The sequence below is a fragment of the Anoplopoma fimbria genome, chromosome 21 (assembly GCF_027596085.1).
Source record: "Anoplopoma fimbria isolate UVic2021 breed Golden Eagle Sablefish chromosome 21, Afim_UVic_2022, whole genome shotgun sequence".
Lineage (NCBI taxonomy): Eukaryota > Metazoa > Chordata > Actinopteri > Perciformes > Anoplopomatidae > Anoplopoma > Anoplopoma fimbria.
This window is the reverse complement of record NC_072469.1, coordinates 17,175,961-17,248,049: the sequence shown is the minus strand read 5'-3', so window position 1 is coordinate 17,248,049 and position 72,089 is coordinate 17,175,961. Positions and strand designations below refer to the sequence as shown.

Sequence of the window (72,089 nt, the reverse complement as noted above, 5' to 3'; positions counted from 1 at the left end):
TTTATAGCTTCATAAAAAAACTAACAGACGTCCAGTCCAGTGGGAAAGGTCACCATCACCTTACTGTTTATTATGATTAGCTATTGTAACGTAACGACTGATATAAATGCTTTAGTGTAAGATCTTTGTGACCAGCATGCAGACTGATTTATCGCCAACTCATCATCTTTGATATCCAGTCAGCCGTGCTCGAGTTAGAGTAAATATTTTATTGTCAATAAAGCATGATCAGTAGCACAAGATGTCTTTTAAATTTGACAAATTCAGCCCTATAATCTGCACTAGATATGTTATATTTCCTTCATGTCTAATGATGTCTACACGGTCCACAATCGTTTGTGGACAGTCTTGTTAATAGTTTAGACACCGTGTCTGAGACACAGATATCAAGGCAGTACATTAAACTCGAAAAATCCAGCAATTCTGCAGTTAGTCTGATGTTGGTGAGATTTCAATTGATTGCTACACCTAAAAAATGTCAGTGGAGGGAAACTTTGCATATGGGGCTTCTTGCATGAGTTCTCCATGTTTCCAGTCCTTTTTTTGCAGAGCATAAGTTGATTCTCACCCCTGACCCCGTCCTTCACCCCTCTTTTGATATCTGTTGGTTAGCATTTTGTAACATTGCAGGTGCTTGTGCTTGCAGGTGCAGTTCTCGCGACAGTTTCAAGGCACCCCATGACATATTTTCCTTTATGTGTGTGCTTCCTATATGATCATGCCTAAGCTGTTTTACTGTGTCACTGTTTCGAGATTCCCCCATGACACTTTAAGACCAACAGGTGCTTGTCTCTGTGAATAACCTGACGAAATGTGGTGGGTACCTAAAGTTCTCATGACAGTGTCAATGACCCCTGTTAACTCACTGTCACTACTGTCCCATCAACAATATACACAGACATCATGTACAATGTTTATTTTCAAGATTCATAAACAAGACCCACAGACAAAAAAGACATTCAGTACATTTGGTCAATGTTTATTTTCATAACCAAGGACAAAAATTATTCAATACATTTTGGTATTTCATTATTATTATTATTATTTTTAATGGTTGCCAAGTATCTACTGTCAGTGCAAGATGTCATTGAAGGTGATGTGCTGGTGCCAGGAATTGAAAATGCAAAGAGGTCTCCAGCACCAAGGATATTGAAGCGTAAACAGGGTGCAGATTAGTATGATACTGAAGAAATCACAGCCGAACAAAGGGCAGCTGCTCAGGACACAAATGGATGTATAAAGTGTGATATGAAATTCATGCCAGTGAGTGAGACACCAGAAAGCCAACAGCAGAAGACAGACAAAATGAATATGTTCAGACCAGACTAACGTTAGCCCAGACGAGGTAAAAACTTGCATGAAGTGCACCCACTACTCTCAACGTAAAGAAATAAACAAGGGAACAGATCTGCAATGCCTCATGGAGGAATGGCCTTTTATGATCAAGGAGATTGGCATGACAGTCCACTTCCAAGAGCTCAATGGTGTATCACTGGAGGGCTGTTAAGGATATGGTGCACCTTCTTCTCTCCGATTTTGATGAAAAAGAGGAGAACCTCTTCCTTTATGTAGAAGAAACATGTCTGGCAAAAGAAGTAGAAGTGGAAAGCTTGCCTGTGACACCATGCATCATTGTATGTGGTGGGTTGATATTCAGTTTTACTGACGAAGCCTGAACTAATGTAAGGAGGTATTGCATGAAATGCACCGTCATGTTATAAAGGGCTGGTTGTGTTTCTTCCCCATTCAGTGGTATTTTTATCCCCATAAAAGTGTAATATATCTGAAGTTTGACCTGTCAGCTTCTTACCCGTGGCTTCTCCGGGACTCTTCTGCTGTATCTGACACATGTTGTTTGAGCAACATATGTTTTTTAGGGTATTTTGCTCTTGTTAAAGGAAAATACTAGTAAAAATGTAATGCTACTCAAATGAAATGCCCTCTAATAGAATTATTAAATTAAATACCACCTTAAGGCTAAATTACAAAATAAAGTGCATTAAAATGTCAATACTATAACGTTACACTCATGGAACAACATCATCTTGAACAACAGAGCCCTTGTGTCCAAACCAGCTATAAATTATTTTAATATTGATATAAATGTGCAGCTTGTGCTTACAATTGATCACAACTGCCTTCAACACTAGAAATTTACTAGAAATACCAGAAGAATTACCAAAAGTAGATTAAAAGGTCTAGATTAAATCAGTCCACATAGCAGTCTCTGTCCCATTACAACCAGTCCACATAAATGTCTCCGTCCCATTATAACCAGTCCACATAAGAGTCTCCGTCCCACAAATCTCAAATTCAAAATGTTTAAAGCTGAATGATGGTCAACTGTTTCAGGTGGGATTTGTGATGCTCATATTAGCATTTAGTATTTTAGCTTCACTCAGAATGCACCTGTTCATTTTGCGTAAAATCTTGGGTGGTGCAATTGACCGGTGATTAAGGCAGATGTGGCCCTTTTTTTAGCGAGCTAGATTTCATTTTTACTTGAAATTAAAAGACATGAAATTACAAGTAAACTCATAGATTTTTAAAATGAAGTCCAACTATTATAGTGTTGTCAGATAAAGTACAGTTTGTCCATCCTACCATCACAATTGCTCACACATCCCTCACCAGTATATAATGAAAAATCAAGTGCAGAACTATTTTCCAAAATGTTTTTTCTCAAGTTATTACTTAATGTATATGCTGAGATGAAGGTAAATCTGCCTCCACACTTGACCTTATAGCTGGCAAATACTGTGCAAACTTGTTAAAAGTATTTTAAATGGGAGGGGATGTCAGGTGACCAGACTGGCTAGAAGGTCTGAGGTCATCTAGTGGATGGTTTGAGGATGGCAGGTCTGGGGATTTAGAGGAGAATACAAGGGCCTGGAGGAAATGAGCCGGGGCTGGAGACATGACAGAGAGCCAGACAAAACATACAACCAACTATAAAGTCCTCATGACGAGGTGTAAGAAACTGGTATCAGTTAAATAGGAGTAATCATTTAGTGTTTTAAAAACAGCTTTATTAAGGAAACCAAATTAAGGACAAGCAAGGAGCTCATTGTCTTCAAATGTAAAAGGAGTCATTTGGATGACGGTGATGCAGCCGGTGAGATTGACATTTTCAGCAGAATGGTCACATCGACATGTGATGTAGACGAGGACTGTACCTCTGTACTTAATGAGCAGTTACATCATTAAAATGACGTTTGCTTTTCCTCTGAATATACTGATCATTTATACTGTTACATTGTTTGGCCTATAACACCGTCTCATCACTAAAGATGACAACACATTGGTTTCAAGTTGTTGTGGCCGAGTGTTTAGGCCCATTGGACTTGAAATCCACCCGCGCAGGTTCACATCCTTCAGAGGTAATACATTTATTTGCTTGAAGCAAGATGTCGTCACATTGGCACTTCCAGAAGAGATTGACAGTTGAGGAAACACTCTTTAACGCTGTCATGTAGAAAGTTAGAAAGTAGTTCTGAAAGAATAGTCTGTGGGTCTTTATATGCACCACAAACACAACTCCATTCACCTCCACTGTAGAGGTGGAGGCAGAAATCTTAAAAATCTCTAAACCTGTGAAAATAAATATAGAGCTTTATTACTTAAAAGTGTTAAATATTTCTTCAATATCAGTTAAACAAGATGATATTTTGTTCCTATTATGCTTTGAGCCTAATTCTATATTACTTCATCAAACTGTGTTTGAAACGTTCACCTCTTGTTGAGATTTTTTGTGAATCAAACTGAGAAAATGTCACAATGTAATTTGTATTAATAAGAGCCCTTCAACGATTTAGGCTTGAAGTATTCTGGGTCAGACAAAGAACACATGACGCTTCATGCAGACTTTTACTGTTTAGACTGTAGTGGTGGAAATAGAGATTATCATTTATGTGACTCTAAACTTCCCACTGAAACCTTTAAGAGTACAATTCTACTAAACCCGACCACTGTGATGTAACTTTATAGTTATATGTTTATTTATACTTGTAGTATGTGATTAATCCTGGTTATTACTGACAGGTCATAATAAACACACTGTGGTTAAAGTGTACAGTAAGTAATCAGTTTTCTCCAGATGTGCTGAGTATCAACACAAACACAGTCTGTAGCTTCATGTGAAAACTAGTTTATTAAAGACGAAAGCAGCTTCAACACAAATATATAGAGGATGTTCATTATGTGAGCACACAGATGAAACTTATTAGAAGGATTCATTCATTGTTGATTCAGGTTTTAGGTTGATTTGAGGATGACGGAGCATGCTACCATGTAGAACCGGACTGATGGAGCTGTGACCCTTTGCAGAACTGCAGACTTTGTGGAGACCTGGAGTCCAGCTGGATTCTGTTTGTGATGACGGACAGGATGAAGTTCAGGACAACAAACTGTCTGTGATGCTGCTGCAGATGAGGACACATCTGGAGCTGCTCGTCCTCACTGGAAACAGAAAAAATATACGTTTTTAAATGGGAGGATGAGAGGGAAGATAAGGAGGGCAGATAAGGAGGGAATTCATGTTAATTATTTCAGCAGTGGCTTCAAATAGAAGTAAAACATCAGAAAATAAATGTGAACTTACCTTTTTAAATGAGAGGGTTCACAGTGCTTCCTGTCTCCTTTCCTCTTCTCTTGTCTCGTCTTTTTCTTGTTTCCTCCTCATGTCATTTCTTCTCCTCTCTGTAAAAGACAAATAAAAGATTAAAGGGGAAACAACAGTAAAAAACAAAAGCAATTACTTAAAAAGAAGAACTATTAATAAGAATAGAAATTCTGAGAACAATTTAGAATAAATATAGATTAATCTTTTGAAATGATTTGGTTGTCTCGTCTTCTTCCCTAAAAGACAAATAACAGATAACAGTGAGTTACAGTTCATAACTTTCACTGAGGTAAACAGAAGAAATATTGATCAATAAACATGTTCTGATAAAAACACTGAGTTAATGTGTACTTATCTTTTGAAAGATGAAAATCTCTCTAAAATACAAAAGAAAGACAAGAAGTGACAATAGTTAATAAACAACTTATTTAATCTTTAAATTATTAAAGAATTTTAAAAACAAAAATGAATGTATATTTATCTTTTTAAAGGAGAGGGTTCACAGTGCATCCCGTCTCCTTTGGTCTCTCATCTGGTCTCGTCTTCTTCTTTTTTCCTTGTCATGTAATTTCCTCTCCTCTCTCTGAAAGACAAAAGAGGACACAAGGGGAGACAACAGTTAATAAACATCGTCAACAAGTAACAACAAACTCTTTTTACATCAGATGGTTGACAGTCTCGTCTCGTCTTCAAAGTCTCTGAAAGACAAATGGAAGAAAAGGGGAATATCAACTATTGATCAAATTTGGGATTCTGATAATAAGATGAATAAATGTTTACCTGTATTTATCTTCTTAGATCAGAGAGTTCATGCTGTCTCGTCTCATCAAGTGTTTGTAATATTTTGGGACATCTCTACTCACCATGAATATATTTCACTTTTAGATTGTCTGTTAAGGACTACTTACCAATCAATTCACTGTTGGTGTCGTTGCAGAACAAAATGGATCTTCATTTAAAAGTCTAAATGTCTCGGCTCCCAGGTTTCCATCCTTCACAAGCAGCTCAGTGTTCATCAGCTGGTTGGTCCAGTTAGCTGGGAGAGACGTGCAGGTAGAGTTAATGTCACCACTGCTTTCTATCAAGCTGTCTCTGTCCTCTCCCTCGTCTTCTATCAGTCTGTTCTTCCTGCTCATCCTGTCTGTCATTGGTGGATCACTCTGTCCCTGCAGCTGTGTTGTTCCCTCGTCTCACTCTCTTTACTCACTGAAATCTGAAGCTTGATCTCAACGGATGATGAGTCAGCAACAATAAATAAATTTAGGTTGTTTCAGGAAGTGAGTTCCCCGAAGCTCCTTTTAGTTTCACCATGTCAGACCCACAGGCCAGCTCCAAGAAATAAAGAAAGGTGCAAGATGCACCAAAAACGCTGACCTGTGTGTTAAATCCACAATGACCAAACTACATACAAATACTTACCCTCAGACAACCATATTGTTCATATGGTGCAGAATGTCCACATGGGCCCCGGTGCAAGACGCTACCAGGGGCCTCACGGGCCCGTCAGACGCAAAGGCCGGTCCTGAGGAGTAAAAACCTTAAACTCTACATATATTTAAAGGTGGACAGACCCCGGTGCAAGACACTACCTGGGGTTGCCTCAGGACACAAACATCGTCTGTGTTATGAAGGAGGATCCTTGACAAGGAATCCCTTCAAGACGTCCCGTCAGACTCTGAAGCGTTTCTTTGGAGGAGACTGGCGGCTGCTGCTGTCCTTCCTCTTCCTGCTCTGTCTTCGAGTTGGGGCTAACCCCGCAGACGCGCTAGTAAAACGACAGAGGGCAGACCCAAGAACTTGTCCATCTTCTCTGTAGTCGCTCACTCTCCAGCGGTTGGTCAGTACGGGGCCGTCAGAGTGGAACACAGGTGAGATGACTCGGGTCACAGTCCTGCCGTCAACCTCCATGTGTCGGACACAGTTTCTTCGGTCCGCCTTCAGAGCTACCAGATCCGTCTTCTCAGGGAGAGCTGGAGTCCTTATTACTGGAGTAGTAGAACTGGAGCCGGCAGTGGACACCATAAGACCTGATGGGGCCTCCATCAGAGGACACGGGCGGCGTTCTCCCTCTGCTCCACTTGGACGAAGGGCGTGGCCATTAGTCGAGAGCGGTAGCTCCCTCTGTAATGGATTACAGGATACTCTGTGGAGCCTGTAATAAGGTTATGATACAAACCCAAGATGGACTCCCTCATGGAGTCGATGGTGGTGCTGCTCAGGGGACGGTTCCTCAGGTTGGTAAACAGCAGCTGAAGGATGCGTCCTGGCAGAGGCATGGCCGCTAAAGGGTAAGTCAAGAAAAGGAAAACATGAGTCACATTAGTCAGGATGACATGATGAACTAAATAAAACGCAGATTAACAAGTAAAAATAGCTTCAAAGTACAGTTCAAATATTTCCCACAGAAGAACATAAAGATTCACAGCAGGTCTCGATGTGGAAAACCTAATTCATTATTATTTATGTGGTTCAAGTCCAGCAAGAATGATGTGAAAACTTAACCACACATCATTACATGAAACAGAATTGAATCCAATTTCTGGTTATTAACATTTTGTGAACATTAAAAATGTTAAACATTTCTGTTACATTTTGACACATTGATATACGAATAAAATGTTTAAATATCCTCCAGATTAACTGCAGGCTCCTCGTACAATAACCAGACAAATAAAATGTAAATTCGATACTTTTATTTATAATCAGATCAAAAGATGAAAATGCACTTTCCCTGAGAGGCTGCCGTCTTGTCTAACATTATTCATTATCTTAATTTGTGGTTTAAGGCAAAAAACACTTCTAGCACATTTCAAGGTACACATGTCAACGGCTGCAATTTAGAGCATTTTTCAAAAAATGGCCTTTCAATGTTAAACTCAAATACCCTAAATCCCTCAAAAAACACATTTTTCTAAATAAACTCTTCAATATTAATACTTTTTTCACCTTTAATGTTCACTCTCAGTAAAATCCATCGTTTATAATGATTTTATATCGAGAAAAATAAAACAAGTTTAGCTAGCTAATCATTTTATGCTGTTCTGGGGAAATATTTTCAACCAAACCCAATTAAATCCTCATATTGATAATTACTAACATGACATATGAATATGTACTTGTTTTAAAGCTTATACTAGGCTCTCTCTCATGGTGGTAGAGAGCAGACATGTTTAAATGCAGACTGGTCTCAGGGCTTCACCATAGCGGTCCTCCAGAAAACGGAGGATGCCGATAGTCAGCAGGTACTTCTCTCGCCGTAAACCAGAGGAGGCCATGTTTTGCTCTCTGCTACAGCTGCTCTCTCACTTTCAGATGTCAGGAGTTCAACACAGATGTTTTCTTTTTCAAAGTTTTCACTTTCCAACAAATCAACACTTGTTCACTGTCAGCGGTCAGGTGCAGAATGAAGTTAGAACTGAGTCCTCAGCGTTAATAGGAGCAGCCAGAGGCGTCATTATCACCATGACGACCTGAGAAACGCTTTATTTATTTATATGACATTTATTGTTTTTTATAAATCCTTTTAGTCATAGTTATCCTATTCTTATTACTTATTATTATTATTATTATTATTTATTATTAATATTATTATTAATATTATTGTTAGCGTTGGTCAAACTGGATTCTGTTCGTGTTCAGCCTACATGACGTCTCGAAAGTTACTTTAGAAAACAGAGGAGACAACATCTGAAACGTGTTTTCCTTATTAATGTGTGTTTAACATTAAGTTTAAGAACTGTAAGAAGGTTTCTTTAGTTACTTTTGCAGTAATCCTTCTGAGGTTTGGAGATTTACTTCACGTAAAAGCACAGATCAATTAATTATAGATCCCACGTGTCGGAAGACTAAATGATTATTATTATAAAACGTTTTGAGGCATATCAAAGTGAAAGAAACATCGAGGTTTTTTCTCGTTTCCGTAGTTCGCTCCTTCAAACAACGAGCCTTTATAAATGCGCATTAAGGTTTGTCAGAAGACGGAAACACAAACAGACATGATGCACATGGAGGAAACTTGTGTCTCCACTATTTGCTCGCATCAGTGCTTTATGTTGCCTTCCTCTCTCTGTCTCTCCGTCCCAGTTTGTTTGACAGAAAAAACCAGTGGGCTGAATACATAAATAAATCCTAAAATAAGTAGATTAATTAATAATTATTGTATGAAATTAATTAATTCAAATTGGTAATTGATCAGAAAATAGTAAGGGAAATGTAAGGGATCATTGAGCTCTATTATTGTTATCATAAAATCTTTCACTTTTGGCCTATACATATTTATTTCACTGCAGTCATCTGCTTGCTCATCAAGTTATAGAGACTGAGTGGTTCAGGTGGTGGATCTGAAATCCATTGGAGCCTCCGTTGTTTTGGGGTGGAGGCTGAAATCCTTGACGTGGCTATCTCTAATCTTGGCCAAACACAACACATCTATACTGTTTGAAGTGAAAATCAATCAGCATTTCCAGAAAAAATTCAGGACCAGACCAGTTAAACTCTTATTGTGTAAAGATGTGGTTTATCTTGAATGATTAAAATATGTCAGAACAAGAATATCTGATGTGTTTTTCTGATTATTTACTATGTGTAGCTGATATTGTGGAGTTAAAGCCTAAATGTGTGGAAGGTTGTGGGTTCAATCCCCAGCATCTCCAAACATTGAGGTGAAGGTACTACAAGACCATAAAATCAATAACCATAGTGACACATGGCCTTGTAGTCAGTGGGTGAATAGATTCAACAGGACTTTGTCTGAGGACACAGCTGAGTTAATTCACAACAGTGTCCTTTCAGTGATTGGTCAGCTGGAAAACCAGGAAGAAGTTCATACTGATAGTTACCATCAGCAGCAGGTTGACAGTCAGTGCAGTGCTTTTATTATAAAGGTCAGAGGTCATTCTGGACCGTGAAAGAATTGTGTTTTTAAGATGATGTTAAATAGTGAGAAGAACAATTTTGGGATACAATGAAGGATCAGAAATAATAATATTATTAATAAGCTTGAAGATCTTCACTATCTATTGCAGAATGAGGTAATTATTGCAAAAAGTTATGCCAAAGAGAACAAAACAGAGATCTTCGAAACCAACGGAGGAAGAAACAGCATCTTACCCTTAAATCCTCTGTAATGGTGAAATAGGCAAGAAAACATGAGGTGTTTTACTCTACACAATAACCAGTAGCCTATTTGCCATAAATGGTACAATTGTCTATAAAATAATTAGCTCAACCTCAATAATAATTTGTTCTTTCTGAACTTTCATCCATTAATGTTTCTCATGACACTGCAGTTATCTGTTTATATTATATAATAAATCTAGTCCTACTGATGTGTGATCAAGCTCTGTAATGGACTCATTTAGATGTTGGTTATGAGCTGTAGGTGATTACAAACAAAAAGTATCATGGACAGAAAAGCCTCTCATTGTAGCTTTCAAGCAGCTCCTAACAACACACCACAGTGGATCACCTTCACTCATAGCTTTCAGGAGTGGAACTTATCAATACATGTGATCAGTAAACATTGTCAGTATAGTGAAACAAATTACTACAACGGCTACAGTGTTGCAATGTAGCATCAAACAACAGAAAGATATTAAAATGATGGATCCATCTTCACAGATAACCCACAACTATTAATACAATAATAGTTACAGTTATAATGTTACAAAGATGTATTTGCCAGACAATTTGACATGTCAAGAGTAGAAAAAAGGCAGAGGTGTGATTAATACTTTTAATTAAGACTACATAATTGTGTTTTTTGTTTATTTAGTATTTTGGTGCTGTATCAAATGTCAATATTAGTTTTACACATGCGTCACGTAGATTCTGCTTTATAGCTTCATAAAAGAACTAACAGACGTCCAGTCCAGTGGGAAAGGTCACCATCACCTTACTGTTTATTATGATTAGCTATTGTAACGTAACGACTGATATAAATGCTTTAGTGTAAGATCTTTGTGACCAGCATGCAGACTGATTTATCGCCAACTCATCATCTTTGATATCCAGTCAGCCGTGCTCGAGTTAGAGTCAATTTTTTATTGTCAATAAAGCATGATCAGTAGCACAAGATGTCTTTTAAATTTGACAAATTCAGCCCTATAATCTGCACTAGATATGTTATATTTCCTTCATGTCTAATGATGTCTACACGGTCCACAATCGTTTGTGGACAGTCTTGTTAATAGTTTAGACACCGTGTCTGAGACACAGATATCAAGGCAGTACATTAAACTCGGAAAATCCAGCAATTCTGCAGTTAGGCTGATGTTGGTGAGATTTCAATTGATTGCTACACCTAAAAAATGTCAGTGGAGGGAAACTTTGCATATGGGGCTTCTTGCATGAGGTCTCCATGTTTCCAGTCCTTTTTTTGCAGAGCATAAGTTGATTCTCACCCCTGACCCCGTCCTTCACCCCTCTTTTGATATCTGTTGGTTAGCATTTTGTAACATTGCAGGTGCTTGTGCTTGCAGGTGCAGTTCTCGCGACAGTTTCAAGGCACCCCATGACATATTTTCCTTTATGTGTGTGCTTCCTATATGATCATGCCTAAGCTGTTTTACTGTGTCACTGTTTCGAGATTCCCCCATGACACTTTAAGACCAACAGGTGGTTGTCTCTGTGAATAACCTGACGAAATGTGGTGGGTACCTAAGTAGTTCTCATGACAGTGTCAATGACCCCTGTTAACTCACTGTCACTACTGTCCCATCAACAATATACACAGACATCATGTACATCATGTACAGTTTCACCTTTTCAAGATTCCTTAAAACCACAATTTCTCTTTATTTGACCCACAGACAGACAGAGAGAGACAATCAGACAGACAGACACTTGGTCAGTACATTTGGTCAATGTTTATTTTCAAGCATAACCAAGGACAAAAATTATTCAATACATTTTGGTAATTTCATTATTATTATTATTATTATTTTTAATGGTTGCCAAGTATCTACTATGAGTGCAAGATGTCATTGAAGGTGATGTGCTGGGGCCAGGAATTGAAAATGCAAAGAGGTCTGCAGGGTGCAGATTAGTATGATACTGAAGAAATCCCAGCCGAACAAAGGGCAGCTGCTCAGGACACAAATGGATGTATAAAGTGTGATATGAAATTCATGCCAGTGAGTGAGACACCAGAAAGCCAACAGCAGAAGACAGACAAAATGAATATGTTCAGACCAGACTAACGTTAGCCCAGACGAGGTAAAAACTTGCATGAAGTGCACCCACTACTCTCAACGTAAAGAAATAAACAAGGGAACAGATCTGCAATGCCTCATGGAGGAATGGCCTTTTATGATCAAGGAGATTGGCATGACAGTCCACTTCCAAGAGCTCAATGGTGTATCACTGGAGGGCTTTTAAGGATATGGTGCACCTTCTTCTCTCCGATTTTGATGAAAAAGAGGAGAACCTCTTCCTTTATGTAGAAGAAACATGTCTGGCAAAAGAAGTAGAAGTGGAAAGCTTGCCTGTGACACCATGCATCATTGTATGTGGTGGGTTGATATTCAGTTTTACTGACGAAGCCTGAACTAATGTAAGGAGGTATTGCATGAAATGCACCGTCATGTTATAAAGGGCTGGTTGTGTTTCTTCCCCATCCAGTGGTATTTTTATCCCCATAAAAGTGTAATATATCTGAAGTTTGACCTGTCAGCTTCTTACCCGTGGCTTCATTGGGACTCTTCTGGTCCAAAATGAAGGAAATGGCTCTGGACCAGCAAACATCACCATTTTGAGCTGAAAATAGTTTGGAAGAATTGTGTTTGTTCTGTTATTGTTGTTTATTCTTCAAACCATTTTACCAGCTCAAAAGGGTGTTGTTTGCTGATCCAGATCCACTTCAATCATTTGAGAAGAACAGTCCCCATGAAGGGCTCAATCAAACCTGGAGGATCTATTACACCTGTATGGAGGAGAAAATACCACTGGATGGGGAAGAACCAAAATGACCACTTTTGGATGGTAATTGTTGGTTTGCTGTGAATTATTTTCCACCTTTATCTTTGTAGGAACCTCTTTCTATACGACAAGGCAGTTCATGCTAAGTGTAGACAGCAAGGTTGTGAATGACGAAACTAATTATTTCAGGTGTGATGACAACTACCAGCAATTGTACTTCAAAAAGACCTCATCTCTCTCTTTGCTGTCCTACTAGTCTAACCTTAAGATGGGATAGAAGTTTTGTCAAGGATAAACAGTGGTAAGTTTTTGTAAAGTTCAGTGTAAGTTAATTTAACAACAGAAGGCTTTCGCCCTCAATCTATTAGATCTGTTAAATCTGTTAACAGTTTTAAGCAGCTCATGAAATCAAACTGTAGGTTGGCCTTTTTAGGAATTCATTAACCCTACTGTTTGTTAATTATTTTGTAAGTTTGATCTGTTTTACCCTCTTTAATGTTTTGGGTTTATCTTTCGTTTTTATTTCGATTGACTTGTGAATGTTCCCAGCAGAAATTATGACAACGCTGGCTTTAAGTTCCAGTTTCCTGAACATCACACCTTCTGTCCCACCTGTCTTCAGTCAAGTCTGGACCCAATAACTCAGACACCAGTCTATTCAAGGCTAATTAGAGATAAGCGTTGGTATAGTTCATTGTAGCAAGCGATAGGGTCAAGCACAACTCAAACTTCACTCAATCAATCATCCTCAGGTTCACGGTCTGAGCCAACATCTTCATGCAAACATAAAAGAAAACAGTACACTGGAATATAGTTTTGCATTAGTAAAAAAAAAATTGTGCTCTGAACTGATCCCTGTTACATTATGTTTCACGTAGCAGTAAAATGTAATTAATTCTACACAAAGAATGCACCTGTTAATGTTGCGTAAAATCGTGGATGTGTTTGATTTGGGTCACACAGCATGCTGGCCAGGTGGTGCAATTGACCAGTGATTGAGGAAGATGTGGCCTTTTTTTGCCAATGTCATAACTCATCATGACATCATGCTAGATTTCAATTTTTACTTGACATTAAAATACACTTAAATACAAGAATACTTTTAGATTTTTAAAATGACTGCCAACTATTATAGTGAAAGTACAGTTTGCCCATCCTACTATCACAATTGCTCACACATCCCTCATCAGTAATAATAAAAATCAAGTGCAGAACTATTTTCCCAAATGTTTTTTCTCAAGTTATTACATACTGTATATGCTGAGATGAAGGTGAATCTGCCTCCACACTGTATGTAATGAATTAACCAACAGTAGACACATATCAGTCATCTGATGGTCTAAGAAATGAATCAATAACTAGGTGTGATTTATTTTTATTGCTGAGAGGCTTACATGTGGATGACAAACATATCAGGTGTCTGACACAAAGAATGACAGGAGATCAAGAGGATGTCAGAGACCAAACTCTTCATACAACAGCTGAGAATGGAACTGCAGACAGATAGAGCTATGTGAAGGCAAATTAGACGTCAGGGCCTGAGTTGTGTTGAAAGGGTCTTGTTATGCAATGCAGAGGTCTTGGAGGAATAGATGTTACCTCTAATTATGTGTGAGATACATTTTAACCTTGTAGACAGCTTACATGTTGCATAGTGCTGACATGTTTATATATATATGTTTATTTATACCTTGTGCTGTGAAAGTCCACTCTCTGCTCCCTAATTGCTGAACATTAAATTAACTTGAAAGATCATTAAATGTGTTCTGAAGGGAAAATATGTTGGTTTGCATCGTCAAATTAAATAAAAATTGACCTTATAGCTCGCATATACTGTAGTATTTTAGATGGGATCTAGTGGATGGTTTGAGGATGGCAGGTCTGGGGATTTAGAGGAGAATGCAAGGGCCTGGAGGAAATGAGCCGGGGTTGGAGACATGACAGAGAGCCAGACAAAACGTACAACCAGCTAGAAAGTCCTCATGACGAGGTGTAAGAAACTGGTATCAGTGAAATAGGAGTAATCATTTAGTGTAAATGTAATAAATAGGCACATTCAGGTTGTGTGTCTTTCTAGCTGTGCTCAATCAGACTCCTGGTGGCTAATAAGCTGATTAGCACCTTCCTGAAAGACAAGGAGACAGACAGGACATAGACCCCTACTGGAAAGGAAGGGTCGTCACAGCAGTTACATCATTAAAATGATATTATTTTTTCCTCTGAGGATACTGATAATTTATACTGTTACATTGTTTGGCCTATAACACCATTTCATCACTAAAGATGACAACACATTGGTCTCAAGTTGTTGTGGCCGAGTGTTTAGGCCCATTGGACTTTAAATCCACCCGCGCAGGTTCACATCCTTCAGAGGTAATACATTTATTTGCTTGAAGAAATATTTCGTCACATTGGCACTTCCAGAAGAGATTGACAGTTGAGGAAACACTCTTTAACGCTGTCATGTAGAAAGATAGAAAGAAGTTCTCAAAGAATAGTCTGTGGGTCTTTAAATGCACCACAAACACAACTCCATTCACCTCCACTGTACTGGAGGCAGAAATCTTAAAAATCTCTAAACCTGTGAAAATAATAATAGAGCTTTACTATTTAAAAGTGAAGCATTAAGGACTAAGATTTGTTCAATAATTTCTATAGATATTTTCCAGTTAAACAAGATGATATTTTGTTCCTATTATGTTTTGAGCCTAATTCTATATTACGTCATCAAACTGAGGGCTCATAATGTGTATCTGTAATCTGTTAATGGTATTTGGTAACCTTCCACCTCTGGCAGTCATTCACTGCATCGCCCTAAACAATGGTGTGTGAGAGAGAATGCACACACTTACTATAAATACATACTACAAATATTAAGGGATTCTGTTTTAAATTATCTTTTCTTGTCTTTTTGAAATCGTTAAAAAACAAATAAATGTTGAAAACGAACTCATGTCCATTTCTGTGTATCCTCTAATATGGGATTTCCTGTCCGTAGTCAAAACTATTTTTAATTATTAGAAACTGTGGTTCAAACGTTCACCTCTTGTTGAGATTTTTTGTGCACCAAACTGAGAAAATTTCACAATGTAATTTGTATTAATAAGAGCCCTTCAATGATTTAGGCTTTAAGTAATCTGAGTCAGACAAAGAACACATGACGCTTCATGCAGACTTTTACTGTTTAGACTGTAGTGGTGGAAATAGAGATTATCATCAATGTATAAATAATAATAATGGATTGTATTTATATAGCACACTTTACAGGGTAAAACAATCACAATAATCAAATATAATAACAAAACGCTAAAAACAAATTAAAATAAAATAATTGAATTAATTTAATCATAATAAAATCTAAGAATATATGTTAAAATGAACAACTACCCAAGAAACACAATCTAAACTACACAATGCCAAGACCTTAGGGGAAGGCATCTAAACCTTCCACTGAATCCTTTCAAAGTACAATTCTACTAAACCCGACCACTGTGATATATCTGAGTTTTATCTTTGACCTTTAAACTTGTAGTATGTGATTAATCCTGGTTATTACTGACAGATCATAATAAACACACTGTGGTTAAAGTGTACAGTAAGTAATCAGTTTTCTCCAGATGTGCTGAGTATCAACACAAACACAGTCTGTAACTTCATGTGAAAACTAGTTTATTAAAGACGAAAGCAGCTTCAACACAAATATGTAGAGGATGTTCATTATGTGAGCACACAGATAAAACTTATTAGAAGGATTCATTCATTGTTGATTCAGGTTTTAGGTTGATTTGATGAACTCCTTGAGGATGACGGAGCATGCTACCATGTAGAACCGGACTGATGGAGCTGTGACCCTTTGCAGACCTGCAGACTTTGTGGAGACCTGGAGTCCAGCTGGATTCTGTTTGTGATGACGGACAGGATGAAGTTCAGGACAACAAACTGTCTGTGATGCTGCTGCAGATGAGGACACATCTGGAGCTGCTCGTCCTCACTGGAAACAGAATAAAAATATACATTTTTAAATGGGAGGATGAGAGGGCAGATAAGGAGGGAATAACAGTTAATTATTTCAGCAGTGGCTTCAAATAGAAGTAAAACATCAAAATAAATGTAAACTTACCTTTTTAAAAGAAAGGGTTCACAGTGCTTCCTGTCTCCTTTCCTCTTCCCTCTGCTGGCCTGGTCTTGTTTCTTTCTTGTTTCCTCTTCCCTGTGCTCTCTCTAAAAGACAAAAGAAGACACTAGAGGAGAACATAGTTAATAAACAACTTCAGCAGTTATTTAACTGTATAAACATTTTAATAACAGAAAATAAATGTATAGTTATCCTTTTTAATGAGAGGGTTCACAGTGCTTCCTGTCTCCTTTCTCCTCCTCATGTCATTTCTCCTCCTCTCTCTAAAAGACAAATAAAAGATTAAAGGGAAAACAACAGTAAAAAACAAAAGCAATTACTTAAAAAGAAGAACTATTAATAAGACCAAAATTCTGAGAACAACTTAGAATAAATATATATTTATCTTTTGAAATTAGATGGTTGTCTCGTCTTCTTCCCTAAAAGACAAATAACAGATAACAGTGAGTTACAGTTCATAACTTTCACTGAGGTAAACAGAAGAAATATTGATCAATAAACATGTTCTGATAGAAACACTGAGTTAATGTGTACTTATCTTTTGAAAGATGAAAATCTCTCTAAAATACAAAAGAAAGACAAGAAGAGACAATAGTTAAAAAACAACTTCAGCTAAATTATTTAAGAATTTTGATAACAAAAATAAATGTATATTTATCTTTTTAAAGGAGAGGGTTCACAGTGCATCCCGTCTCCTTTGGTCTCTCGTCTGGTCTCGTTTCTTACTCGTTTCTTCTTCTTTTGTCTTTTGTTGACAGTCTCGTCTCGTCTCCTCGTCTCTGAAAGACAAATGGAAGAAAAGGAAATATCAGTAAATAACTTCAGCAATGAGGGAAACAGAAGAACTATTGATCAAATTTAGAATTCTGATAATAAGATGAATAAATGTTTACCTGTATTTATCTTCTTAGATCAAAGAGTTCTCGCTGTCTCGTCTTGTCAAGTTTTTGTAATATTTTGGGACATCTCACCTCACCATGAATATATTTCACTTTTAGATTGTCTCCAAGAAATAAAGAAAGGTGCAAGATGCACCATAAACACTGACCTGTGTGTTAAATCCACGATGACCAAGCTATATACAAATACTTACCCTCAGACAACCATATTGTTCATATGGTGCAGAATGTCCACATGGGCCCCGGTGCAAGACGCTACCAGGGGCCTCACGGGCCCGTCAGACGCAAAGGCCGGTCCTGAGGAGTAAAACCTTAAACTCTACATATATTTAAAGGTGGACAGACCCCGGTGCAAGACACTACCTGGGGTTGCCTCAGGACACAAACATCGTCTGTGTTATGAAGGAGGATCCTTGACAAGGAATCCCTTCAAGACGTCCCGTCAGACTCTGAAGCGTTTCTTTGGAGGAGACTGGCAGCTGCTGCTGTCCTTCCTCTTCCTGCTCTGTCTTCGAGTTGGGGCTAACCCCGCAGACTCGCTAGTAAAACGACAGAGGGCAGACCCAAGAACTTGTCCATCTTCTCTGTAGTCGCTCACTCTCCAGCGGTTGGTCAGTACGGGGCCGTCAGAGTGGAACACAGGTGAGATGACTCGGGTCACAGTCCTGCCGTCAGAGAATTTAATCCAATTTCTGGTTATTAACATTTTGTGAACATTAAAAAAGTTAAACATTTCTGTTACATTTTGACACATTGATATACGAATAAAATGTTTAAATATCCTCCAGATTAACTGCAGGCTCCTCGTACAATAACCAGACAAATAAAATGTAAATTCTATACTTTTATTTATAATCAGATCAAAAGATGAAAATGCACTTTCCCTGAGAGGCTGCCGTCTTGTCTAACATTATTCATTATATTAATTTGTGGTTTAAAGCAAAAAACACTTCTAGCACATTTCAAGGTACACATGTCAACTGCTGCAATTTAGAGCATTTTTCAAAAAATGGCCCAGGCGCCATCTTTGTCCTATACTTTCAATGTTAAACTCAAATACCCTAAATCCGTCAAAAAACATATTTTTCTAAATAAATTCTTCAATATTAATACTTTTTTCACCTTTAATGTTCACTCTCAGTAAAATCCATCGTTTATAATGATTTTATATCGAGAAAAATAAGACTCAACCGATAAGTTATTAAAATTTCGCTTTTAGTTGTCTCAGTAGTCGAAAATAAAAATACACATAATACGCATCGAGGGCCCATGTGTCTCCACAATTTGCTGTACCAGTGCTTTATTCTTATGCCTCCCCCATCCGTCCCTGTATGAAGGGCGGAATGTATTCATTTATGGAAAAATCAACAACTAAAGACATAGACTCAATAAACAGATTATTATAAATAGATAGAGATATAAATTGTAAAATAAATAAATACAAGTTTCAAATACATTAGGAAACAAGACTAAATTAATTCATATTATTCATTTATTGCTACAAAACTAAACTTAGCCTTCATATTTCTGTTTGTCTGCATTTCTTAGCCAACCTCACTGTGAGGGATCGATTCAGCCCTGTTATTGGTATTGTAACTACTTTTTGGCCTTTAAACATTTCTAAAAACAAACTGGCCAAACCTCATCTATACACTTTGCAGTGAAAATCAATCAGCATTTCCAATACAAAATTCTTATTGATCAATTTCAGAACCAGAATATCTCATTGGTTTTTCTGATTATTTATCTATAATAATAAATGGTTATTATAATTATTAAAGTGTAGCTGATATTGTGGAGTTAAAGCCAATGTGTATGGGGGGTTGTAGCAGCCCGGGGTTCGATCCCCAGCATCTCCATTCATTGAGGTGAAGGTGCATGGATGTGATTTGGAACAGGACTTCTGATGAGCTCAGTGGATGGACCTATGGGTGCTGGTTCTGATAAAAAAAACGGGAGGTGTATGGGAGTGGGGAGGGTTGCATTAATGAATGAGAGATTGGTAGAAATACTTGCATGCTCTCTGTGTCTGCGTATAGGTTTACTCAGGGTTTTCCAGTATTTAATAAGTGAGGGAAAGGTCAGAGGTCACTCTGGATATTGAAAGAATTGTGTATTATATGTTTTTAAGATCACATTAAATAACAGGGAACAGTAAACTCCATTTTGAATCCAATATAGGATTAAAACTAATGTTAGAGAAAAACCTAGAAAAGCTTTTAGGTCACGTCATCAGACAAAGTATTAACAATAAGGAGCTGAATACAAACACTGTCACATATCTTATTGAAGTGCATGGAAAACTAGAGGTGGAAAGTGAACTCAATTTGAAATTTGAAATTTCAGTCGATAATTTGAAATATTAAAAAGTCTAATAACACATGGGACCATGTGTTTTTGCATTTTAGTTTATTTTTCTTTAACAATCATGTCTACTAGTGTATTGTATTACATTGATCTATTTTTTCCTTTATTTCTCTTTTCTAGTTGCATATCATCTAATGCCAGAGATTTGGACTTAAAGCAAAACCAGAATCATGTAAATAGAAATCTAAGCATCGTTATATAAGGACAAGCCCAGATATATAGGCCAAGGTTTCTGCAAATTGTTGTTATATATATATATATTTACTGGTACCCATTTGAATCAAATATTTACACAGCATTCTGTTTATATTCTTAGTACAGAAACTGTTTCAAACCCTTTGATAATTTACATAGAAGATTTATTCTTCAATTCAATTCAATTCAATTCAATTCAGTTTATTTGGTATAGCCCAGAATCACAAATGACAAATTTGCCTCAGAGGGCTTTACAATCTGTACACATGCGACATCCTCTGTCCTTCCCTCACATCGGCACAGGAAAAACTCCCCTAAAAAACCCCTTTAACAGGGAGAAAAAAGGAAGAAACCTATGGGAGAACGACAGAGGAGGGATCCTTCCCCCAGGATGGACAGAATGCAATAGATGTCATGTGTACAGAATGAACAGCATAACAGAGATACAACACATTCAATGTATATGACATAAATGATTCATATAATAAGAATTATAATTCTTCCCTCTATAAACATTGCAAGTATCTGTCAGCTAGCTGTCTGTCATTGTCAGTAGACAAAGCACCAGAGCAGGAGAGACGTTGTGACGACGATAAGACAGCTGGGCATCTCAACACAGATTGGTATGTTCCACCCTGGTAGCAAAACAATGCCCTCAAGGTTAGAGCGGCACTCTTAACATGAGGTGTGGAGCTGTGAAAGCTAAAGTGCAGGGCAGGATGGTGTGTAGGTCGTCATACTTTCTCCAGTCATACAAGACCACATTATCACCCTGTAGAGTATGCACACTCGCATAAAGCACTTGACAGATCTCTTGACCTTTACTTGTTCAAGTAATAAATTCATGACGTGTAGCCCTGCGCCCAGCACCTTGTTATTTAAATCACGACTGTTTGTTATAATCCAGAAGCCAGCTGGAAACATCTTTTACGATTTCAATGAATACATTCTTATACCTACTACATAAGCAAGTAAAATTAAACTGTAATAAAAACACCAACTTGATAATATGGCTATTTCTTGTAGCCCTGCTACAATGGCAGACTGAAATATCTCAACAGCTATTGGTTGTATTGCCATGAACTTTTGGACAGAGAGTCGCCCTTTGCAGCCTTGTTGAATTTGCTGACTTTTCCTTGAGCGCTTCCATGAGGTTAACATTAGTAGTTTGGAGTTAATTGTCCCCACAACTGTTGAATGGAACCACGAAATCCGGTATATTGCATTGTGATAACATGCACTTGACTTTCATCTAGGGTCTGCATCAAATAAAAATGTTAATTTGAATACTTCTGTTCATGACCAAAAAGCTGAAAAACTATCGACATTCCCATTAACCACAGCTTTACTTTGTGTTGTGCTAATTAACAAATGTTAGCATGTTCACTTGCTAAACTAAGAGTGTTAACCGGGTACACATTATACCCGCCAAACACCTGACCACTCCATCCTATCAGTTCTGTTTGAGCAACCTTCTGCCCTATCAACTTTACTGGTCTCACCACCCACCTCTAACTTTTTCCACCTTTTTAAGGAACCAATGGGGGACATAGAGGAGCAGTTAGGGCCTCTTCCATAGAAAACCCCTGCAGAGTCCAGCCTTGAGCTACCCCTTCCAATCAACCAAATAACATGTATCACACTTCAGACTGTCTGAAAAATGAATCAAAGGCGTGTTTTTGGCTTCCTTTTGCCGAAAGGTTGCTAACATGTGGTAGACAGACATATCAGGCGGCTGACACAAAGAATGACAGGAGTTCAAGAGGATGTCAGAGACCAACTCTTCATACAACAGCTGAGAATGGGACTTCAGACAGATAGAGTAATCTGAAGGCTAATTAGACAACCTGAGAGTCGGGGCCTGAGGTGTAGGGCCTCAAGTGTTGAAAGGGTCTTGTTATGCAATGCAGAGGTCTTGGAGGAGTAAATGTGATCTCCGTTTATGTCTGAGACACATTTGCACCTTGTAGACAGCTTTACACGTCGCATGGTGCAGAAATAGCTGGTTTGATCCTTGTGTTGATTGTAGCCACTCGAGAATTTGATCAAGCTCCACACTTTACAAGTTAATCTTATACAGCATGCTATGAAAGTCCCCTTTCTGCTCCCTAATTGCTGTACATTAAATTATCTTAAATATAACTGAATTTGATCTGGGAGCACATTATGTTTGTTGCACTGTAAAAAGATGGCAGTAGATTAAGTTTCAAAAACAAAACCCAATTTAACAGCAGCTATGACTCCAGACAGCTTGACCTTAACTCACAAATACTGAGTTAGTGCCTTCAGTATTTTAAAGGTATGAACAGAATTTTTTTTCCATAATTTAATTTCAAACACACACACGCACACAAACACAGGGACACAATGGTAAAGTCCTTTCACTTGAGCTCCATAGAAGCAATCCCAAAAGAATTTCACAGGGTTATCTTTGTCCTCAAGGGTAAATAGAAGGAAACAATGCCAGGCCAACAAGAAGGAGTGTGGAGTTACACTGTGAAGTAGCAATTGGTGCCAATATACAGGGTGGTGATCTGCTTGTTGAACAACAGCTGCGGTCATGATTTTCACAGTAAGCTTTCATCGTTATATCCTTTTAACAGCAAGAAAAAAAGACAACAAAAAACACAAAATATAAAAAGTAACAGGTTTGCAAAATGCCATTTCCTTGATTCAGAGGTTCCATATTTTGAATTTATTTAATTATTTTGTTTTGCAAATTCTTTGTTCATGGTGCAAAAATGTTTGGTCAAACAGTGTTATTATACACAGAACTGCCCACTACCAAAAAATAAACTGATATCCTATTGTATGATATGACACAGTGTTGTTTTATAATAGCAGTTTCATATTTGGTATTCTTGCACGACACAGAGGCAGTAGGTATGAAGCTGTGAGTCCAAGTTTGATATTATGTGTCACTGTACACTTGCGATCTGTCTCATCGTGCCAAAGACATTTGTAGTGGCTTTGTGAGTAGCACGTGGTTCTCTGAGCTCAAGGACAAAATCAAGGAAACAATGTGCCATAAACATCTCTCAGTCCACTGGGGTTTGTTCTCAATACAATGAATTGGAAACCTTTTGACTGACTTTTAGTAGGCCTAGTACTTAGGAGTCTGTATATCAAAGAAAAATAATCAGCAATTTAGTGTTTAGTGTACTCATGGCTGTATGATAAAGAGTAAGCCATCAGCCAGTATGACCCCTATTTTGTGCTCTAATTGTCTGTAGTTCCCCAACAAGCTCCAAGACAGGTTCAGATATTTAGCATGCTAGATATCTGGGATGCACCTAAAAATCACTAAATAACCTGTTATATCTTGTTCATTTAATCCTTACAAGCAGTTTTGCCCTGTTTCCAGTCTTTATGCTACACAAAGCTAATTGTCTGCTTGCTGTAGCTTCATGGTGTACGGTCATAAGAGAGGTATTGAACTTCTGGATTTTTTTTTACACTCTTTAACACCCTTTGAACACTGGCCCTTTGTAACAAAAAAATATACTAGCCTACTATTAGTCTAATCTCAAAACCCATCTGCAATCAGTCTGATGCTGCTTTAGCCTCTTAGAGCAACAGCCCATTTTTCTTTCTAGATTGCATTGCAATGCGTTCTGCCTCTTTTGCTCTCCACACAGACTGTTTACCTGCATTCAACCAAAGCAAGCTCAAAAGTGATTTGTCCTTCCACTCGGACTAGAACGGAAACTGTTGCAGATTCCGCATTCATATGCTGAATTTTTGCTTAGGAGCAATGACCAAGCTGCGGTATTTGACGCATTGGCTTACGAATGTGTTGAATCGTCACGTCGGCCTATAGAATTGGTGCTGTCAAATTCTTAACTAATCATCGAAAGAATATTGACCTTTAATTACATAAACAAAAAACTATACATCTATGACCCATGACCTGACTGTTAATCACAGGCCTAAGGTCTAAGAACTCAGTTGACCAACAGACCAGGAGCCCTGCTGCATACAAGAATGCTCATCACAAGTGTTGATAGCAGGACACAAGACAGCTGGGAATGACAGCCTCGGCGTTGCCCTTGATGTGCGGAGGAATGGGACACGGGGTGTAGACAACCAACTGTCAAGACCTACAAGGTCTCAAGTTGAAAGTGTTAAGTTGTTAAAGTCAAAAGGTCTTGTGTGCTCCTTGAGGAGGTCTTCAGGTGGTCCCCTCAATAAACACGGGATTTAAAGATCTCCCCTGTTAACGTGTGAGTTATTACAAGCATTAGCCTGTTGTCCTTTCTAATGTGTACATGGGGGATGTAATTCTGTATGACCCATTTGTATATATTTACAGTGTGGCCTTTTGAAACAGGCAGCTGTCATACCCGATCTTTTATTTTAGATGGAGGACGGTCAGCTGAGGTCCACTGGGAGGCAAACAAGGAGAAGTAATCCAAGTCAGAAATTCACAAGTTTATCTTTGTCCTCGAGGATAATAGAAGACAGACAATACTATAGTCTGTAAGCACTCAGAAAGTGTTTATTATAGAAGTGACAGACCAACGTGTCATGCAGTTGTCTTTAGTTTAAACAAAATGTTAGAAAACTATTCAATTAATATTACCAAAAAAAAGGTTTTCTTTGAGCAACAAGGATGGATCCACATTTTTGAATACGAGAAAAATGTGTAAGAATGACATCAACTTCATACATCATTCATACAAATATCTTTACATCTTTTTTAAATTACAGACTTTTCAGTCATTTGAAGGACAGAATAAAAATAGATGCTGATCCAAGACCAGCTCATAAGTTTGAATTCACTGGCCAATGGTTACATGAGTTATTGTTGTCCACACCTTTATCTCCAAATACAGATCTTACTTTTTTGATTAGCATCCTTTGTTTTCCTGCTCTTCCCTCATAGGTTGGCTAGGTGTAGAAGCTCTGCCTCCTGGATGGGTATAAAGAGAGGTTCAGAAAGAGGAGTAAGGACGGGAACACAGCACCTGCAGGTAAGTTTTCATATTTTACAAATGACTTAACCATCATGAAAACAAATTATTACTTGTTTGTTGTTTCTTTCTAGAGACACACTTCACCAAACTTTTCAAGGGAGAGAGGAAAAGGAAACAGGTAAATAGCTCCATACTGTTTGTTTTTCAAAATAAAACCAATATATGAAAATGAATAGACTCAAAATAACATTATTAAACAACAAACGTTTTTGTAGCATCTCTGAATTATATGCAAATGCAATTCATCAAGCTGACTTTCAAAAATAACCAAAGAAACACAGCTGATATTCTTGATTATCATAATTAATGGGAAACTGCAATTACTGCCTTTTAAATTTAGGATTATTTAAGAGAATGCCAGTGATATTGTGTCAAATGTTCTATGTCTAGAAATGCATTCAATCAGAAACTTACAACTAATCAAACAAATGCCACTTCATGGACTATGCAATCAAATTGATTTCAAACCATGTTCTTGCTTCACAGATTTCACCATGTCTTGTGACGCCCTCATGGCGGAGTTTGGGATTGCCGCTTCCTACCTGAGAAAGTCAGATAAGGAGCGTCTGGAGGCCCAGACCCGACCCTTTGACATTAAGAGGCAGTGTTTTGTGCCTGACCCCGAGGTGGAGTATGTTAGAGCCACAGTCACCTCCAGAGACGGCAACAAAGTCACCGTTGAAACTGAGTTTGGAAAAGTAATTATTTCAGATATAAACACTTGAGTACACTGTGACCTTCGATGACTGCTACAACAATTTTAATTGAAATATTCTCTATGGTAAATATTTTCAGACTACAACCCATAAGGAGGAAGATATCCACCCTCAGAACCCGCCAAAGTTTGATAAAATTGAGGACATGGCGATGTTCACCTTCCTCCATGAACCTGCAGTGCTGTTTAACCTCAAAGACCGTTATGCAGCATGGATGATCTACGTGAGTAATTAACGCAGATATACTGTTTTTTTCCACTGCATGAAATCAAATAAATATACTTGCTCTATGTGCATTTGTCCACAGACCTACTCAGGGCTGTTCTGTGTGACTGTCAACCCCTACAAGTGGCTGCCAGTGTACGATCAGGCGGTGGTCAACGCCTACAGAGGAAAGAAGAGGAGTGAAGCTCCTCCTCACATCTACACCATCTCTGACAACGCCTACCAATACATGCTGTCAGGTATGTTCAGCTCTTTTTATATGTCATCTCATCTCTAACACCATCCAAACATTGATAGATAACTGAATATTGTCTTAAATCTTGCAGACAGAGAAAACCAGTCTGTCCTTATCACGTAAGTTTTTCATAAAAGTCTCATCTGATTCCAATTTGAAGAGCACAGTTTCAGTCTCCATGACAAGTACAGTTCATGTTTGTTTTCATCCGCAGTGGAGAATCTGGTGCAGGAAAGACTGTGAACACTAAAAGAGTCATCCAGTACTTTGCCAGCATTGCAGCTGTTTCTGGCAAGAAGGATGCTGCTCAGGAGAGAAAGGTTGGTTTGATTATTTTTTTTTACGATCACACTACATTACATTACATTACATTACATTACAGTCATTTAGCAGACGCTTTTATCCAAAGCGACTTACAATCAGTAGTATATAACATATCATTCACCCATTCACACACTGATGACAGGCTACCATGCAAGGTGCCACCATCAGACTCTAACTAACATTCATGCAACATCCAGTCCACACCGATGGCAAGCCTTCGGGAGCAACTTGGGGTTAAGTGTCTTGCCCAACATTAAGTTTTGTGTCTTAAATTTTTCATCTATTCAATCTGCAGGGCACCCTGGAGGATCAAATCATCCAGGCCAACCCTGCTCTTGAGGCCTTTGGAAATGCCAAGACCATCAGAAATGATAATTCCTCCAGATTTGTGAGTTTCCTTATTGCTCATTTTATTAAATAGGAACTGCTATTGTGCCCATCAGCTCCTCAAACCCAGATTTATTCCCAGGCTACTCTTGATGCTTCAATCTTAACACAGCTCAGTTAAGTTACCAAAAACAGTTTATGGAGGAAATGAGGGGATTTCGGGGCACTAAAACAAAATCTGACTTTATCCTCAAGTTACATTTTTGTAATGGTGACTTTTTTTTTTTGACTTGTCAACTTATCTTTTTCTTGTTTCTCACAGGGTAAATTCATTCGGATCCACTTTGGTGTCAGTGGAAAGTTGGCTTCTGCTGACATTGAAACATGTAAGCAGAGTGTGACATGAACATATCCATTGTGTAATACAATACCCTGTGAGGTTGTGCACTATAACATATCATATCATTGTCATATTTCTCAGATCTGCTGGAGAAATCCCGTGTCACTTATCAGCTAAAGGCTGAAAGAGACTACCACATCTTCTACCAGATTCTGTCCCAGAAGAAACCAGAACTGCTGGGTGAGAGTTCGATGAACCATAGAATATATTTGAACTTAAAGAAACGCCACAAAGACACTCAGACTGAAATTTTTATTTGACAGATATGCTGCTAATCACCAACAACCCCTTTGACTACGCATTCATCTCCCAAGGAGAGACAACTGTAGCCTCTATTGATGATTCAGACGAACTGATGGCTACTGATGTAAGACGCAGATTGCATCTTAAAAACTCCATACATGTAGTTACACAACTAATTCAAATGCATTTTTTGTTGTTTAGGAAGCTTTTGATGTCCTGGGCTTCACCCAAGAGGAGAAGAACGGCATCTACAAGATGGTTGGTGCCATCATGCATTATGGAAACATGAAGTTCAAACAGAAGCAGAGGGAAGAGCAAGCAGAGTCTGATGGCACAGAGGGTAAAGGATCATCAGGACAATATAGAACAGTTTATTTTTATTCTCTTAAAAGAGTATAACTACCACCAATTCAATACTTTTCTCAGAAAACAATGTAGTTCATGCTTCTCCTAAACACAATCCATTACAGATACCGACAAAGTTGCATATCTGATGGGTTTGAACTCTGCTGACCTCATCAAGGGCCTGTGTCACCCAAGAGTGAAAGTAGGCAACGAGTGGGTCACCAAAGGTCAAAATGTGCAGCAAGTGAGTTGAAAAATGCACGCACTGAAATCCATTAGGGGTCTAAAGAATATAGTGAGATTAAATTTCATTGTAATTGATATTATGCAATTATCTAGGTAAACTACTCTATCGGTGCACTGGCCAAGTCAGTGTACGAGAAAATGTTCTTGTGGATGGTGGTGAGAATCAACCAATCTCTGGAAACCAAGCAGTCTCGCCAGCACTTTATTGGTGTGCTGGACATTGCTGGATTTGAGATATTTGATGTGAGTATACATTTTTTTTATTGAGACTGGGTATAAAATGAACTTTCACTAACTTCTTTCTTTGAATGCTCTTCCTAGTTCAACACATTTGAGCAACTGTGCATTAACTATACTAATGAGAAGCTGCAGCAGTTCTTCAACCACCACATGTTTGTACTGGAACAAGAAGAGTACAAGAAAGAGGGCATTGTTTGGGAGTTCATTGACTTTGGTATGGACCTGGCAGCCTGCATTGAACTCATTGAGAAGGTTGGTGCAGAGTTTAATTGGATTCAAAATTCATGTAACAACTAAAGCTAGTCTTTGTTACAGGTTTACATGCAATTAATTCTAATCAACTCCTTCCCTCAGCCCATGGGTATCATGTCCATCCTTGAAGAGGAGTGCATGTTCCCCAAAGCCAGTGACGCAACATTTAAAGCCAAATTGTATGACAACCATATGGGTAAAAGTCCCAACTTCCAGAAGCCCAGGATAGTTAAGGGGAGACCAGAGGCTCATTTCTCCCTGGTTCACTATGCCGGTATTGTTGATTACAATATCGGTAACTGGCTGGTGAAGAACAAGGACCCGCTGAATGAGACCGTGGTTGGACTGTTTCAGAAGTCCAACCTGAAGTTGCTGGCTGTCCTGTTTGCTGGGTATGCCGGTGCAGATTCAGGTAAGAGATCTTTGACCACACTGATTATTCATCCCTATATTGTTCAGATTATCAACAAAAAAGAAAATGATAATTACACTTTTATATCTACAACTTCCATACAACTCAAGATACTGGAACCAAGGGAAAGGGAGCAAAGAAGAAAGGTTCTTCCTTCCAGACTGTTTCTGCACTGCATAGGGTAAAATATAACTATGGATTGGTATATGTCCCAAATTGTGTATATGGGTTATGTAAATATTCATAGTCTTCATTTACAGGAGAACTTGAACAAATTGATGACCAATCTCAGGTCAACTCACCCCCACTTTGTACGTTGCCTCATCCCCAACGAGACCAAGACTCCTGGGGCGATGGAGAATCCTCTGGTCATGCACCAGCTGCGCTGTAACGGTGTGCTGGAAGGCATCAGGATCTGCAGGAAGGGATTCCCCAATAGGATCCAGTATGGAGACTTCAAACAGAGGCAAGAAAAACAATGTTTATTGATTGCTCTTTCACAAATCTTGCAATGCACTTGTCATCATTGACCTGGGGTCATTGGGCGCTTTGGGTATCACTTCCTCGCCTGGTCGACCAGGCCGGGATTGATCAGGCCCTAACTTGTGCAGGTAGTTTGTATGGTCCGTGAGTCTTGATCCAAAGTCATCACTGATGGCAATGTTGTTGTAATTTATTTGCAAATTCATTCAATAATTTTAATGATGTTATGTTTGTTTCAGATATCGCATCTTAAACCCTAATGCTATCCCTGAGGGACAGTTCATTGACAATAAGAAAGGAGCAGAAAAACTTTTGGGCTCTTTGGATATTGATCATGAACAGTACAAACTGGGACACACGAAGGTTGGTCCTGTTTACAAAGAGGAGGGTTCAATGTTGGAATACATAATGGTTATGAAAAACTTTCTTTCAATTTTAGGTGTTCTTCAAAGCTGGTCTGCTTGGTGTTCTTGAGGAAATGAGAGACGATCGACTCTCTCTCATCATTACAGGACTTCAAGCGAGATCCAGAGGAGTACTCGCCAGAATTGAATTCCAGAGAATTGTTGAGTGCAGGTCAGTGACTTACTTTTAACATTTACTTTAAAATAAAATAAAATACCTGACAAGGTACAGAAAAATGGATTCTAGCTAAATTATGTTGTTTACAGGGATTCCTTACTGGTGATCCAGTGGAACGTGCGAGCCTTCATGGGTGTCAAGAATTGGCCCTGGATGATGTTGTACTTCAAGATCAAACCTCTGCTGAAATCAGCTGAGAATGAGAAGGAAATGGCAAACATGAAGGAAGAGTTTATGAAGCTTAAAGAGGCTTATGCCAAATCTGAGGCTCGCAAGAAAGAGTTGGAGGAAAAAATGGTCACCCTTCTCCAAGAGAAGAACGACCTGCAGCTCCACATTCAATCTGTAAGACGTGTCATTCAGTTTACATAAAACTTAAAAGGATGTACTTACAATAATGTGAGGAATAACAGATTTGTAAAATCTTCTGTCTGCAGGAACAAGACAATCTCTCAGATAGTGAGGAGCGCTGTGAGGGTCTGATCAAGAGTAAGATCCAGCTTGAGGCCAAAAGCAAAGAGCTAACAGAGAGACTGGAAGATGAAGAGGAGATGAATTCAGAGCTGACTGCCAAGAAGAGAAAGCTGGAGGACGAGTGTTCAGAACTCAAGAAGGACATTGATGATTTGGAGCTGACTCTGGCTAAAGTGGAAAAGGAAAAGCATGCCACGGAGAACAAGGTAATAAAAGCAGTCAATTGTAGGTTTGCAGTGCCAAGCCTGTTCTGTAGAGTGGACATTGGACCCAAAAGCAGAACTCGGACAGAGTTTTGCAAAGGTTCACAAGCAGCTTTACTTTAGAAACGGGTGGTAGTTTATAGTTGATCCGGGGATGTGGTGGAACGGGGCAGACAGAGAGGCTGGGAAGCAGACTGGTGAGAAACTTGGCAAAGCAGGCGGATAGAAGACCTGAGGCACAGGAAAATACAAGATTAGTTCAGTCAAACTCAAGGTTTAAGCAGCATTAGTACCACCTTGGTAAACTGAACGATCTGGCGAGGACTGGAGAGAAGATGTATGCCAGGGTATATATACTGCAGGAGCTTTGTTTAGCGGATGGGTCACAGGTATGCAGCTGGATTGGCAGCAAGGATGAGATTGAGAGCCACACCCAGACAAACACACTCACTTAAAGCATAAACAGGAGACCAAACAAGAAACACAAGGAAGAGGGAAACATAACAGTAGGAATGAGGGCGAGGCACAGCCGAAGCATAACAAAACCCGAAGAGAATTATCACCTGACTGCAGTTCTCCTCAGCTCTTAAGAACATGTTAGCATCTTCCAACCCACTGTTTTAGTTTTGTACACTACAGCTTTACTGTTTTGATTCCCTCTCACTGCATGGATTTCCCTTTCCACCACAGCAGGCAACTGTTTTCAGCAAAACAGCAGCCTTTCGTAGCGAAGAAGGTATAAGAACCAACTATAGATTATACCTGCCCTCAGTGTGCAAAATACCTGGTGGCAATAGGGGAGTTCCCCCCATCCTAGTGCTCCAGTGTTATGCTGAAAATCTTACACAGACTAAATGTTAAAGATTTTGGGGACCCCCCAAATTTTCCTGTTGAGGCTTTCAGGGGGTCAGTCAAAGGAATGTTCCACATTGCCTGCCCAGCACAACGGCAGACAAATAAAGATTGCTAATAGCTGGTAAAATTATTGGCGCATTTATTATATAAAGAATAAAGACATGAACCAGAGAAAATATTGGACGTACATTGACAGGTGGTCAAAAACATCGCTCTAAATGAATGTTGATGTTGCTTTGTGTTTGCTTGATGTGTAAACAGTTAACTATATGCTAACAAGTTATCCATCAATTTCAAAGGTATTTCAATGTGAACGAGTGGCCCAAAAAAACAACTGTTGTTGCAGGTTTAAAGACCAGTAACATGTGTTCATGAAGAATGTTTTTATATTCCTGATTTAACAACAAACGTGATCTGATTACTAAGGTTAAAAACATGACTGAAGAGATGGCAGCTTTGGATGAAATCATTGCTAAGTTGACCAAAGAGAAGAAGGCTCTTCAGGAGGCTCATCAGCAAACTCTGGACGACCTACAGAGTGAGGAGGACAAAGTCAATGTTCTGACCAAGGCCAAAACCAAGCTAGAGCAGCAAGTCGATGATGTGAGTACAGTGGTCTTTGCAACTAAATCTCAAGTTCTTGAGCCACAACTTATAAAGTAATGTTTGGCATGCATGTTAGCTTGAAGGATCATTGGAGCAAGAGAAGAAAGTAAGGATGGATCTGGAAAGAGCCAAGAGAAAATTGGAAGGGGACTTAAAGTTAACCCAAGAAAATTTGATGGATCTGGAGAATGACAAGCAGCAGCTGGAGGAAAAACTCAAAAAGTAAAGCTAATCATTGACAGTCACAAACACAATACCCATTGTGCAAAACCAGCTGATTTCTAAAGGGAACAATTTTGTCTTTAAATGTAGGAAAGATTTTGAAATCAGCCAGCATCTAAGTAAGATTGAGGATGAACAAGCCATGGGTGCCCAACTCCAGAAGAAACTAAAGGAGTTGCAGGTAAATAAACAGGTCTTATCTTTTGCACTATCTTCTACTTAGATTTCTTATTCGTAATTCTTAATTTTTCGTATGAATTTCATCAAGGCTCGCATTGAAGAGCTGGAGGAAGAACTCGAGGCAGAGCGAGCTGCCCGGGCCAAGGTGGAGAAACAGAGGGCTGACTTGGCCAGAGAGCTGGAGGAGATCAGTGAGAGGCTGGAAGAGGCCGGGGGAGCCACTACTGCCCAGATCGAGATGAACAAGAAGAGGGAGTCAGAGTTTCAGAAGATGCGCAGAGACCTTGAAGAGGCCACTCTACAGCATGAAGCCACTGCTGCTGGACTTAGAAAGAAAAACGCAGACAGCGTGGCTGACCTCGGAGAGCAGATTGACAACCTGCAAAGAGTCAAACAGAAGCTGGAGAAAGAAAAGAGCGAGCTCAGACTGGAGCTAGATGATGTGGTGTCTAACATGGAGCACATTGCCAAAGCTAAAGTAAGAAATTGAAAGCATCCTTTCACGTTTTATGAAATGTTAAATTAGCCTATGTCTTTAAGACATAATTTACAGAATATTATTCTTGGGTTGTATACATTCATGATTTACATATTAATATGAATAATTTAACTTAGACCAACATGGAGAAAATGTGTCGCACTCTGGAGGATCAAATGACCGAATACAAGACGAAATCGGAGGAAGGCCAGCGTATCATCAACGACTTAACAATGCAAAAAGCAAAGCTTCAAACTGAAAATGGTAATCAGTTTAACATACACTCACATTTAAGTGTCAATTTTACTGTTGCCGATGCATGCTTTTAAGCAACAAACCCCAGACTATGAGTGCATGTACACCCATGTGTTACATTATGTTCAGAAATGAAAGATTCACCACCTGCAGCTTGATGTGGGGGATACAAACCTTTATTTTACAGGTGAGTTCTCCAGGCAGCTTGAGGAGAAGGGCAGCTTGATCTCTCAGCTGACTAGAGGAAAGCAGTCTTTCACTCAGCAGATTGAGGACCTCAAGAGACAACTAGAGGAGGAAGTCAAGGTAAAGTCGTTCTTTAATAACTTATACTAAAGAACCCGATGTCTACTGGCAAAATTACTTTACCTTGTGTTTCTTTATCAAAGGCCAAGAATGCACTTGCACATGCAGTGCAGTCTGCTCGCCATGACTGTGATTTGTTGAGGGAGCAATTTGAGGAAGAGCAGGAGGCCAAAGCTGAGCTCCAACGCGGCATGTCCAAGGCAAACTCTGAGGTGGCTCAGTGGAGAACCAAGTACGAAACTGATGCCATCCAGAGAACAGAGGAGCTGGAAGAAGCAAAGTAAGGATTCAGTACAGTTCCTAAATTTTACCATGATATTCCCATTTTATCTGAGAGGTAATAATTTGATACTTTCATTTTTTGCTATTAGGAAAAAACTAGCTCAACGCTTACAGGATGCAGAAGAAGCTGTTGAAGCTGCTAATGCTAAAGGTTCCTCCCTGGAAAAAACCAAGCACAGGCTTCAGGGTGAGATCGAGGATCTTATGGTGGATGTGGAGAGATCTAATGCTGCTGCTGCAGCTCTGGACAAGAAGCAAAGAAACTTTGACAAGGTAATGACAAATGAAATGATAGAGACTCATTGTAGATAGGTGCACTTAAGTACAGAATGCAGTTCTAAATGTATAATTTAAATTAGGTCCTGGCTGAGTGGAAGCAGAAGTATGAGGAGTCACAGTCTGAGCTGGAAGTTACCCAGAAAGAGGCTCGTTCCCTCAGCACTGAAATCTTCAAACTGAAAAACTCTTATGAAGAATCTCTAGATCAGCTGGAGACCATAAAACGTGAAAACAAGAATCTCCAAGGTAGGAAAACTAAAAAAAACATGCTTTTCCTTTAAACATACACTGAATACAATGGAAAGGTTGGGGCATTAGTATAATAAATAAATATGCACAAAACAGAGGAAATTTCTGACCTGACTGAGCAACTTGGTGAGGGAGGAAAGAGCATCCACGAGCTGGAGAAGATCCGTAAACAGCTGGAGCAGGAGAAGGCTGAAATACAATCTGCTTTGGAGGAAGCTGAGGTGAACAAATATTTAACGTTGTGAAAAATGTACATGACATTTATCCATTGATCAATTTGCTGGAAATATCTTTCTGATGCTTTAAAAGATATACAATGCTTTACTTCTTTTCACAGGGCTCCCTCGAGCATGAGGAGAGTAAGATCCTACGAGCTCAGCTGGAGTTCAATCAGGTGAAGGCCGAAATTGAGCGGAAGCTGGCTGAGAAGGACGAGGAGATGGAGCAGGCCAAGCGCAACAATCAGAGGGTGGTGGACACCCTGCAGACCTCTCTGGAGGCTGAGACTCGCAGCAGAAACGAGGCTCTCAGGGTGAAAAAGAAGATGGAGGGAGACCTCAATGAGATGGAGATCCAGCTGAGCTTGGCCAACAGGCAGGCAGCAGAGGCCCAGAAGCAGCTCAAGGGAATCCATGCTCACCTGAAGGTACTATAGAGGCTATACATGTTTTCTTTCTTCAATTATTTAAATTGAATGATTTAAAGTTTAAAAAATATCTTTTTGAATAGGACGCCCAGCTGCAGCTGGATGATGCTCTCCGTACCAATGATGATCTGAAGGAGAACATTGCCATTGTGGAGAGACGTAACAACCTGATGCAGGCCGAGCTTGATGAGCTGAGGGCTATGTTGGAGCAGACTGAGAGAGGCCGTAAACTGGCTGAGCAGGAGCTGCTGGATGTCAGTGAGAGGGTTCAGCTGCTGCACACTCAGGTATTTTAAATGTTTATGTCTTCGTTTTGCACACTAATATTGATTTATTCTATCTTTTATTTAATTTATTTCAAGTGATCAGTGTGAAACTATGATTCTGTGCAGAACACAAGCCTGCTGAACCAGAAGAAGAAGCTTGAGAGCGACACAGCTCAGCTTCAGAACGAGGTGGATGAGGCGGTGCAGGAGTGCAGAAATGCTGAGGAGAAGGCAAAGAAGAGCATTACTGATGCTGCCATGATGGCAGAGGAGCTAAAGAAGGAACAGGACACCAGCTCTCACCTGGAGCGTATGAAGAAAAACATGGAACAAACCATAAAAGACCTGCAGCACCGTCTGGATGAAGCGGAGCAAATAGCCATGAAAGGTGGCAAAAAGCAGATCCAGAAGCTGGAGGCCAGGGTGCGTATTTCTAACTTCAACTGTGTTGCCTAACAGTACCAGTGTCCAATACAGTAAAACTCAATCCCTATCTGTTCATTTCAAGTTGAGAGAGTTGGAAAACGAGGTGGACATGGAGCAAAAGAGAAGCAGTGATGCAGTGAAAGGTATTCGTAAGTACGAGAGGCGCATCAAAGAGCTCACCTACCAGGTACCTCCTACAGACACAATGGCTCTGTAATAAACATTCAGCAAAATATGAAAGGTTATGCTTTAACAAGCAATATGTCTTATGTACTAATTTAACAGACGGAGGAAGACAAAAAGAACCTGAGCCGTCTGCAGGGCCTGGTGGATAAGCTGCAGCTGAAAGTTAAATCCTACAAGCGAACTGCAGAAGAGGCTGTAAGCGAAAATACTACTCCTTAATTTACTGAAATGTGGTCCATTTACCTCTTTATGAGTCAGCTCAATCACAATATTCCATTCTCTCATCTTGATTTTTTTAGGAGGAACAGGCCAATGCAAATCTGGGCAAGGTGCGCAAGTTACAGCATGAGCTGGAGGAAGCAGAGGAGAGGGCTGACATTGCAGAGTCTCAGGTCAACAAGCTGAGGGTAAAGAGCCGTGACATTGGGGTCAAGGTCAGTAATCATTAAGAAATAATGCAACTTTTAATTATTTACTATCTTGGAGTTTGCAAAGAAGACTATGTAACTAATGATTTGGCAGGAATAAAAAAAAAGAATCTGATTTTCTAACGTTTTTTCTTTGTACAGAAAGCACAGGATGAGGAGTGAAGCTTTCAACAGGTTCTTCAAGAATAAACAGTGTGATTGTAGTATTTAGTTTCTTTATTCTCAATGTAACATGAGTGAAATAAAGAATAAATGAATGCAGCACTTTGTTTATGTCCCCTGTATTTTATAAATTAAAGAAATAACTAAGGGAATCACTACACTGGAAAGAAAAAAAGGAAAGTAGAGACCTGCACTGTGGGTTAGTATCTCTTTAATAGAAAATCTTGCAGCTCCGCCCGACACAGTGTCCAAACCACAAGAGTTGCTTTTCATGTTTTGACATGAGAGGAATGGAACAGTTCAAACATTTGTTCCTTGCTGCAGGTGGTTAAGAGGCCTGATGGGACATAATAAGTAGCATGAGTTAGTAAAGACTATAAGACAGTTTTGAGGTGGGAAAAGTCAAACTGAATATCATAAGTTGTTTATGATGATTGTTAACATCTCATCTGAGCATGCCTGCAAAAAGCTGCCCACAATATTCAGTCTATAGTCAAGCTATTGCCAGGATGGTAGGTCACGTGACCCAAACAGTGTGGAAATGATCCTCACGGGTGGTGAGTTTTTTTCAGTTTATATTATTTCTCATAACTAAAGTAACTACATTAAGCAACCACTAGATGGTCAAAGAACTCCACTCACAAGAATATATTTCTCCATGATAATGGAAGTCGGAAATGATATATCTTTCAATTTGAAATGATATTATATCTGTCCAGTGTGGTGGTTAACAAGCATCAAAAGACTAAAAACATTACTCAGAAGTATAAAATAACTTTTGAAAATATAGTCAGATATACTTATTTTATCTAAAATAGATTTCCTACTGTGAAACACATTCAACACTTGAAGAATTTGTTTTTATTAAGTAACTATTTTGTTTCACTTTGAACAACTTTATCTGCTATATGCTCTGCACAGCCGAGCATACGTGTACAATACAACCACCCGCACACACAACCATCATCTCCCCAGGCTGTTTGATGCCAACATGGCCATGCCAGGTACTGCAACTGCAAAAAAATGCTCTTCATTCCCAAAGACCCAAAGAATAGCTATAGCAGCCCTTAAATATTGCTGATTGTGGTCTTTATCACTATACAAAACACAAGATAAGCCCCTTGTCGGCCTCTCTGATCAGCTTAGTGCCATTAACAAGTCTTAACTCAGGGAACCCAGTGTGATGAGGCCGCTGGCTGAGCAAGTGTCGCTGCGCTGCAGTGAAACCAGTGGTACACTGATTTGGGATGACATAGGATGGAAAAACAGATTCACAGACTCAAAATAATTGCTGTGAAGATTATGACATGATGTGAAGCAGCAATGCCTCTCCCAGTTGATGTCATGGCTAATAATATGAAGCAGATTGTTCTGTTTCAGTGTGAATGTCTCAAAACAACAAAAATCAAACAACTAAGAGACGGACAAGAACACAAAGTACACTATTAGCAAACATACACATGCAAAAACTATTTTACAACTCAATCCACCCAGTCTAATGGATGTTTTATCTAACCATCACCATAACAGTTTATGTGTTGCCACGGCTAAGAACAAAAAGGGTCCCACTTTAATAATGTGAAACTGTTTAAGCCCCACCTAACAGCAGACACAATTTAAAGTAGATAGCATTCAGCAAAGCGTTGTGATTAATATGGTCATTGAAAACCTCCCTGCAGACTGGAATGAAGCCTCAGGCATAAAATCATCTGTTTGTCATGCCAATACTGAGCATACCATTTCACTTAGGATGGTATGTAAACACTGCGATGGGAAACCATGCTAGGTAAGGCCAGATAAAGCAGCAGCAAGAGTGTAGTTAACTTGTAAAGCAACAAGACAAATTCAACACAAACACATGAGTTATTGCGGGAAATATTAAATTTATTTATAAAATAGATATATTAAGACTTTAGATCGTCACTCTGCAAATAAGAGCAAGCACTGTATAAAGCACTTTATAATGTTTTGACATTAAAACATTGAATTGTAACATGCAGTACGATTACATATTAGCTCAGAATTAACAAAAAATATTTTCCAACAAATTTTTTTTAAAGCAACACTAAGAAAATAAATCTGCATTATGCTAACATTTACCACAATTCATTTTAATCTTCAAAAACAGAAGAAAACAGACGATAAAATATTAAATGATAGCACATTTATCAACATTACTTCAGCGCTTATTATTAACTCGCATGAGGAAATGTAAACCTTAAGATAAGTGTTATGTAAAAATTCTATCTTAACACGGTAATTTGATCATTAAAACAGCTACACAGATGTACACCCCTCACTGATGTCATGCAACTATCCAAACTATAAATGTTTAACAATGCAGATTGCTGTTCTGCAGTTATATACAGTATACTGTACTTACATACATTATCAGCTTTAAAACTTAACTGACAATATCATGCTATCGTCTTTTTGTCAACCACCACTTTTGAAAAAGAAAATCATGCAGACAGAAAACAGTCTCTATCCTCAAGTCTCCTTTGTGACAAAGAGAGAGCAGAAAAAAAAACACGAGACAAGCAGTGGAGGTCCCTTTACAGTATATGATATATGTTAGCCCATCTTTCTTCTCGTATATAATGAAGTTCAGGATTTAAAGCAATTGTTCTGCTTTCACAACTCTGTCTCTTTGTCTTCACCTGTTTCTAAGTAATATTCATCATCTGTTGTCGTGTCTGAGCTGCTGTCTGAAGATTCGTCAAAGGTGCTAAGGCTGGATACATAACCTCTGGAGGGCAAAACCCCTCTGGGCGACAGGTTGTCCACTTGCTGTGACGCACCTGATGGACTGGTGAAGGTGGGGGAGGAAGGGCTGGGAGGTTTTGACATGCGTCTGGACACTGGTGACAGGGGTGGGGTTGGAGGAGGGGTTGGAGGACCTTCTGTATCCCATGAAAAGTGACAAGTGTTCATGTTAGGGTTCCAAAGGCGGGCTGACTTGGAGGTTGTGGCTGTTACAGGCGGAGAAGCGAAGTCTTCTGAGCTCCAATTCGCTAAGCGCCTAGTCAGTGATCGAGGAAGAGATCTCGATCTCATTTTACCAGGGTCGCTGGGGAAATATGACAGTCGACGGTCCTTACTCGGCTGGCTATCATATTGTGTGGTCCAATCAGGAGAAATAGACCACTGATCCAAGTCCTTGCCAGTGACTCCACCAGTTAATGCAGATTCAGAGAGGTCACCCGCACTCATGAACCTGGATCCAGTGGAGATGCGCCCAGGCCCTGAGGGACGACTGGACAGCACCGAACTTACAGAAAACGACCTCCCAGGCTCAATGCCATACTTTAAGTCTGCATAGGAGGATGCTAAGCGCTCCTTGTCATGTCCTGGACCTGCACTTGGAGGACCAGTGGATGCACGGCTTCTTCTTGAACCCCCCAGGCTGATTCCCTCTCCCGGCTCACATGGTGAAGGGGATTCTCTGTGACGCTGTAGCTTTGGGCTATAGAAGACACTGTCGTCTGTAACATCCGTTGAGGTAAATTGGGAGACAGGGGAAAGAGAGGAGAAGGGGGAGAAGGGGCTCCTGGGGCTGGATGTTGACTTCCTGTGATAATCAGCAGAGGGGTTAGGGCTGCTACCAGGACTTGGATCTCTACAATAGAGGAACAGGTTTGTTGGTTTAAAATCTGTCCTGTTGTTGTTGTTGTTATAAAAGTCTAATTGGTGCGTTGTTGGGCTGGTTATTGTCAAATGAGGTTGGTTCTGATTTTCCATGTGATCTACACAAGCAGTTTGCTTTTCTCGGTCAGTTTCCGGAGTTGATTTCTCTGACCAAGTGTAAAGCTGATCTCCTGCCATTGTACTCCCAGCAGCTGAGGGTGGTATGAGAGTGTATCTGTTTTTTGTTGTCCATCTATTGGTACCCTCTGTTTCCATCTCATTGTCCTGCAGCAGAATCCCTTCCTCCTGCTCTTGCTGCTCTAGCTTTTGGGTACTCTCAACAGTGGGATCACTGACATCACTTGATCCACTAACAGAAGGTGTTTGAGAGGCTCGCTTCCATTTCCATGGAAACAATATATCATCATCAGACCGTCTGGTGCTGAATGTCTGTCTCAGTTTGTTAATGACCTGGTCCATTTTGTTATTAGTCTTACTGGCCCTCTCCGACTGTGATCTTGACAAACTTGAGTCTGGTATGCTGCCATTTCTCTTCAGTGCAAACCGGCTTCTCTTTGGACTTTGTTCATTTTTGCTCTCCACTGAAAACAATCTGCTTTTACCCACTAGATTCTCCTTCATTCTTTTGTTAGACCTTTCACCAGGGGGCTGACTGTCTGTTGAACTGCTACCACTGGAGCTCTGATCTGAATGACTATGTGGTTCTCTTGCAGCTTCCTTACTCTTCATTCTGTGGGACTGTTGACTTAACTTAGTCTCCACAGACGCCTGTGTGTTTGCTGTATGTGGCAAAGGTTTAGGTGTGGTTTTCTTTGGGGCAGCTGTAGTTGTATTTACTTTAGATTTAATACTGTAAACCAGTGTCTCAGTTACACATGATGAGGAGGAGTTGTATGCCTCATGAAATCTGTTGTCAACAAGTAATATCTGACCATTCTGGCAATTGCTCTTGCTGTTATTATTGTTGACTTTATCAGTTTCTGAAACCCCACACTTTGCACTATCTTGGGTGGCGGTTTTGTTTTGGAAAGGCAAAGACAGGGGCTGGGGTAGGCTGATAGGTGATGGAGGGGGTTTGGATGTGGCCAAGGTTATGCCTGCAACTGAATCAGTACGTGTAGAAAGATGTGGAGTATAATTTGACTTAGACTGTTGGAAGAGGGGTGATCTGGGTAAAATAGTCTTAGTTTCTCCCTGTGTTGACCTGGTAGACACGAGAGTGGAGTAAGGTGGGGAGCTATAGCGGAGCTTATAACCGCTTGAAAAGTCAGGAGGGAGGGAGCGAGGGGCAGAATAACGGCACTGAAGTGTGCCAGACTCCGCTGATAGTGTCCTCTCATGTCTGGGTGTGCTTATGTCCCGTCTACCCTGGTCAAAGATCAGAGTGTCACCAGGTCTTTGCCTAGACCTCTCTTGATCTCTGGATGCTAAATCACCAGAGTCAGATGACAAAGATCGATACTTCCCTCCTTTCTCCACCTGTATGCTGGAGTTTTTTTGGCTAGGGGGGCAAAGATGAGATGCGTTTGTGGTCTGGCTGCTTGATCTGTGAAAGGAAAAGATGGATGGAACTTTGGAGCTTTGCTGGGAGCTGGAGCTCGTTTGGACTTGAAATGGCTCTGCCTTCTCAACTGTCATAGGCTCAGAATGATTCAGATCCACTGAGTCCTTCCATGTTACTCGTCTTACTCTCTTTCCCTCTACACCGCGCAGTTTCTTTCGGTCGCTTTCTGGGCTGTTTGAGAATGTCCTCCCCTCCTTAAGACTGGAGGACTCATTCGAGCTGATAATGATAGGGGTGGCAGGGGGGGTTAAGAGGGATGAAACAGTGATAGTGGTGGGAGAAGATGCAATGGAGGGAGTTAAAGGAGGAGTAAGGAGGGATGTGCTGGGAGCTGTTGTGGCTGCAGGATGGTTGCCAGTGTCAAAATAACTGGTGGAAGCAGTGGATACTGGACTGTAGTTTGTTTTAGAGAAAGCACTGACTGTGGGACTCAGGATAGATACAGTTTTAGGGTGGAAAGGCTTGTGAACAGAAGCAAAGCTTCTTTCAAACCCAAGAGGTGTGGCATTGGCTGTGTTGGTGAATTTGGGTGTTTGGGAGGAAGAGCCAGTGTATGGTGAAGCACAAATACTGATCTGTGAAGTTACTGGATGAGAGTGGAGGGTAGAGTTAGTTTTTGTGTTTGGGGTTAGGGCTAGACCAGAGATAGTTTTAGAAGTAAGAGCTTGACTATTGAGAGTGTTGGTGGTAGGAAGAGAAAGAGGGGGTTTGGTAAACTTTTGAGAGTCCTTGTTGTGTGAAGATGCGGGGGTACTGTTGGTTTTGGATGTATAAAGATTATTATTGATCTTGCTGCTGCTCTCAGTGGGTGTATTCGAGCTCTTGGGATTTAGCAAAGTAGGTGGTAATTCAGTTACGTTTGCTGTAAATGAACTAGTATTTACATCATGCCTGCTGAGATCTTTAGGAGGATGACTCAGGGTTGTTTGCTCTGTAGCTTTGCTAATTTTAGAACTAGACAAAACATCAGGCAAACTACGAGGCTTTTGTGGTTCTCTGTTGTTCAAATTGGAGCCATACCGCTGTTTGACAAGCCTGTCTGATCCGTGGTCAGGTAAATCCTCAGTTATTCTTTGTTTGAGGTTATGAGTTCCTCCCTGTGTCTTCATAATAAGGTTCATGTTACCTTTGCGAACTGACTCTGCAGTGTTATTGTTGTCTCTGGTGTTTGGGATTTGACTACTAAATCTTATGTTGTCAGTTGGACTTGGAGAGGCCAAGTCTCTATTACCATTACAGGGTGGAATTAAGGGTGTGTTTGATTTTTCTTTGATGTTCATTGTATCATTGAGGGTTAGAGGGGAACCTCCTTCCTGGGTAACTTGTTTCCACCAGGAAGTGGATGTCAGGGTGGTCCTTCTAGGGAGGGAATGGGTATTTAGGAAGGCAGACTGGTCATATGGGGAATGTCTTGGTGAAGAGGCAGAGCTCTCGGACAATACATTTGTACTTTTGTCTGAACCCTTGCAGTTCTCTTGCCTCTCTGTTGGCCCTCTAATTGGATATGCTTGTTTGAAACATGAAAGACTGGGCTGGGTCCTATTCATTGTTTGAACTTGTTGGGAAAGGGGTGTGTCTTCTGTGTCTTTGCTCGTGGGTGAAGTGGAAAAGAAACGTGTTTCAAATGTGTTCCTTTCTCTTTGGTTGGAGGATGATGGGGAAAATATAGGCCCAGTTTCCGTTGTCCTATAAGAAATGGACGATGGAGAGAGGAGAGAATTTGACCTCTCTTGCCCATTATTATTTAGAAAGGTTGGAGAGAGGTGGCTTGAGAATAATTTTCCATCTTGATCACGTGGCGAACTGCTCAGAGGTGAAGGATTTATCTCAGAGATGGTAGAGGCAGCATTTTGGTTCCTGCCATTTGAGTTGAATCTTCTTAAAGACAGAAGCATACTGCTGGTTGTTGGTTTTGAGCTTAAAGATGACAATCCTCCTTGATGACCAGTGTGTGGATTTCTCCTTTGTTCAGTTGGGCCAAGGGAGAGGGGAGACACAGGAGATGCAGCTGTGGGTACAGGGCTTACAGCACCTGCATACATATTCTTATTGTTCATCCTTTCAGAGTTTACATCCAAAGAGACAGTCTGAATCATTTTCCTCTTAGAGTCATAATCCAAGCTTGCAGGTCCACTCTTTGTTGACCAGCCCACTGTATTCCTCCTGGTACCCAGAAATGGCACCCTTAATTGGGCTTGCGATCCATCTGTAAATGACCTGTCTGCAGTCTCCTGAAAGCGTTCGTGGGCACGGTTTGCTGCAGTGTTTGTCACATCTTGTAAACTCCCCTGGGCTTCCAAATTGCCAGTTACCTCAGGTCTTTTGGTCCGTCTTATCCGGCCATTCCAGTGTGGAGCAAGAACTGTCACCACAGTGGAAGACAACATGGTTCTAGTAGGGTTGGACAGTTCCACAAGATCAGTATGTTTCTCAAGCCTTGTATGGTCTTTTATGTCTTCTTCTAACTCAACTGATATAGTATCACTTGTTGGCTGTGGACCAAATGGAAATATGTGCAAGCCATTAAACGACAAACTTTGAGTTATACTCAAAACCCTGGCAGGCTCCAATTCATTGCAAACAACTGGGATCACCTCTTCTTTCTTTTTGGCTGGAAATGGTATCCTTTCAGATAATGGAGAGTCTCTGGCTACCTTTATAGAGGAGTGTGGTGGGGACGTTTGTTCATTAACCTGTCAAGAGAAAAATAATTACTGCAAGTGACCAGATATTGTATACTAATGTATTTATTTATGTCAAACATCTGGAATCCGCTATATATTTTAATGTTTTAAAATACATTTTTAAATCTAACCATTTATATGACCACACAATTTCTCAAATTATATTTTTTGTATTGTTAACACAGATCAGATATGTATAGTGGTATCATTAAAGCCTAACTCTTTTCATATGTCAACTTCATATCATATGAATGCAAATAACTTGCAGGCTGAAGTAAAATGCTTTCTGGAATTTACTTGCTTTCTGGAAGTATGCAACAGTGGCCTTCTTTCTGAATTGCAAATTGTGTGCTGGCAGAGGCCAGAGCTTTGCTAGAGCTTATGTTCCCATGGTGTAGCTATTTAAGAGATCCAGGCCTTGACAAACAGGTTATTTTGAAAGACGTGAGATTTCCAAGGGCACAAACACAAAAGCACACACACCCTGTCCCTTCTAACGCCTAAGACAATAATCAATCTAATGTTTTCAAGCACACGCAATGTCACTTATTATATTGTTTTTGTTGTTTTTAGATGGTATTATATCTAGTTATGATTCCAGCATGAGCCCTAAACATTATGATATTAATGATCAAGATTGTGGCAAATTCTTACCTGACAGCTGCTGTTCTCAGTCTCAGACGTCTGTGTTTCAGTTAAACTGGCAGATCAAAAGAGAGAGCAGACATGAAAACCATTAGGGATACAAATTAGAATTCCACCAGTCACTCAACTGCAGATTAGATAGTGTACAGTATGCAAACAATGTAACATTAACCCTTTATATGAAGACTGGAGACTGTTTCCTTTAACCTATGATATGATGAATATGGTTGCTGTGGAGCTTTTTTTAATTAAATATTTATACCATGGTCTGGGTGAATACTCAATTCTGATTGGCTGCAGGGTGCAATTCTCTGATAATAGACACCTACTTAGTAGTACTAGTTAAACTGTCTGCTCTCTGGTTCAAGGTTATGGAGTTCAGGAAGGCTCATGGAGGGGGAAAAAATCATTAAAAAGGTAAAAAAAAATTATTCACTTCTGGGTCAGTTCGGCACAATGAAAACAACCACAGCAATGTAGCACATGCCCAATAGAGAGGTTCCAAGAATGTTATTTTGAGATTTGTCTTAAATTAAAAGACATTTAATTAGCGCTACTAAATACTTGCTGCAAACATGCTGCAACAACGGATTCATGCTTAAAATATTAATAATTTATTTAAATAACCACATTGTGGTTATAGCAGGAAAGTCAGTGGGCGATAAACGCATGAAGATATATAGAATTACCGTGGTATAAGGCATTATCCCTAAAATTGAGTGTGACAGAACCATCCTTTATTATTGTTATTACTGGATGTTATTCACATAAAAAATGGAGGCAGTAAAAAATAAAAAATATCAGTTAACTAACTAGATGATGCAAGTTTTGCTTTCATTCCTCATTCAAAGGAAATATACTTTCTGAGATATATCATGGACACTTAACTTGTTTGAGAGGAATGAATGCCGTGTAAAATCTTGGCTCTAGATGTTGTGTGTTGTGCAATATTTCATATCGAGATCGGGAAAGTTGGGAAATCTTGGTTTCACTCAGCAAGTCTTCATTGGCCTTAGCCGTTAGCCAATCAGCTAAAATCATTATGAAACTGATAGTCAGGACGTGAAAATAACTCATCATTTTGCAGATATAATGAACAGTAAAAGCTTATTAACACACCCAGCCATCCAGTGCTCTGTACTGTTTCTGTGAGAAACATTTAAGGGGTTGGATGTCTCACATTTCTCACAGCAATGCTGATCAACAGGACGGTCAGCATTCCTCTCCTCTGTCAGTTTACTGAACATTTTTCCCACAACATGTGCACTGAAGTCACACCTCATAAGCATTTATGAAAGCACTTACAAGGAATTTCTATGATGAACATGAGAGCACACGGGTAACACATTGGCTTACTGTACACACACAAGTTCACACTCAGCGCTAACTGTCTATATAAGGTCATGTTGAGTGACATGAAACGACTGGAAGTGGTGCGCAGACACTAAAAGGGCTGGGTTTTCTCTTGAACCATTAAAGCCAGTTTGATCAATGACGTCTATAATCTATGGCACACACAGCATCGCATACAGGCATGCAAATATGGTCAAGGGAAAATTATTAAATCTTATCAGATCTGTCATCTAAAGAAAAAGTTAAATACTTTTTCCCTCCGGAGAGAAGTCCAACCCAAATTGACCTCCAAGTGTTTTATATTGCTGCCTGTGATGCAAAAAAACAGCCCACTGGTAGATGATTAATGATAAGGTAGGTAAGGAAGGGAAAGTCGGGCTTCCTGAAAGGGCAGTAAGATCTTTTTTTTTCTTTTTTCCTGTATTGGATGACAGGGCAAGTAATGTGAAGCTACCATACTAAATAATCACATCACATCCGACCTAATGGAAGTGATCACATAAAGGCCACACAATCAGGTGCACCTCCTTGTTTGCACAGAAAGCTAACCCTTCCAGATAGTATGTCATATTCTTGTGTATGCAGACAGAGTTCAGTGGTTCAGTTACTGTTTGACTAAATGTTAGAGGGGACTTGTGATTTCCGTCACTCTGAGCACAAACGTTGGTCTGTACAGCTAAATACCAACACCCTACTGTTGGGAAAGTTTAGGGAATAGCAAGACTCATTTAAGATAGCAAGCAGCTGATAAATACATCATGCAAATTACAAATCAGCAATTCATTTCATTAATACTTGTCTCAGTTGCTTACCTTTGTAAACAGGGGTCTAATTTCTTCTTGAGTCTTAGCTCTGGCTTGTCAAGGCCTTGGTTTCTGGAGAGTCTAAAGAGGAGGCAGGAGGTGAATGTGGGTCCAGTGGGCTTCTGGTTCTGGACCTTTGACTCAACACAATGAGCAGCCTCCTCCTTTCTTAGTCTGTCTGTCCTTAATATTAGATCTGCAATAGATTCAGAACAAGCGATTATGTTTTGGTCACAAAATTCATAGATAGAATAGAATACTGAGATGTACAGATATACTACTTGTATATTACATGTGCATTTGTCTGATGTGTGTGTGTGTGTGTGTGTGTGTGTGTGTGTGTGTGTGTGTGTGTGTGTGTGTGTGTGTGTGTGTGTGCATGTCACCTTTGTGTGTTTCTTCCTGTCTGATGGCTGATTGGTGACACTGCTTTCCAGTTGGTGCTTCATCATCATCATGATGATTCTCCTGCTTGAACCTTTCACTGAACTTTTCATTCTGCTGTTCTCTAAAAAACACCAGAGAAGATGAGGGAGTTAATTCTAATGATAAGGCTAATCAATAACATTTTCACTTCAGATTTGCTGGTTCCGGCCCTACAACTGGCCACTGTACAGCCCCACAATGAAACAGCCTGTGTGAGCAGCGTGTGACGGCTGCTTCGCTGAACTGCTGCTAGCCCTTCTTCGACATATAGTTTAGTTTCAAAATGGCCAGAATGTTTCAATTTGTACAAATGTGATTTATATTAATTTTAGACTGAACAAATTGGATAACTTTATGAAGTCATTGCATTTTCCATAACGGCAAATATGCGATGCATGTCAATATACAGTGAAAATATAATTTTCACTGTGAACCTCATGCTACAAATGAAAAGGACACAGCTGAGAAGCAGCTGAGTCGTGCTCTTACCTTTAAACATGAGCGCTGAAAAATAAAAAGCAAGAGGTTCACGTAGGCACTGTGGTTTGGGTGTAAGTGCCTTGCTGAAGGGCATTTCCGCAGTGGGTAAGTTCAAGCTGTACATGGTAGATACAGGGTTTAATGGTGTAAATTCAGCTGCTTAGTGCATGTGCTCTGTAGCTACACGGTAACCCCTAATTGCACAGTTAAGCTTACATTTTAAGCATGTAATTTATTGCCCAGCATTAAATGGGTAGCCTTCCAGTCCCAAGTATGGCTGCAATTATTTCTATTATGCTGAATATTTTAAAACATCAATCACTTTGTCTACAAAATGTCCAAACAAATATATTGGTAGAGCATAAGGTTACAGACAATTTAAATTAGGGCCAAAGGTTCATCGAAGGAAAATCAAACAGCAGTGCTTCCCTCAGTTTATCAGCTCTACAGTGCTGGACTGATAAGCAGTAGTTATATAACAATTCCACTCTGCTCACTCCACACTTTCTCTTACAACCAGAGCTAACACTCCCACTCACAGTCACTAAAACAGGCACATGCACATTTACTGCTGCAACCAAACGCTGACCCACGCTACCGTGCCAACTGCTGAGCACGATGATGGCACCAGATCAAAAATGAAGCGGTTATCTAAAGAAATGTACGTGTCACTAGGACCTTTGTTCATTGAACCTAACACATTAAATGACAGCAGTAGTCTGTCACAGTTAATTACAGGTTATATCTCTCTTTTTGATCTGATTCAGCAGTTTACTGTAAAAGGCAACCGGTGGTGCTTCGTGCAATCAAAGATTTAAGCATTTTGATTTTTCTTTCTCGACCTTTCTTAATAACAAGGAACAAGGTGCCTCCACCTTGCCTTCAGGGCCGACTCACTCATTAGAGATTAAATTCTATTCGGCTATTGTAAGAGCCTGACAAGACATGACATGAGAGAGAAGCAGGGAGTAATAAACGGCGGGAGGGAGGATCTTCGTGTTCTTCAACAGCTACTTCAGTGCCAAGGCCGACAAGCCTTCCAAGTGGATGGCACTGAGTGTTTTTAATCCTACCTCTCCCTGAGGCAGCAGAAGAACAACATCACATCACACCAATGTCAGAGCTTTTAAACCCTCTCATTTTATCCACCTGAGCTCAAAGCTACAGAAGTCTGAAGTTTAAGACTTATGGTTCAGTCCATGAAGAAGTCAGAAAATTTAGATAAATGCCCATCAGTCAGTTGATATCTCCAATTTGCTTGTTTTGTCCAACCAAATGTATAAAACCCAAAGATATTCCTTCGGTGATGGTAAAAAAGCTGCTAAATGAAATGTTTGGGAAGCTTTTTTTTAAGATTAATTAATCAAAATTGTCGATGATTATTTTTCTTTTTAATGGTTAATCAACTCATTGTCTATACTTTTTTCAGCCCTAACAGCATTTCAGCGGGAGAAAGCACATTGTCTGTGGTAGGTTTGCGGCTGCAGGTGCGACTAAATAAAAGATATATAAATCCAAAACAAACAAAACAAGCTATTCAAATGTCAACTTAGGCTCTGGTAAAAATGAAGTTATTTCCTGAAATTGTAAAAACCAAAAGAAGTATCCACTGATAGAGAAAACAATCAACAGGCCAATCAATATTGAAAATATGTATCGGTTGCAGCATTTATTTTAGAGTTGTCTGTTTGCACAACAATTTTTCCACAATTTCAACTGTAACAGTTGGTGTTAAAAATGACTCAGGTTGGTTTGAAACTGATGCATGTCCTTTGCAGTCGGCCTGTCGTAGCTGTAAGGTTATCGTTAGTGTGACCAATATGCTAGAGGTCATGATGAGTCGAATTGTAATGCCATTTGATTGGTGATTTTCCTACTAAACATAAATGCATTTCTTCATAGCTTTAAGTCTGCATTTAAGGGCTATTCTCATCAGTTTTTAATGCATTTATCCTTTGGTCTATAACATGTCAAAAATAGAGAAAAATGCCTTTTACAATTTCTCTGAGTCCAAGTTGACTTACACAAATTATTTCATTTGTGTGACCAGCAGTCAATAACCCAAAGAGATTTCATTTACAGTGAAAGAAGACAAAGCAAACCAGCAAATATTTTTACATTAAAGATGGTGTAACCAGTGAATCTTGGCATTTTTGCTTGTGGTCTATTAAAAAAAGAAAATCCAATCATGATTACATTTTTTTTTCAATTTAGCTTTGCTACTCATCAAGTTATCCAGGTACCTCTCAGGAACTACCAAAGAAACTCCTGTAGTACCAGTATCACCAATTGGGATCACAGCGAGAGTTGAAAAAACAATCAACAACAACATTTTGTTAATAGATAAATGGTTTTAGGCATTCTCTAGTTTCAGATACTAAAATGTGAGGAGTTTCTGCTTCTCTATACCATTGCATATTGTTTATCATTCAGTTTTTAGATCCTGAGTCAATAAAGCAAAGATTTTCAAAATGCCAGCATGGGCTCTGGACAATTTCAGTGGCCATTTTTCTCTATTTTACAGCATCACCGATAACTGGAGGAAAGTAATTGAGATATAAAATATTTTGTTGGTTGCAGCCCTACTTTAGAGGACTAGTTTTCCTAAATGTGTTGTGTTGATAGGACACTATGATTTAGAATCGATTTTATTTATTTTATATATTAGAAGTTATCTCAAAAGTTAAAGTTAAAAGCGTAAAGGCATAAGTGACCTCAAATCCTGTGTTGACAAAACATAAACAAACTGCAACCTCCAGTCAACTCTGCAGCCATGCAGCGTGCATGTTACCAGGGCTGTGTGAACTGTGTCAGTTTGTTTTGATGGCTTGTGATCTGATGCATAATTGTTATCTTTGGAAGGCTCTTTGTGCTGCTCCATTATGCCCAGTGTGTCTCATACAAGTATGTTGGTGTATTCTTCACTTGATGTCAGCCTCGCTGTGGGTGTGTGCCCATTTCTACCAGCTAACACTTACATAATGGCTGCGGCCTGAACTTCAGTGTGGGTGTGTACTCAACACTGACAAATGCATATAATATTCCAACTACAGCAAATCATTTACACCCTAAACTTGTTCTTAAGATTCAACTTAATGACTTTGCACTGACTACGTGAGTGGCAACAAAAAGTGGCCAGGGCAACATGAGACACGTTCTGTTTGCTGCCACACCTACATTGTCTGTCAGACTTCCAGGGGATCTGTTTATTCACTGAGCCTATAGATGGGTATACAGTGGGTATCTTTAGAGGGTATTAGCAGGAGGATGTGCAGATAATCAACAGAGGTAGGACTCCAAACCATGCACAGGCAGCTGCATTGTGTATTCATGGCAGGAACTCTGTAAAACTGCAGGCCTAGAGGTGCATGTATGAGCTCGCCTGCTAAGCCACTGAAATACATCAGCGTGAGGATGCTGGGTTACAGCAGGCATATCTGGATTACAGTGTTTGTTTATCTTATGGCAAATGCACACAAATAGAAACGCAGGCTCAGGTTTGCATTGGTGGCATAATACCACCAATGCAAACCTGAGCCTTACCTGAGAATTACTTTTGATTTTTTGATTTTTCAGAACCTGAGAATTACTTTTGATACTTAAGTACAGTACATATCAGATACTTTAAGACTTTTACTCAAGTAGTATTCTAATAGGTGACTTTCACTTTTACTGGAGTCATTTCCCAGTAAGGTATCTTTACTTTTACTCAAGTATGGCTTTTGGGTACTTTATACACCACTGGTGGTATTAAACGCAACATTAATACATGATAGACCTACATATAAGAGAATCTTCTTGGATATTTCCTTTATTCTATCTCTGAAAGTTATCAAGAGCCCAGATGTAAACACGAGATAGAAGAATAGCATGTCAAACCAAACCTTATTCAAAAACCAAGACCAGGGAGAGCAAGAGCAAGAAAGTTCATTTCGAATCGTTACTAGGTACTATTCCATCAAAAGGATACCTGCATTTATGATTTATTTAAATGAACATATTAAACATATTTTAGTGGACATTTGACTCCCTAAACGAGTGACCCCCCGCCTTCTTCGTGCTATTGTCCAGCGGTGAACCAAGTGTAACACGTTCAATTAATGGGAAAGCTCAATGCCGAATACGCTCAGATTTGGTCATGAATCGTGGGACGTTTTCGTTTTGACTGAGGGGAAAAGTATATATTTCCAGACACGGGTTGGAAGCTTAAACATCCATGTTTATACACGCAGTTTGGCGTAGGAGACTCCCGTCAACAGAACAAGTCGCGTCGCTGCCAAAGAGTCTCCAGAGACATTAAAAGTGCGCAGCAACTTATACCAGGTCAGAAAGAAGCACAGTGAATACAGGATCATTACAAACTCGTTGGCTAAAATGCCACTTTAAATACATTTCCAACCTACCTTGCAGTCGTAGTCCTCGCTGCTCTGCTGCTCGCTCCCGCTGTCCTGTACGGAGGCGTAGCTGTCTCTCCTCCTCCAACTATGAGCTCCAACTTTCCTGCGTCACCTGTTGACATCATATTTTAACCGGTTCAGTGAGACTTCATTATTTAGGCGAAGCATCTTTAAAAATGTCGACGCAACTGACCTGCGGACAAGCAGTTTGTCACAATGTGTCACTGTGGAGGTGAGAGGTCAACACCTCCTGGTTTGTCAGGTGGTGTTGACCATGTAATTACTACTGGCTGCGTCAGTAGTAATTACATGGTCATTCCTTTATCAGGACACTTCAGCTAAGTAGAAGAGATACAGATATATTGTGGTTACCGCTCCCTGTCTTTGGAATGCTCTCCCTGACCACCTGAGAGCACCACTGACCCTGGACACTTTTAAAAAAGGCCTAAAAACCTACCTTTTTAAAAAAGCCTTTCATTAGTTGTTTCCTTTGGAGAGACGTTCTATCTCTAAATTTTAACTTTTACTTTTCTTTTTTTTTTTTTCTTATGTAGCACTTTGAGATTGTTTGCTCAATATAAAGTGCATTACAAATAAAATTCATTATTATTATTATTATTATTTAAATGTAGGACTAGCTCCTTTTTACAGATTTGTTTTGTGCAAAACCTTGAATACAAACTTTTATAAATCACAAGATGCTAATTCAGACATCACAACACCACTCAAGTCATAATGGCATACAGTAATCTGCCCCAAATTCAAAACTAATTAAAATAAAATATGGCCTTGGGTGCTTTCAGATTTTGTTTAAACAATTCATTCCTCAGACCTCAACCCTATAATCTGTATTACATCGGATTTACTAGATGGCTTTTGTCCTGTATTCCATCTAAAGGCCATATGGAGTATATGAATATGTATTTAGCTACTTGTAAAGAGAGGTTTGTACATATTTTATTATAGGATTTGATAAGACATGCTGCAACAATCCATCAGACTCCCACACCCTCGAACACCTGCCAGAAACTCTCTGCAGCGTTTGGCCTCATGCAGTTTCTTCATGAAGTTGTAGAACAGTGCCCTCTTACTTTTCTGACTGATACTTTTGTTTCTGCTGGCACAAAGAGGAGATTTTACAGTTCAATTTATCTGAAAGATTTTTGTTATTTTTAAAAATCAAGGTGTTGTTGATACCACATATAGGTCATATAGGTTTTGGGAATCAAATAACTAAACAGGGCAGTCAGAGGGAATCAAAACTGATGGAGGAACATTTAAAAGTTGGATGAAGTTTAAAAGTTTTGCTGACAAATAATATCAGATGTAGAGACTTGTCTATACAAGAAAAGGTTCAACATTTTTTTTCCAAGTCTGTCAAACCCTATCTTGTCTATCTAACACTGACTGCTGAAGCCTCAAATGAACTACTGATAAACTTTGGAACACCTTTCTGTGCACTCTTTATGTCCGGTATGAGCATGAGGAAAGATCACAGCGATCAGGAACATGACAAATAGTGAGCCTATACTTTAATGAAGTATTTTCAGGCTAAAAATTGAAGAGATAAATTGATAAAGTTAAGGGGGATAAAATTAAGCCCACAGTCATTTTGATTTAATGAGGATTCAAATGATCTGAGCTGTTGCATTGATGTTATAGAAGGCTTTTATGATATCCTGTGCTGAATCTCGGCAGACTGAGCCTGAGTCTGTTTTCTGATTGAGCTGCAATTTAAAATTAAACCAGACGAGGTCAGTGTTGTCTCATATAAAAAAAAAACTGCCAACCAACATCAATTATTCGATTCAGCTTTTTAATCTAGGTGATCATAGATCATAATTATATAACAGTGATATAACAATAATGATGTAATTTAGAATGAAATGATTGTAGGACACAATTGATATTACAACTGTTTGTAATTTCTTAGTGTTTGTAACTGACTGTATATTCATTTTAGATGTGTATTCATGTGTTCAGATGGCTATATAATAAAAGAGAAAACGATATTGTAATCCTTTTTTTCCAATGTTGCATGTTGGGTCTATCCATTACATTTACATTACATTACATTACATTACAGTCATTTAGCAGACGCTTTTATCCAAAGCGACTTACAATCAGTAGTATATTACATATCATTCACACATTCACACTATGGTTTTGCTCACATTTAAATGTTTCCAATTCCTGCTGAGCATGAAAGGGTTCACTTTGCGCAGTTACTCAGTAAACATAATCCAGCTAGTGCTTTGGACGAACCCTATCCTCCTCCTCCTCCTCCTCCTCCTCCTCCTCCTCCTCCTCCCCCTCTCCTCCCACAGAGGATGCGGGATAGTGTTGAGTGGTCCTGAGCTCTGACTCCAGACTGCAGAAAGAAGTGTTCGCGATCATCACGAGTCAGAAATCACGCTCTGGGATCACATTTCTGTTGGTGTTGTTATTTGGGTTTTTTTTTGGTCTGGCTTTTCCCCCATCCGAATCCTCCACTCATTCATCTTGATTCACGAGAGCATGACGGAGCTCGGACCTGCACATTTGGGATGATTTTAATAATGGTTCGCTTCAAATGCACATTTCCACGGAGCTGCAGTTGAGGTTTCAATCAAAGTCTGACTGGATTCTCGCAGAGTGATGGATACAAATGAGTTCACAGTACTGAAACTTTTTGTTGTCGGGATTTTGGGTGAGTACTATTGATTTTTTTTATTCGTAGTTTACATTGCATTACATTACAACGACTGAAATATGTATATATTGTGTTAAGACAGGTAGAAATGTCACAGCCCCTGCTGTTGGAGCATTTTTATGCCCACTTCCCCACTAGTCAGGTATCTAATAGCCTTCAGCAATTCAATGCTATTCTATAAGTGCTCCAGTGTATTACTGTTCATCGTCATGCTTCTTCTATCTATCACATTATGTGCCCCTCAGTACTGCCCCAGTGTGTCAGGTTGCAAAGTGCACATAATTAGGATTGCTGTGAAGGATCAGGAGCATCAATCACATCTCATAGCACATGCATTGAACAGGGAATATATAGTACTGCACCATACCATCATGCCCCAGTGGACATACCTGACCTATATCGTGGCCAATGGGAATTTCTGGATCTGGCTCATTAGCTGGTGATGCAAGGATGAAATCATGTATGAAATTATGTTTCATGTGTGTGACTGAGGAATTCACTAGCTGAAAAGTGCACACTAGTTGAACTGTTGTCATGATTAAGATGTTTGTGCCTATGCTCTGGATGTTCTCCTGCTACACACTGACACTTTGAGTGATGCTGGGCATTGGTTGAGATGAGTCCAAAACGTGAATCTAGATGATCTGCTGTTGCTATTCTAAGACATGTAACTGTCTCAGTGTAAGCAGAGTAGAGGCAGAAAGAGGCACATATGACTCAGTGGTGAACAGGAGTTCAGATGTTGAGCTGATATGGAGCACAGTGACTCTCTCCGGGAGCTGGTTAAAGAGGTCCTCTTAGTGAGCAGTCTGACGCTGATAGAAATTACCTGGTTTCCTTCCATGTGGACACACGAGCCAGGCGATAAAGATTTCAATTTCAAGGCCTCTGGTTCAGAAGGATTTCAAACTGAGGTGCTTATCTAGAGTATTGTTGCTGTTTACCTTGTGCCTCTGGAGCGGTAAAGCGAAAGGTGGATCAATAACGAAAGATGCAACACACTTTAGGAAGGCTTTTTTACATTTTAAAGAGTTTTTCGTATAGTAGATAGCAGAATGTGGTCCATCTCTGGCCAAGTCCTTCAGCCTGGGCTCCTCTGGATCTCGGCCATGTAACAGCTGTGGCCCTGCTGCACTGCACGGCCGAGCAGAAAACTAGCTCAGATTGTGACTTAAAGCTGGTTTTATGCTCATTCTCTCAAAATGCTAGCGCAATGGAAAACAAAAAAAGTTTTTTTGTTTGATCAATCTATGACAAATTTCACTGCAGCTGCTATCAAAGCAATGAGAGGCTATATTCCCAATGCTGTAAAGACATGCAACGGTGGTTTCTTGATATTTCTTCTCTAGCCAAAAAGAGTTTCCCATTTAGATCTGCATTGGAGAGAAGAAAGGTGGAGGCCAGATGCAGTGTGTTCAAGGTGAACCGGATCATTCTGATTTCTTTCAGTTTGAGGCCAGTGTGGATGATGCATTAAACTATACGTTCCCCATCTGCACCGCAGAAAAAAAGCGTCTCCATCTGACAGAGAAGCATCTGCTCACCCCAATAAACAGCTATTCATACACTCTCACAGCAAGGGGAAAATGCCTTGGGGTTCTTCTGTTCCACTGCCATCTGAAAAAAACCTGTGATGAGTTGTCAGTGTGTTGAGCTCAGTTCAGGGCATGTGGCTGATGTCCATATGCAATGTTTCTTTACACATGGATGTCGTTATGTTTATCACCTGCACATTCCAGAATGAAATGCTTTCAAGTTTAGCAATCACAACAAATCACGTGGAAAAGCTTACACTTTTATTTATTCAGCCTTAAGGATAAGACTGGTATTTGTGTTATTGTTACCATAAAAACAATGAATTCATGATACAAACAATTATGGTGTGTGTATCAAAAGCCAGATGTATGGTATTCCTTTGTGCCATGGATCTCCATTGTTGTTCCAAAACTATATCTAAAACACAAAAAAATAGAGTGTAACTGTGCTCAATAACTCCGCCACTAGAAGTCTATCCCAAACAAATGTACTATTAAGTCCTATTTTAGTAACAATTATATACATTATCTGAAAAAATCTCCTTGATGAGTTGAAAGTTAAAAAGATGTTTGTTTTTATCTATTACAACAATTGTAAGAAATGTTTCAAACCATATTTTTTTCTACACAGTAATAATTAAGATTAAAAGTACCTTGACCAATAAGGTCTCTGGTGTTCACTACATTTACAAACACATAAAGAAACAGCTAAATATCATGAGAATATCTATGATTAGACGATTGTATTTGGTTTATTCTGCCATGGTAGGCGTGTTAAGCATTCAGACATCCACATCTCTGTCACCGCACCCAAAAGAGTCAACATTCAGAGTTAAGACCGTTGCAAACATGCTTGGTGTACCAAAGCCTTATACATGTAAAATGTGTTGCTGATTCACACATTTGATATTCCTCCATGTAGCTCAGCTGCAGCGGAAGCATTTTAAGAGCATTATTAATCTTTCAGTTGCCTGTAAAAGATTCATGCACCAGAAAGGTCTTGATCTTTGTCTCTTCACTCATCCTGCTCATTTCAAAGTCTAGTGCCGAGGTCTTGCTGACTGTGTGTGACTGATTTAGCACCGTGTGACTGACTTAGCACCGTGTGGTCAGAAGATTGCAGAGGCGTTTTATACTTTATAGATGCGCATATTTAGTAAATGCTTATCTGTTATGACTTTTCCATCTGAATGTGGAATCACACCGCATTGATGCTGTTACATTACAAATTTACTTGTATTCATTACCAACTAGTTTGATGATAAATTAATTGTTTAAGTAATTTTTTTAGGCAAACGTTCAATGGTGTCAGCTGCTCAAACATGAGCATTTGTTGCTTAGTTTATGTTCTATGATAGTAAACTGAATATCTTTGTGGTTTAAACTGTTGGCTGGATAAAACAAAACACATTAAGATACGTCGACTGGGGCTGGAGAAATTGTGACTGACATTTTTTCACTATAGACCAAACAATACATTTAAAGCTTGAGAAGCTCCTCCTAATGCACATGCATAAATACCATAAAGTCAATGCTACTGCATATATTATTGATCTGTAAAGCAGCTGGCTTCAATAATCACTCTCATGGCGTCATACGTGCAAAAAATGCTGCAAATAAAAGATATTAATTTGTATGACAGGTCAAATAGTTAGAGGACGAAGCAAGAGGAAAAGAAAGAGACCTCATTATCTGATCTCATTTGCAGAGGACGTCACAGCAAGAGGGCAGAAATGGAGGAGGACGGTTGTTAGTTGTCTCTTTTTATCAGAGTATAGGAGATCTGACAGAGAAGTGGTTTTCTGCCACACACCAGCCAGATATCCTATTTAGAAATAGAATAATGAGCCTATTAAACTGAGCATTAAATGGAAGGTGTTACTGATGATTAAAATGAATGATGAAATGAGCAAATAATGACAGGATAGGGCCAGAAGTTGTTTTATTCATTTTTGGTTGTGCAGCCAAAAAGTAGTTTTCCACTTAAATGAGTTAAATCGACTACAGCAGACACAGTTTATTGACTTGAAGCTGTCTGACAAATTGAATGAGGAAATTACTCACATCTTCTCGGTTTACCAGACGGTAATCCACTGCACCCTGTGTGAAACGGTTGTTGGTCGGTACTTTAAAGCACGCTGAGATTAACCTTTAATTAACATTTAAGCAGTTGAGGTGTTAAGAGAGGGCTTTGGTTACTGAGGAGAGACGTTTTTCTCACCACAGACATAGTCTCCAATTGTCTGCAACAGCTGTAAGAAGTTGTTAAAACTGGCAGGGCTCATAGTGCTACTTCAGCACAGTGTTTTTTGATTTTTTTTAAACATTAACAACATAGTCAGTTTTTAGCAACCCAATATTGTTCTTATAGCATGCAAAATTACCTAGAATCACTGTCTACAAGTTTGAAAATGAGACAAAATAAACAAATCATGGGGTATGCTTGAGGCTAGCTGCTCAAGGCGACATTAGAGTTGTGCTTATAGCTAATGAATTCAACAAAAAAATGTACTTCTGTAAATACTTTTACTGTTGAATCATTTGTAAATTAGTGTTATAGTAACGAGTAATATGATTTTATGATTCATGTGTTTTAGCACATTTTTCTCTATAATAAATGCACCTACAGCAGTCAGACTTTACAGCATTTATCCATGTATAGACCTTGTGATGGTAATTACAAGTTGGGCGACCACCCAGATAAGCAAGATTTTGATTTTGTTAGTTGTTTAATTAATATAGTGTAGAGCAAAGAAGGCACGGACACTTCCACAAAAGGTCTCCTCCAGTGATGTTGCAGTTCTCTCTGGTTTTGGACCCGAACAAAGATGTCAATGAAGGTCTAAGATTCATTAGTGGCCTTTTCCCACTATCATCTGTCCTCACAGTCTCTGACCTGCTGTTGCAATTTGAATTCATGACTCCGTCACAGCGTCTCTGTTTCTGCATACCAAACCTTCTCTCTGTCTGTCTCCCTCTTTGCCTCCTCTGCTGTCTCTTTTCACCCTTTTGTCTGTCAAACAGGCAGATGAACAGCTTGTTGGCATAGTCCCGTCTGCCTCCAAGCCAGAGGTCTTTGGCAATGCCGGTCAAACAACTGTCAGAAATAAAACCCTTGTTTTGCTGCTCAATTTCTTTTTATGCAATCAGTTTTTCCAACATAGATGGGGTTAAGGTGTGATAGGCTTTGACCATCGCTTTATGTGATTGCTATATAATCCCATCTGTTCATTCGTATATCCAATACATCCCTGATGAGGATTTGGTCGGAGTGATAATGCATTCCTCTGCTGTGCTCTGGCTTTTATCACACAGATTGTGCCAAGGGAGTGTAATTAATGGTCAGAACAAGTTGACATATTTATGACCGATCAGCTGTGTGGGGGACAACATCACTCACAGGGTTACAGTGTTTACTGCTGCTGTGTTTCAACACAGTTGGACATTTAGGGGAGAGTGCATCAATTTCATGTGCCATTTTGGCCAGGGATGGCTGAACAGTAATACGATGTCCTGCATTTGACACTGAGCCTAGTTTAAATTTAAACAGCTTATTTATCAGAGAAGAAAAAGTGACCTATTTCAATCAAACCTCTAAATTTAAAGCTTTGTCTTTGTGTAGCCATGCAACTGTGACTCCTGTCAGAAGCATTTGGTGTTTTTTCTAAAGTAAAACAAGCCTACATAAAGGGGATAATTCATGCCTTCCATGATGTTATTCCAAACAACAAATGTTTGCTTTTTGTTGGAGGTAAGCGCTCCAGCGGAGCTAATTTTTGTGGTTTGTTAGAAAGGGGGTGAAAAAGAGTGGCTTTGGGCCATTTTTGGCTTTTATGTTTTGGAATTATACAGTTGTCTGGAGTTGAAGAGATGTGCATGGGGAATACTGATGAAAGCCTGAACTGCGTTGCCCCTCTAATGCTATTTTTCCAGTTAATTATCTTTGCTAACGAAGAACGATTGGGAATTTATGTGTGCTGATTCGGCCAATTCAGTGTGTTATAATCACATCCGTGCTCCTTATCTGTCACCGACAACCTGCAGTGTGCATCAGTGTGAGCACACAACTGTTTGGGCTCATATGAATACACTTTTTCACAAAAACAAATGACACAAAAACGCTTTTTTAATTTCGCTACCTTGTTTTGTTGCTCCGACATAGATAAATTGTTCATGAGACACTGAGTGCAGCTCACAGACTGATGGATTCTCGCCGTGGGGGCCTTTTCCGCTGAAGCTTGCCTGTAATTTTACACTCCCCATGGTAAATGGACTGCATTTATTTAGAGCTGTTATCCCAAAAGTCCTTCACAAAGCCTCGTATTCACCCACAACATGCTGTCGAACCACAACTGCGCAATCACAAGCTGCCCCGCTCAACCACCTGCATTAGGTACAGACAAACAGTGTAATAGGTTCAAAGAAATTTGCATTTGCCTCCGGAAAGTCCCCCATCATGGATTCTCTCTTCTCCGCCACTGGCATTTTAGTTCTGTCTGTCTCCGTCATGGTCATCCAGTACTCACGCTCTTCTCCTCCCCCTCTTCCTGCTTTTGTTTGCCAAGTACCCCTCTGTCTTGGACATGTGTGTCATTCCCAGTCTCTTCTTCCTTTCTCTCTCTTTGACCCCTGAACACCCCCCCAGACAGAATCAGCCAGGATGCTTCCACTCAGGCCTGAAAGAAAGGAATATCCGTCTGGGTTTATCTTGCACTGCATGTAAAGAAGTGACAGTCTTCTTCGTTGTAGTTTAATTTTATCCTTGAGAGGCCAGCTTTGGTTTGAAAGGAAATCAGTTGCAACGTGCACTAAACCATAGGAATTAAACATTTTGCCTAAGCTGAAATATTCACCCTCCAGATTTACCTCTTTTACTTCTTCCCCCAATGTCTTTCTTTTTCAGCTCCGTTTGTTCATTCCTCACCTTGCTCATCAGCTGTTTGCTGAATAATAATCACCCATCAGTCCATCACTATGGCCTTTGCTCACAGTGAATCCAATGGGCTTGTTTTTATGAGCACTGATTACGTAGTTTACTCTCTCAATTTTCCCATCTAGGAAGTGATTGGTTTTGCTTTTGCGTAAACTAACTTCAAAACTAAGCCAGGGACATAAAAAGAATTACATATGTTTCTGGCAGGTCTGTCTCTCCTGTGACTCTGGGCATATCCAGAAATGTGGTTAACATCTGAAGCTTTTCATCAAATCTGAGGCTTCAGAGCAGCAGCGGCGGCAGACAGCTGGTAGCCATGGCTGACTTAGGAGAAATTAAGATTTAAATGTCCTGTGTTAACAGCAGTCCTCTCAGTTGTTGACATCTGACACATCCAACTTTTAAATGATGTTCCTAAGCTGTACATTTGGAGTATGTTGGATATGAGATGGCAAATGCGTTGACATTTTTCAAAGCAGAGCTAATCAGCCAGCTTGTTGTATCGCTGTAATAACATTTGCTCAATTGAATACATGTACTGATTTCTAATGATTTTCCAAATTGATTGAGTCTGACCATCATGCACATATTTGTATAAAGCTACTGTACTTGGGCTCCATTCAAAGTTACGGGAATATAGAGAAAATCCAGAAAAAAAGCACATAAAAGTTGTTTTTGCAAAAAGTGTATCATATTACAATGGACCATGTAAATAATTATCGACCAACTTTGCTGTTACCCTCAGCTCTAAGTAGCTTTTAGCGTCTTATAGCTAATTGTTTTGGTTTTCCAGCACACAACGTTACTGTTGATTCACTCTCACTGCTCGCATCAGCGTTATCTCCAGTAGCAGTAGGCAGTTTCTTTAAGCAAAAAAAGCCAGAATAAATCCACTGTATGCTACCTGCCCATCACCAAACAGCAAGCAGAAAAAGTTAGCAACATAGTGGAGCGTCTATCAGCTTAAAGACAGTTATAACCTTCAGGATTTTTTGGAGACCAAAAGCAAACCTAAAAGGAGTGCAAATATTGGACATAAAGATTGTTGCGCTTTGTGAGATATTGTTGTTGTTCTTTCCAATATCAGTGTCTTAGTTACTCAAGAAAATCCACACTGTCAACTGTTTTATTTGGAACTATTTTCTACTACATGTAGAAAATGGTAAAACTGTCCCTTAAATATCTGATATCAGCCAGTCAGAATAGAGGAGAGCTTTGTGAATTCAGTAACTGAAAATAATATAATAAAATAAAGTTCACTCATAAGCTTTTATTTGTCTTGGCCACTGAAAAGAGTTTCTTACCTGCAATACACTGAATGCTGCCCCAGAGGCTTTTCAACCCTGAAGAAAATGTATTATGTGGGATAAAAATGGAACAAAGTCATTTTTGGATAACAGTAATAGAAAAAATATTAGCTATTGAACAGTGACACAAAAGTACAAAGATATCGGTATATCAAGACTTTTATTACTGTAGTGTGCAGGGACCTAAAATACAATACGTCTACACTAATAGCTTTATATTTGTTGAAAAGCTGACCAACTTGTCAGACTGAGCAAAACTTTGTACTCAGCTTTATTTGCTGTTGTCACAGTTTGTTTTCTCCTCTCTTTTCTAACCTCGGACCAGCAGTGATCCTCTCACATAGACTAACAACAATTTGTAGTTATGCTCTTTGACCTAATATGATCTGTGCAGATCAGTGTTTCTATCACAACAACATCCTCACCTTGTTATTTTGTCAAATGAGGACACCACGGTGGCCTCTTGTAGTAGCTACTACAAGGTAATTTATTCTCCTGTCAGTGAGCTCTCCAGATAACAGCAATGACTGACAGTCTATTGCAACACATTTTCACTTCACCCTAGTCAAATAGGGATTCTTTGTCAGCGGTCCTATGCTTCAAACTATGGCCCTGTAGGAACACATCTAGCATCAGTTTGGATGTGTCAAAGACAGCGTGTCAGTTTTCCCTCTTTATATGTAAATTGTCTTTTCAAAATAAACTTCCAAGGAGGTGTACTAAGTTTTTAAGTTTACTTACGCAACAAAACTACTTGGTTAGGCTTAAGAAAAAAATGTGGTTTGGGTTAAATAAAGTATGTTTGTTATATAAAATAAGTGTTGGTCAACTGGCATTAGTTAAATACACAAGTTACGTGACAAAGCTATGGTCAAATAAAATGCCTGAGTTTCACACGCTATCAGACTCCGAAGGGCACTGGTCAGTTTGTGTTGGGAGCTGGGAATGAAAACGGGTTGCCCATCACTGTCTGTCTGTCAAAGAGTCTAATATTAATATATTATCAAAGAGTGGGTAAAACCACTGACAAGCTTGTGAAATCAATCAGGCAGCTTCTGCCTTCAGCTTGTTTAACCGCGGTCCATCTTTACTTCTAAAGCTGCTACACGTCTCATTTCAACTTTCAGTTAATTGGAACACGTTGATGTTGATAGATGCGTATCATAAATGAATAAAATAAGATTAGAGCGAACCATCAGTTTCATTTTGGTAATATGTTGCTTTAGAGCACAAGACAGTTGGAAAATCCTGCCCTACATGTTGGTTTCATTTTCAGCCAAAGGGAAAATAGACTACCTCAAGGACGAGGAGGAGGAGGAGGAGGAGGAGGAATGTAGGAAACACTTGTGCTATTGTGTGTGTGGGGCAATCACATGATTTTGTTTGTTAATCATGCTTAATTTGATTACGTTTGTTGAATAACACCGATATGGTTTCACAACTAAATTAACAACGATAAAGGCGTAGGGCACAGGCGTACTTGAAGCATTTTTCAGATGCAGAATTGTGTTATATCTGCTTGTTCCCTGTGTGTACCCACATCACACAGCTTCTGACATTCACTTTAACTCTGCTTCTGCATGCTGTGGTTAAAATGCTTTCTATTCATCTGTTGGGGGTGAGAATATTTCTTAAAAGCAAGCTAACTGCCTCAGTGACCTCAGTCGGATAACCTTAGTCATTGTTTGAAGAGCTGTGAATTCCTCTGGACACAGCGAAGAGGAGTAACTTTATCCCTTGAAAAGCAGTTGCATCTTTCTAAAAAAGGTGATATTGAATGTTTTTTGTGTAACATAAAAGAAGAAAGTATTTTTAAGTCTCTGAAGCGTCTTAAATTTGTCTTATTATTTGTGATGTTTAAAAATCTTTATCATTAGAATTTCTGCAAAACAAATGCAAAATGATTCCTCACAACCGTCTCATTTGACCTATATTCTAAACTAAGTTATCCATTCTATTCTTTGCTTCCTTCTGGCCTTCTTAGATGTCATCTGCAATGCAAACCAAATAAACATTTCCTTTGGATGGTTGTGTTCTCATTGATCTAGCTTGTTTCAGCTGTTTTTCTGCAGATGGTGAACACGGGGCAGCGTGTCTTGACGAGCCAAGAACTCAATGATCTCCAAAATATAGTAGGAGGTCAGGGTGTTATTCATGAATGCTGAGCGTTGTTGGCAGATACAAATTAGCTTCAAATTTATTCAGAAATGCAAAGTTTTTGCTTGATTCATGTCACATACCTTCCCCCTTAAATTAAAGGAGCTACCCAGGGTCCTTTACTAGGATCACTACAATTATCCACATTAGTGCATTATCTTATTATTTCAATTGTTTTTGTATGCTACTGTTATTTATTTATTTTAATTATCAGTTGTTCAATCCATTGAATTCCTGCAGTCTGCCTTTGATGTTCATTGTCCAGTCTTTGCCGATGCTATGGCAGTGGCCCTCACCGTCTTAATATCAACTCACAAGGCATCGTTTAGCATCGGTATGTGACGCACCAGGCTTTCGCTTTACTCCAATGTAAACCCATCTGCTTCATTATTAGATGCAGGGCAATGGATGTAGTATTAAGTGCAAGAAATTCATCTAAAACAATTATTAATAGGCAATACATGTTTTTCTGATGTTCAGGAAGCCAATGTGCATTTATCTCCACCTTTTTTCCAGTGTTGCTTACCTTTTAAATCTCCCATTACTCTCTTTTTTTTCTTTTCTTGATGTGTCTGTACAAACTTCAGTCTGTTTTTCTGTGGAGAAAGACACAGTAGAAGACAGATGGTACAGCAGGAAGACAAAGAGAAAAAAGAACACCTTATTTATTTCCCTTTTTCATTTCTCAAATTAAACTTTTAATACAGAACACATTGTTGCCATAGGCATAAATACGGAGTGAGACAAGACCTTCTTCATATCCTGTTGTGTATGCATTATTCCATCCCCCATGTGTTTAAACCAACAAAAGATCTTGTAGCGTAATGAAATCACAAGTTCTATTTGAAGAAAAAGTGCAACCAAATGCCAAAATGTTTCTCTCTAATCAAATCTGACCCATATCACGAACCCTCGTCTGCACTGGTACCTTCCTATTCTGGTGATGATGATGACAATGCAGACCTGATATACGGTAGAGGTTGTTAAACAAGTCCTGCCACTTGTGCATGTGCTTTAAATCTGTTTAAACAGTTCTGGCAATTCATCTACTTTCCTTCATCTTCTATTTCCTCTCATCTATATTTATCTTGCCAACCTAACAGGCAGTGGATGGCAGGGGGCCAACTGAGCCGATACACGACTGGCACGCTGTCAACCAGCGTGTTACACCTTCAAGCACCTTGATTTAGTTATCTTCTAGTTTAAAATAGCCCTGCTTGGACTGCATAATTCACAAGTTTAATGCTGTTTCAATGTAGCGCTAAGGCCACATTTCAGTTGACTCGACAGTTCTAGTTCATCGCAATGGATTGGATGGTTAAAAGCTTGCCCCTATTGACAAGTGTTTACTGATTCTTGCTTATAGTTGCAAGAATCCTGTTCAAGTGGAAGTTGTCTTTTTGTGGATTTGGTATGGATGTTTAAAGTAAGTCAATAATTTCAGCCTGTTAACTTCTTGCTAATTTTAAACCACCAACATGCATAGAACTTAATGAACATCCTGCAGTATGGGTGCTTCCTTACTTTAAACAATAAAAAAAGGAACAAAAGAAGACTTAATTATGCCAGTTTTATTATTTATTATTATTTTATTGTTTATTATTTCTTTTAAATAGTATTTTAAATAGTTTAATAGTTATTGCACAATAAATAGGAATTTGAGTGTACTTTCAGATTAAATAATTAATTTGACCAGGCAAGAGCCCTGTACAATTTTATTCAAAGTCGACAAAAGGTGTTGAAAAGCTATTAAAATATTTCTTTGCCTATGATGTTAAAAAAAAACATTTATTCCGCCATGCAAGCAGTTTCCCATTTTCGTAATCATAATTGATGTGGATATATCATGACGAGCTGGCCTCGATCCATGACCAGCGGGGTCCACAGCGGCTTCGAAAGGCTTCATTAGCATAACTGTGAACCTTAGTGAAGAGGAACCTGATAAGTGTTTTAAAAATAGGTGGGAGCGGCTGGATGAATGAACAAATACAAAAAACGTCCACCCACATGTGAATGATGAGAGACTAAATGATTCAGTTGTCTGCAGTACCCCGTTGTGTTTCTTAATGAGAGGCTTGAATTAATTCAAATTGATTGCTTTTTAAATGTTTCATTTACATTTTCTTAGAAGTAACACCATTTGAAGAACACAGATATCAATCATCAGTTTCTCACACCTCAGCTCATGCAATTCAAAACGGTACTGCAAACAGACACTAGTGGTTTCAGTAAATTGAAAAGACATTGATACAATCTACAGCTCACAGCCACCTCAAAGTTTGTGATAGTAGTGGCAGCTACAGATAAATTGCATTGCTGCTGCTTTTCTCTGCAGAAGTATATGAGAGATGCTGCTGAAAGGCTGTTATTTGTTGGTGTTTGTCCCAACTGATGAGCTTTGGGCTTTTCTAGAACATGAAACAGATACTACACACATATACTGTAGATGATATGTACATTTTTCATAGCTGCTCTAACTAATGTTTTGGTTTTTAGGCCTGCAACTTCACAGTTTCAGTTCACTCTCTCCGCTCTCATCAGTTTTAGTTCCATAAACAGAAAGCCAGGTATTTTTTTAGGATTCGGAGAAGACAAAGATTTTCCTAAAATGTGTGTGACTATGGGACTTAAAGCAATAGATTTATATTTGAGAAGTAAAATGTGCTTTTGTGTGGAGAATTCAATGTGATGCCCCTCTAAGCAGCAGGTTAGCTTAGCACAAAAAACTTGAAACAGATGCAAACAGCTGGATCTCTCAAATACAAAATCCAACAATTTGCCCCCCCTGAAGCTGAATAATAAACACCTTATAACTGTTTAATACTTACAATATATAAAAAACACTGCAGTGAAACTGGTAGGTAGATTGTATTACCCTTGGCAGAGCCAAGCTAGCTCTGTCCCCCTGTTTTCAGAATTTATGCTAAGTATAGCTAACTGGATGCTGGCTTTAAATTCCCATTTAATTGACGTTTCAATCGTCCCATCTAACTCTTGGCAAGAGATAAGCAAATAAGCCTATTTCCCAAAATGTGGAATTATTCCACTGTATCAGGTAGGTGTGTAAATGACTAATTGGCAATCACATTCGCTGCAGCAACTTTAAAATGTGATAAAGTTAGCGTTGTTTTTACAAATTGAAAAAAAAAAGGGATTAATGCTTAAACAGTTGGTTAAAGTCCCCCTCTGTATCTGCTTTCTAAACCCAGAGTGCTTTGATTTTGGCAAACTGTCACACGCTACGAGGAGAGATGCACCAAGCTGCTATAATTCATACTCTGGCACTGTAGCCTATAACTCAACCAAATCTCCCAGAAACACACTCTCTGCTGATTCCCCAGCTTATAAAGCTGATAGGTTCCATTTAGTTTCAAACTTCCCCCCTGCTGCTGTTTTGCAGAGCTCATGCTGAAAGGAAACCTGCTGCTAGATTGTTGTAGGTTATTTTCATCAGTTCCTCCATCCTGCTTGTGTTTAATTAATAATTTAAATTACCTATTTGATGGGTCTTTGTGTCAACCGCTCATCTGAATAGTGAACGCTCCACTCGCCTTGAAAGCATACAACATGAAGAAGATAAGAAAGAGCATGTTAGGTCACATAATCAAAAGACAAAATAGTTATTTTAGAAAAACACAGACACCCAAACCATGAAAATGAAATTGAAAATGAACTATTGCAGCAGATTTAAAGTATTTTGGTAATCTGGCAATATACTTTATAAAAACATAAATCAGTAATGTTAGACATTGTTGAAATGACCATCAATTTACATTATTGTCCTATAACTACACTGCTTAAATTAATCTGCACTGTAGTGTCAAACGGGAGATTTTAATGATGTTAAATTGTCTACACGTAATCTTTTTTTAAATGTTGCAGAGCCTGTGCTATGGTGATTGGTTTGTTATCAAAGAGTACATGGGGGATATTCGGTTTTGCTGATTCCTGGCGCATAAGGAACTTATGTTGGATTTTATATACACTATGTTATTTTTGGGCTGGCCTGCATGGAGCTTATTGTCAGGAGAATTGAAATGCAACAGAAGACCTGTGGGAACCAGGTGGCTAAAAGCCAAATTCTGAAGTCGGAGAACTTTCAAAGAGTGTAATTTTTAGAGTGCTCTATAATTTGCCATAATATCTGATTTGATGAATTGATTACTAGACACAAAGGACATACTTTCTTGTGATCTTGAGAAATGATTTTCTGTCTGTGTGCGCCTTGAAGAGAAGACAGGAAGTGGATTTAATGTCTTGAGATAACAATGGGCCACAGAAAAAGATGAGCATATGGATATTTGACTTTGTGACATCTGACTAGCTCGGGGATTTCAGACAGTGCCCCTGGCTGTCTCTTGATCCCATCTAATTAACTCAACTGTTACATTCAGGGCCCCTTTTGTTCTGAAACAGCTCATCTGAGACCAAGTCCCTGTCATCTTTAAATTTTCACTTGCTTTTTCCTTTTTCGTTGGAACCCAACACTGCAGGAATTATGCGATTGTACATTCTTCCTCTTATAATTGCTTTTGCTAAATCTTTCTTTCAATGAAGCAAGTTTAGTTCAGAAAAATATCTTCTTCAATCTGTCTGAGAGGTTTGGCTTTGCCATAAATCACTTTATTTGTTTTGTGCTCTTAGTTTAAAAAAAACAACAACTCACGATGAAACAGTTGACCCTAATCACAAGGAAAATTTCAAAAGCAAGTCAAAGTACAGCTTATAAAACCAGGCCAGGATCTACACAAATACTTGATCTATCTTTAATATTTAAGACCAACAAACAAATAGAATAAATAAAATAATCTCATCCCATCACAAACACCGCACCTCAAAACATCCTCAACAGGGAAGTCTCTATATTTAGCACACTAACTTGGTAACAGTCCTGAGGGGCATCTTTTCAACTGATTCTTCGCTTTGTAAGCATGGCACTTCAAACGGAAATACACCTTCCTGTGCAGCAGCATGTTAAGCTTTGGTCTTCCGATGAGCTGTGAGTTTGAATCAGAGAACAGGGAGGGGAGAGAAAGGTTATTAAAAGTGTGTATGATGGATGCACTTCTGTAACCAGCCGTATCATTGCGATACTTCACTTCAACTGTAATTTTGTTGTTCTCACTCCGTCTCTGTTTGTCTCTCTCCTATCTTCTTAACCTCTGCTGGGTGTTAACAGAAAGACTGAAAACATGAGAACACAGGAAACAGAAAAGACAGTGCCTGTCACAAATAATGGATTTTTGTTAAAAAAAGTTTTGTTCACGAGAATAAATCACGCAAATGGATTATATACACAAGGAGATGATCCTCTTCTTATATGTCACAAATAATCTGCTGATGTTGAACAGGTTACACCGTTAAAAGGCCTAGGGTTGGTTAACCTTGATGACATACTTGTGGTTCTGATTCCCCACAGTAAGAACTTGTTATCGGCCTATTCTCATCTAACAGCTCACTGTGACTCTTATCTCTTGTGCAGTTACTCCCTGCATTGTTTAAAACTGATCCACTGAGACTTAAGTGCTTAAAGAAGTGCTTTTGGATTACATGAACCTATAGCAAACAATAGAAGTCGGTACAACCTTCAGTTAAAAAACACAATGCAACAGCTGCAGACAGAAAGTTCCCATCTGATCTGTGTATTCAAAGCTTTTACTGTGAAACAAGAGCAATGGGAATTTTTGAATCAGTAGTAACACAAAAGTTTAGTTTAAATCTTAAAGCTAGGAGAGGATGCTGATTGGTGATCAATTCTGAACCCTACAAAGGCTGACAAATTGATTGCGATCAGACAATCAAAGGTCACAGAGGGAAGCAGAAATGACATTCTTGTTTCAGAAAATGTAAAGTATGAAATGTCGGTTTTCTTATCGAATATGTTGGAACCTTAGCAATCAGTTCACTCCATTTTACATATTTTTTCTTCTTTTTCTTCACAGTCAATGCCTGGATGATGACAGGGTTGTCAGGTAAGCATATGCATCCATCATATAAAATGAGAATGCTCTGTGTCAGTCTTTGGGGAAAACTGAGTTGAATTGCTGCAGAAAAATAGCAACATTAGGATGCAGCATGGTGTGGTAGTGAGATATTAAAACTGACTTTTCCTCTGTTCCAAGAACGTAGTGGGTGAAAATTAAACTCAAGATGGATGAAAAACATAAGTTACATCTTTCTGACAGGAAATAATGAGTAAAAGAAAAAAAAACCATAAAATACATGCACTTCACAGCTCATAAATAATACCAGAAAATCATTCCAAAGATCATGAACATCCATTTTTTCATGTTTAATTTCAGTCACTTTACTGATATGACAGTTTATCAGAGGAAGAACCCCCAAAGCAGGATATGTGACCTATAAATTCTCTTCTTCTTTCTGTCCTCTCAGCCACTGACAGTTTCAACATAGAGCCCACTCCCCCCCGGCCTAAGAAACCCTGCAATGAGTCCCGTCTGCAGTGGGAGGTGGAGTTCTGTGGAGAGGAGTTCAAGCGGGACATGGGTCACATAGATCCACAGAACTGGTGTAACCTCACACACTTCATCAGGTACTACATTATTTTTTATATATATAGCAGCTAAAAGTGTTTAAAGGGGGAACCGGAGGTTTGGTGCCTGCTAATCTTTCGCAACAACTCCTTCTGTCGTGATGCCATTATCAGCAGTAACAGCAAATGAGAGCAGTGCAGAGTAATGGTCATGAGTAAACACTGTCAATGTTAATGATCTGATGGACATGAATAGGCCTTGTTGTATAACAATTTTATGAGATCTGCAAAAATCTCTCGGCCATTTTGTTTACACTTTAAGAAGCTCC

General features: G+C 39.3%; 3 protein-coding genes across 3 annotated transcripts in view; 2 read left to right on the top strand and 1 right to left on the bottom strand.

The window, feature by feature from the left end:
* Window positions 1-25,604: 25,604 nt before the first annotated feature.
* Window positions 25,605-36,643, top strand: LOC129110526 (myosin-7-like). The gene is made up of 37 exons (XM_054622610.1): window positions 25,605-25,808; window positions 25,906-26,049; window positions 26,134-26,290; window positions 26,378-26,405; window positions 26,501-26,606; window positions 26,906-26,998; window positions 27,260-27,323; window positions 27,419-27,517; window positions 27,601-27,704; window positions 27,782-27,920; window positions 28,051-28,169; window positions 28,265-28,414; window positions 28,493-28,663; window positions 28,766-29,075; window positions 29,186-29,256; window positions 29,336-29,541; window positions 29,798-29,921; window positions 29,998-30,134; window positions 30,230-30,485; window positions 30,578-30,820; window positions 32,099-32,275; window positions 32,355-32,500; window positions 32,591-32,681; window positions 32,769-33,158; window positions 33,296-33,422; window positions 33,601-33,719; window positions 33,803-33,999; window positions 34,091-34,274; window positions 34,361-34,526; window positions 34,626-34,750; window positions 34,867-35,175; window positions 35,259-35,462; window positions 35,568-35,864; window positions 35,950-36,054; window positions 36,153-36,248; window positions 36,353-36,481; window positions 36,623-36,643. The coding sequence occupies exons 1-37, from the start codon at window positions 25,605-25,607 to the stop codon at window positions 36,641-36,643; spliced, it is 5,808 nt and encodes a 1,935-aa protein (XP_054478585.1).
* A 1,863-nt stretch (window positions 36,644-38,506) lies between these two features.
* Window positions 38,507-52,730, bottom strand: zmp:0000000991 (mucin-2). The gene is made up of 5 exons (XM_054622864.1): window positions 52,650-52,730; window positions 47,727-47,848; window positions 47,350-47,536; window positions 45,194-45,239; window positions 38,507-44,548 (listed from the first exon to the last, which is right to left on the bottom strand). The coding sequence occupies exon 5, from the start codon at window positions 44,240-44,242 to the stop codon at window positions 39,278-39,280; it is 4,965 nt and encodes a 1,654-aa protein (XP_054478839.1). The 5' UTR covers window positions 44,243-44,548; window positions 45,194-45,239; window positions 47,350-47,536; window positions 47,727-47,848; window positions 52,650-52,730; the 3' UTR covers window positions 38,507-39,277.
* A 2,270-nt stretch (window positions 52,731-55,000) lies between these two features.
* LOC129110847 (receptor activity-modifying protein 3-like) overlaps window positions 55,001-72,089 on the top strand; it is a 23,957-nt gene continuing 6,868 nt past the window's right edge. The window contains exons 1-3 of the mRNA XM_054623088.1: window positions 55,001-55,332; window positions 71,210-71,239; window positions 71,661-71,820. Coding sequence (XP_054479063.1) covers window positions 55,281-55,332; window positions 71,210-71,239; window positions 71,661-71,820 — 242 coding nt within the window. The 5' untranslated portion in view covers window positions 55,001-55,280. The remainder of the gene's footprint in view (window positions 55,333-71,209; window positions 71,240-71,660; window positions 71,821-72,089) is intronic.

Excerpts from the sequence above, each read along its gene's own strand:
- LOC129110526 (XM_054622610.1), top strand. The coding sequence starts at position 25,605 with ATGTCTTGTGACGCCCTCATGGCGGAGTTTGGGATTGCCGCTTCCTAC. Across the intron at positions 27,518-27,600 it reads GAAGAAACCAGAACTGCTGG|ATATGCTGCTAATCACCAAC; the intron begins GTGAGAGTTCGA and ends TTTATTTGACAG. Across the intron at positions 33,159-33,295 it reads AGCACATTGCCAAAGCTAAA|ACCAACATGGAGAAAATGTG; the intron begins GTAAGAAATTGA and ends AATTTAACTTAG.
- zmp:0000000991 (XM_054622864.1), bottom strand. The coding sequence starts at position 44,242 with ATGTTGTCTTCCACTGTGGTGACAGTTCTTGCTCCACACTGGAATGGC.